At 36.6% G+C, this 72,089-nt stretch overlaps 1 protein-coding gene across 2 annotated transcripts; it reads right to left on the bottom strand.

The window, feature by feature from the left end:
- Nucleotides 1-40,287: 40,287 nt before the first annotated feature.
- On the bottom strand, nucleotides 40,288-63,841 carry BMY2 (beta-amylase 2). 2 transcript variants are annotated; one of them, XM_088216276.1, is made up of 10 exons: nucleotides 63,260-63,841; nucleotides 62,890-63,114; nucleotides 55,392-55,472; nucleotides 54,949-55,152; nucleotides 53,596-53,790; nucleotides 53,205-53,369; nucleotides 43,054-43,314; nucleotides 42,259-42,468; nucleotides 41,851-42,070; nucleotides 40,288-40,561 (listed from the first exon to the last, which is right to left on the bottom strand). In XM_088216276.1, exons 1-10 carry the CDS (start codon nucleotides 63,728-63,730, stop codon nucleotides 40,545-40,547), a joined length of 2,049 nt encoding a protein of 682 aa, XP_088072402.1. In that variant the 5' UTR covers nucleotides 63,731-63,841; the 3' UTR covers nucleotides 40,288-40,544. The 2 variants fall into 2 exon arrangements, with proteins under 2 accessions (XP_088072402.1, XP_088072401.1); XM_088216275.1 differs by lacking the exon at nucleotides 40,288-40,561 and adding an exon at nucleotides 40,584-40,849.
- Between the last annotated feature and the right edge of the window lie 8,248 nt (nucleotides 63,842-72,089).

Here is a 72,089-nt window from a genome sequence, read left to right as displayed (position 1 = left end):
TCATTATCCTCCTCATCTTGGGGGGGGGGGGTATTGAAATAGTGAGCTACATATGCTCAGTAAGGAAAATAATATTTAGATAACATCATAAGGCTTTAACAGGTGAATAATTCTAACATAAATACTTACCATTTAGTTACATCGTACACTTATCTTACTTTATGAAAATAATTTATTTATTAAAAAAAATATCATGTTATAGTCAACAATTAAAATAAAGCACACAGCATACCTGATAATAGAGAAAATCAAATAAATCATGAAATGCTTAGATTTTTGTGTCATGCTTGCGAAGTCATTACAACTTCCATCTCTGAAGGCAGATACAGATTTCTGACTACCCATGTGGAATGACCAGATCAGAAACAAATAACGATAATTTTCTCAAGCACATTTCTGACTAACCAAACCATGGTACGCTCTATAACTATGGCCGTACCAACCATAGTGGCTCTATAAGATATTCTATAATTACAACAGTACTTAGCCAAAGGTGACCTCTAATAGATATTTGCATCACCACTCTCGTCAGAGGGTAAACCGTCATCCACAGGGAGTGGTCCTCTTATGTATTTCCATATCAGATGGGGGAGAGGGAAGACAGATACCCCATATGGGGATAGAGGAATAGATACCCCTCAGAGATAAAAATCCTAACTAGACACTTGATGTGTTATGCATGTCAATACATATACATACTTCGGACCATTCATGTTTCATTCCACTTTTCTTTTTTTTTTGTTCTTTTATTTTTCAAATACTAATTTTATATTATTTTAATTACATGCAAATGATCAAATGTCTATAACTCACATAGTATGCATGAAATCAAGAACAATTCAACTTATTATGCCTACTACCATACAGCATGTAAAATAGGAAAAATAATTGAATTATTAATTTAATCTTTTTTTTATCTAAAAATACCTCTTAAGACGTTTAAAGAAATACTAAATTTCTTACCAAAATCTTAATAATTTCTTATACACCATTCTTCTTTTCCTCTCCTTCTCTGTCTAGATCACTCTTTTTCACTCTCTCTCTCTTGAAGGTTGAAGAATGGAAGTGAGGAAAAAATGAGATGAAGGGCCCCTATATATAGAAAGTGGGAGCCGTTAGATTTGTGTCAAGTGGCAAAATTTGATGAAGACAGAGAGTAAAAAGATGCTTGGCATGAAAAATAGAGAAAAAAGACCTCCTCCACAAGCGGTGGCACCTCACGCAGTGGCACGCTGCCTAAGGTGGGTGACGACACATTGCCCCAAGCGGTAGTGGCCTCACCTGCCCAGCGCACGCTGTAGGCATAGCCTGCAGGCACCGAACTAGCCTGCCGTGTGCAAGGCGTAGGCGCGCTAGGGTGCCCACGCGCGCTAGGGTGCCCACGCGCAGGCCTACTACGCGCAGGCCTGCTAAGTAGATGACATGCGTGCAGTGTACGACACCTGCCTATCTGCGCACGATGTGATGCTCGACGACAAGTCCTGCCTACACACGAAGAGACCTACACAGAGACTTGTCCTCCATGCCATGCGCTATGGAGCATGCACACTGTGTGCACGTCTTGTGCCTGTCTTGCAGGTAGCCCATTTCAGCGGGATTTTTTGCACAAGATTTCCCCCCCCCCCTATTTTCCATTTTTCTTGAAAATTGTTTATTTTAAAAAATGACGATTAAATAATTAAATCAAAATAAAATTAGATAAAATGAAATAAAATTAAAATAAAAAAATCAGCACAATTTATGAATTACAATAATAAGTTGGGGAATAAAATAAACAAGTTCAGTGTGGTCTTAAGGCTTGAATAATTAGGGTTTTTCAAATACAAATTAAGCACAGTGAGGAGTGGAGTGTTACACTCTGAGCCAGAAGGAGTCCACTTTATTGGTCCAAACTGTGGCCTCCAGTTGGAAATTAGTTGATACTATGCAATCACTCTGCCTTAACCACTATGGCAATGGTGCCTACCTCGCCCAGATCAAATTTTTGCCTAATCTTTTCATGAATATTTGGAAAGCTCAATCCATCGACCTAGAAATCACCAAAAAATTAAATAAGTTTACTTCTGATGAGTTTTCTTATTTCAGGCTCACGGATAATGGATTGTGCAGATTTCAGGATCGTATTTGGGTCCCTGTCACTGTTAGAACTGACGTTCTCAAGGCTGCTGATGCCTCCAAACTGTCCATCAACCCTAGGAGTATCAAGATGTACCAGAACCTAAAGCATCAATATTGGTGGCATGGAATGAGGACATTGTCGACTATGTCTCCCGATTCCTTACTTGCCAACGAGTTAAGATAAAGCACCAGAGACCTGGGACTTTATTGCAAGGCCTCCAAATTGCTTCTGTCGTAATGCAATATGGGTCATTGTTGACAGACTGACCAAGATCGCTCATTTCCTACCAATCAAAAGCATATATTCCACCAGTATACTAGCCCACCCGTATGTTGCAGAGATTGTTCGACTCCACAGTGTCTCCTCATCTATTATGTCATATCGAGATCGCCAGTTTACCTCCCATTTCTAGGATAGCTTTTAAGAAGCACTTGGTTCAGGATAGTACTTTAGCACTACTTATCATCCCTAAATCAATGGCTAATCTAAGCATATTATTTAGACACTAGAAGACACGTTGTGCGCTTGTGTCCTTGACTTTGGCGATAACTGGTATGAGTATCTTCCCCAGTGTAAATTTGCTTATAATAACAGTTATCATTCCAGCATCGGCATGGCTCCGCATGAAGCTCTCTATGGTTGGTCCTGATGTTCTCCCACTTATTGGAATGAAGTCCAGAACCAGCATCATTTAAGACCTGATTACGTCCAGGAGACTATCGAGAAAGTTGTTATCATTCGAAGGAACTTAGCCACTGCCTAGAGTTGCCAGAAGAGCTATGCCGACAACCATAGAAGACCCTTGGAATTTATTGTTGGTGATCAAGTCTTCCTTAAGATCTTCCCTTAAAAAGGAAAAATGTGGTTCAAAAAAAAGTGTAAGCTGAGCCCCTATTATGTGGGACTTTTTTAGATTCTGGAACATGTTGGACCTGTGGTATACTGCCTTGCTTTGTCTAAGAGTTTGCAGGTCTGCATAACATTTTCCATGTCTCCATGCTCAAAAGGTACAACCCTGACCCTTCTCACATCATTCTTCACCAAAAGATGAGGTTCAAGCTAATATGACGTATGAGGAGCTCCCCACAAAACTCCTTGATTGGACTAACAAGGTTTTGTGCAGCAAGAGGATTCCTATGGTGAAGGTCCAGTGGCAACATCACACTCTGGAAGAGGCAACGTGTGAGTTAGACAGTGAAATACAAGAGAAGTTTCCTGACCTATTCATAATAAATTTAGGGGACCAAATTTTCTAAGTTGCGGGGAATGTAACGTGCCAAAAATATTTATGCTTAATTTGTGATGTGAACCCCTATTTATTCAGGCCTTAAGGCCATTTGCACTCCTTAATATTTTGCATTTTTAATTTTTCATATGAATATCATATTTCATATTTTAATTTCATGTTTTATTTGCGTTAAATAATTCTTGAAATTAATTATTTTATTTTATCATAGAAAATTTGTATTTTTATTTCTTATTTAAAAATATTTCGGGGAAAAATAGAGAAAAATGGAAGAAAATCCCATGGGGACGAAATATTTTATGAATCATGCATGCAGATACAGATACATATTCTCATACTTAAATATCACTTCGTACTTTAATACTTCACCGTCGTACAGTGTATCATGCATCAAAATTTATCATGAATATTTAATCATTTTAATTGAACATGCAAATAATCTATTTACATACGTTCATAAAAACATGAATTAATATGTAATCGTTTTATTTAAGCATATGAGATTAAGCATGCAACCATTTAATTTAAACTTCGTTAATTTAATCTAAAAATACTCCTTAGGATGTTTAAAGTAAATACTAAATTTTTTATCGAAACCATGGTATTTTCTAAGTTTTTTCATTTTTTTTCCTCTCCTCTCTCTAGATCTGGCTCTTTCTCTCTAAAATCCTTTGGTGGATGGAAGAATGAAGTGGAAGTCATGAAAAAATAGTGAAGTGGGTGTAACACCCCGAAAAGCTTCCTGATTAATTTGCAATGTGAAACCCTATTTATTCGAGCTCTAAGGCCTTTTAACCTCTTTAATATTTCGTATTTTGAATTTCGGATGGATTTTGTATTTCATATTTTAATTTTGTATTTTATTTTATTAAATAATTATTGAAATTATTTATTTCATTTTTCTCGTAAGCAATTTATATTTTTAAAATTAAATAAAAAAAGACTTCTGGAAAAGATGGCAAAAATCCCACGAGAGAGATCTTGCTTGCGCAAGCTCCACGTGTCGCTCGTGTGTGCACACGTGCAGCCAACACAAGATGAGCACATATCCCATCCGCGCGGGGCACGAGGTGCGGTCTGCACACGCATCGTTTACGTGGTAGGCCTGTGTAGAGGAGGCTTGTGCGCAGTAGGCTTGCGCATGGTACGCATATGCAGTAGGCTTGCATGTAGTAAGCCTGCACGCGCCTTCCACTTGCAGCGTGCACCACCCCCTTGGGTGTCGCGTATCGCCCCCATGGGCGATGCACTGTCGTCGTTTGGGCAACGTTTCGCTATCATTTGGGTTGTATACCTCTAGTTTTTGTGCCACTATCACATTGCATCATTCATCCATCGATCACATTAGTCAATCGTCACATCTCATTTTCTCTCTCTTCACCAAATTTTGCCACTTGGCACAAATCTAACAATCTCTATTTTCTATAAATAGGAACACTCACTTCACTATTTACTCATCACTTCCATTTCATTCTTCCATCTACCAAAGAGTTTTTAGAGAAAGAGGGAGTGATCTGGAGAGAGAAGGAGAGGAGAAGAAGAAGAAAAAGTGAAGGAAACACCAAGGTTTCAGTAAAGAATTTATATTTACTTTTAAATATCCTGAGTATTTCTAGATTTAAAATTAACGAATTTTAAACTAAATGGTTGTATGATTTAATTATATGCTTAAATGAAATAATTTACATCGAATTCATGTTTTATAACTATATGTAAATTGATTTCTTACATGTTTAATTTAAATGATTAAATGCTTAAGTAAATATTGACATGTGATACATTATACGGTAGTAAAGTGATTAAGCATGAAATGATGTATATACATGAGAAATATGTATGGGTAGTGGCATGCATGATTCATAAAGTGTTTTGTTAAGCCTTTAATCTCTGAGGAGTCTCTGTTTTTCCCCCATCTAGTATGAAAAGATGTGAGAGGACTGCTCCTTATAGATGACGACGTACTCTCTGACGAGAGTGGTGATACGATATGATTGTAGGGGTCATTGTTAGTGAATTACGGTCGTGGCCATAGGTAACTGTAGGCCCACTGTGGTTGGCACGACTGTGATCATAGATCTTGTCATGGTTTGCCAAGCCGTAAATGTGTTGTTGGTTTGGCAAGCCGCAAATTGCTGATGTAATATGAAATGAATTAGTCATTCCACATGGTTAGTCAGGAATCTGTATTGCCCTCAGTAGATGGAAGTTGGAATGATTTCACGTGAAGAATAAAAAAAATGAAAAAGAATGCACATCATGATTTGATTAATTTTCTTTATTTTTAGCATGATATGACTTTGTCTTGATTTTTTTTTTATTAAATTAAATTATTGTCATAATTAATAAAGAACCCTGACACGACTCCTAATGGTAAGTAATGATGATACTTTCAATTATCTTTGAAATTTTATGATTTTATTTAAATACTACTTTCTTTATTGAGTATATGAAACTCATTCCTTTCCATGTCCCCCTCCAGATGAGGAAGATACTGAGGAACCGATCACTGACTTACCCCTTGAAGTCTTTGATGATCCCATGGATCCATGAACTTTTATAAGTGTATAACTGTCTTGCACTCTAATGAGTCCATCTTTTGTAGAGTCTTCTAATTTAGTTTTATTTCTGCCTTAGTGATGTATGGAACTCTATTATTATTTTGTAAGGGAATGTAATTATTTGTTCTGCTGCATATAATTATCTATTATGCACTTGTAATCTATTTCTGTATCTGTCACCCTTATGCCTTAATTAGCATTTGGAATGTCACAGTGGGGTTCCCTATTTATAGAAAACAAAGACCGTCACATTTGCACCAAAGGGCAAATCATGGTAAAGAGAGAGAAACTCAAGGTGAAATGATGAGATGTAACGACCGACGAATGTGACCGACTGATGGATGACGGATGGGCACCCAAGCGGGTGGTGTGTGCTGCCTCAAACCTACCGTGCGCAAGCCTACTGTGGTTCTGATTGGTAGAAAATGGGTAGTCTTGGTTAACCTGTCAACGATTACCCATATTACATTGCGACCAAAATAGGTTTTGGGCAAACCAATAAGAAAGTTCATGGTCACGTGCTCCCACTTCCATTCCAGAATAGGGAGGTCTTATAGCAAATGGCTGGGTCTTTATTATTTAGCTTTAACTCACTGGAAAGTAAGGCATCAAGAGACATAGTCAACGATGTCTTTCTTCATTTCAGGCCACCAATATTGACGCTTCATGTCCCAGTACATCTTGATACTTCTGGAGTGGATGGACAATTTGGAGGCATGGGAAGTCTTGAGAACATTCGTCCTGACAGCGATAAGGACCCAAATGCGATCCTAAAATCTGCATAGTCCATCATTTGTGAGCCTAAAATCAGGAAATTCGCAGAAGTAAACTTAGATTTTTGGTTATTTTTGGGTCGGTGGATTGAGTTTCCCAAATCTTCATGAAAAGATCAAGCAAAGTTTAGATCTGGATGAGGTAGGCATCATTGCCATAATGGTTAAGGCAGAGTCCTGCATAGCATCAATTAATTTCCAACTTGAGGCCATGGTTTAAGCTAACAAAGCGGACTCCTTCCGGCTCAGAGCATCAGCAACTACATTATCTCTACTATGGTGGTAGATAATCTTGCAGTTATAGTCCTTCAGGAGGTCCATCTAACATCTTTGTCTCATATTCAATTCCCTCTTCGAAAACTTTAAGCTCTTATGGTCAGTATAGATTTCAAATGTCTGACTGTAAATCTAATGGAGCTAAATCTTCAAGGCAAAGACTATTGTCGTCAACTTCAGGTCATGAGTGGGGTAGTTACGCTCATGAGACTTCAATTTTCTGGATCCATAAGCAACTACCCAACCTTGCTACATTAAGACACATCCCAAACCCACGTAAGATGCATCACAGTAAACCTGGAATCTTCCAGTATTGTTCGGTAGGATCAACACTGGAGCAGATATGAGATGATACTTCAACTCAATAAAACTTTCATCAAATTCATAGTCCCAAATAAAAAGTACACATTTCTGATGAGATAGGTCAACAGATCTGCAATCTTTGAAAACCCATCAATGAATCACTAATAATAACCTGCCAAACTAAAGAAACTATGTACCTCAGCAACATTTGTTGCCGGCTTCTAGTTTATAACTGTTTCAACCTTAGATGGATTCTTTAAACTCCTTTACCAGAAATTATGTGATGAAGGAAAGAGACTATATCCAACCAAAAAGAGCATTTGCTGAACTTAGCATATAGATAGTTCCGACAGAGGGTTTCCAATACTTGAGACAAGTGAATTGCATGTTTTTCATAGCTCTTAGAATACACTAGGATGTCATCAATGAATATGATGACATATTGATCCATTACATGCTGAAAAATATTGTTCATAAGATCCATAAAAGCAGCAGGAGCATTCGTCAGTCTAAAAGACATAACCTTGAACTCGTACTGACTGTATCAGCTTTGGAAAGCCGTCTCTAGAATATCTTTTTCTTTAACCCTCAACTGGTAGTACCCAATCTAATATCGATCTTCAAAAAAACTGTAGCATCTTGCAACTGATCGAAGAGATCATCAATACAAGGTAAAGAATACTTACTTTTCACCCATTATATGGTTAAGCTCTCTGTAGTCTATGCAAAATTAGAGCGAGTCATCCTTCTTCTTCATGAATAACACTAGGGCACCCCAAGAGGAATGACTGGGGCGGATAAATTTTTGACCAAGAAGTTTGGAGAGCTGGTTTTCCAATTTCACGAGCTTAGTATGACTCACGCAATAGGTAGGTTTTGAAATAGGTTGTGCTCTGAAAAGTAAATCGATATAAAATTCTATCTCCCATGGGGAAGGTAGACCATGTAGATCCTCCGAAAAGACATCTGAAAAGTTACAAACAGTAGGAATGGTGTATACGGAGAGATAATTATCCATATTCATGTTTATTCAGAGGTTAGAAAATAGCAAAATAGTTTCATTAAATTTTTATTTCATTTTTGGTGAACGCAAAGTTATAATCTTAGTTTCACAGTTAATGATTGCTCTATACTTCTCTAACTAATCCAAACTTAACATAACATCGAATCATGATAAATCTAAAAGTAAAAGGTCTACTAACAGTTCTACTTTTGAAGCTTTTATTTTATAATTTTTATAGACTCAATGAGCTTCTAATAAACCTATAGAGGGAGTTTCTACTACTAACACTTTATTTAAAGGTTCAATCCTGATATCTAACTTACAAGCAAAAGTACAAGAAATAAAAGAATGGGTAGCACTTGTATCAATCAGAGCTCAAGCATAAATGTCATGAATAGAAAGCATACCCTGGATAAGAGTAGGAGTGGGGAGGGCACCGGGTTCATCAAGGTGGTAAACATGACCCTGGGCTATTGGTTTGGCCGTGTCCTTCAGTTGTTAGGAATAGTCTTTCACAAAGTGTTGAGTGCTTCCACACTTATAGCTAGCGTTGTTCAAACACTAACAGGGTTGATAATCATGCAAGCGACCAAAATACTGACATGGTTGGGTAGATCGAGCAAGGTGTCCAGTAGGTGGAGGTAAAGTAGAGGGAGGGACAACTCGTGATCATTTATTAGGATGGCTACTAACTGGGTCAAACAGTCTCTTTCTTGGTTGTTGGGGTTGGTGTTGCTGTTGTTGGGTACTGACTCGGGCAATGCGTTGGTGTTGAGCCAAGATAAGATCTTTGGCCAATTGAGCATGTTCCAGCACCTCAGTCTATGAGCTGGGTCTTAGTATTATGACACGATTGTAAATATAAGCACGAAGGTCCTTCAGAAACTTCCTATCCTTATAACTCTCGGAGGTGACAATTAGTGGTGCAAACCTAGACAACTGAATAAATTGGGCTGCATACTAGGCAACCGTCAAATTTTCTTAGTGAAGGTCCTAAAATTCTTCCTCTTTCTTCTCTCAAACATAGATAGGGAAGAAGTTTTCAAAGAACAACTTCATGAAAACTCCCATCCCAAGTGGTAGGGGTAGGTAGGACTTCCTTTTTAAGAAGCCACCAATGTTCAATTTCACCAGTTAGCATAAAAGCTGCTAGGGGAATCTTTTGTTCCTCAGTTAAGTCTAAGACAGCAAAAAACTTCTTTATCTGTAGGATCCAGGCTTCGGCTACTAAGGGATTGGGGCCTCCTTCAAAGTGGGGTGGGTTAAGTTTCTTAAATTATGCTATATTATAGAGATAAACCTTTCGGCTGGACGATAGTCAGAGGCAAGGGGGTGTTGGCATTGGTTTGCGTAGTTTTGGCCTATAGCTGTAGTTAGGCCTTATATAGCTCAAAAGAGCTTGGTAAACTCGGCCTTGGTCGGATGATCCTAGGCCTCAAATCTCTCGGTATGCTCTACAAAAGGTCTTCCTCGCGTCATTCCTACAAAAGAAAAGGAAGACATGAGTTGATGGTCTTGTTTTTTGAAAGAAGACATATCCTAAGTATTCAAGAGTGATTTTCTAACTACATCTTCAGTTATAAGGGATTATTTTTTGTAACTGCTCTGATACCATTTGTAACATCCCAAAGACTAATTAAAGCATAAGGGTGCAAGACATAGAAATAGATTACAAGTGCATATAAGATAAGTATATGCAACGAAATAAATATCCCTTATAAAATAATAATAGAGTTCCATACAACACTGAGGCAAAAACAAAATTAATTACAAGCTTCTACAAAAGATGGACTCATCAGAGTGCGAGATGACTATGCACTCATAAAAGCTCATGGATCCATGAGATCCTCAAAGGCTTCAATGGGAAGGTCAACAATCGATTCCTTCTAGAAGGGCATGGAAAACGGGTGAGTTTCATATACTCAGTAAAGAAAATAATATTTAGATAACATCATAATATTTTAAAGGTAATTAAAAGAACCATCATTACTTACCATCAGGAGTCATGTCACGGTTCTTTATCATTATGAAAATAATTTATTTTATTAAAAGAAACACCAAATCTATCATGTCAAAGTCATATCATATCAATCAAATTAATCATGTTGAAAATACAAAAAAATCAAACAAATCATGACATACTTTTTATTTCATTTTATTCTTCGTGCGAAGTCATTCTGACTTCCACCTACTGAGGCCAATACAGATTCTTGAGTACCCATGTGAAACGATGAATTCAATTCATGTTATAACAGCAATTTGCGGCTTGCTAAACCAAGAGTACATTTACGGCTTACCAAACCATGACACGATCTATGACTACGGACATGCCAACCATAGTGGTCCTACATGTAAACTTTGGTCATGGTCGTACTTTATCAAAGGTGACCCCTACAATCATATTGAGTCACCGTTCTCATTAAAGAGTACGTCGTCATCCACAGGGAATGGTCCTCTCACATCTTTTTAGACTAGATGGGGGAGAAACAGAAAGCCCTTAGAGATAAAAAGCCTAACAAAATATTTTATGAATCATGCATGCTAATACAAATACATATTCTCATACTTAAATATCATTTCATGATTTATTACTTCACTGTCATACAATGTATCATGCGTCAACATTTATCATGAACATTTAATCATTTTAATTGAACATACAACCATTTAATTTAAACTTCAATAATTTAATCTAGAAATACTCCTTAGGATGTTTAAACTAAATATTAAATTCTTTACCAAAATCTTGATATTTTTTGCATTTTTTCTTCTTTTTTTCCGCTCATTCTCTCTAGATCTCTCTTTCTCTCTCTAAAACCCTTTAGTGGGTGGAAAAATGAAGTGGAAGTGATAAGGAAATGGTGAAGTGGGGGTCCCTATTTATAAAAAAAGAGGACCGTCATATTTGCGCCAAGTGAAAAAATTTGATGAAGAGAGAGAAAGTCAAAGTGAAATGATGAGATGTGACGATCAACAGATGAGACTGACTGATGGACAATGCGACGTGATGGCAGTGCAAAAACCAGAAGCACGCTACCCAAATGACAGTGGCACATCGCCCAAGTGATGGCAGCACACTATCTAAGCTGGCAGCGGCATGCCGCCCAACCGATGGCTTACGTCACCCGAAGGCGACACACAGTGCCCAAAGGGGCAGCACGCACTGCCCGAGATAGCACAAGTTGCTCCAAACTGTCGTGCGCCTTAGGTCTACCGTGCGCAGACCTCCTGTGTGCAGGCCTACTGCGTGGACGGTGTGCGCACAAGTCACATAGAGCTGGGCACAGACCGTGCCTCGCACCCCTCGCGGATAGGACGTGCGCCCATTCGTACATTCCCTGAACATTCCAGCATGATTTTTTGCTATTTTATCTTTTTAATTAAATTTAAATACAAATTACCTACAAATAAATTAAATAAAATAATTTTAATAATTATTTAACTAAATAAATACAAAATTAAAATATAAAATTCATTCAAAAATTCAAAATACGAAATCGAAGAGTTTAAAAGGCCTTAATTCCTGAATAAATAGGGGTTCACATTACAAATTAAACACGAAGGTCTTCGAGGTGTTATAGTGGGTATGTTAATATTCCTGTTTTGCTTTATATAACATAATGAAAATCAAAGTTTTCACGCGCACCGAATTGGTGATTTACTCTGCCTTTGACTCTTCAAAGGTTTTCTGTCACACAATGCAGTTACTCTTCTTTTGAATGCTTAAATGCAAGCAACATGCCGATTGCCTTATGGTGTGCACTTGGGATATTTTTTGAGTTTTTGATTTGTATCTTTTTGTTACTTTGATAGAAACACAACCACCTGATGCGGGATACAAGACGAATTAACAATCAAATGAATTTGAATGGTAATTAATTAATAAGAATGCTAAAGCAATTTAAAGTTAACAGGTTCACTAGGAGCCTAAATTCTGATACCACCTGACACGGGAGGGTATGGAAATTATGGTTTTGACTCTTGAAACCTCAACCCAACACATGCAATTTAGAAACTTAACGGCCCAATTAACCTTTCCCTCTATTTGAATCTATAACTAATTATATGGCATGCAAAAACAAGAACTAGAAAAATTAAAACGAAGAAAAAAAAGACACCACGACTTACCCGATAAGTCGATCCCTACTCTTCAGATCAACAAGATTTTAGAGAGCTCTCTAATTCCAAAGAACTTGAAGACGCTAAAATTAGCCAAAGATAATTTTGAAGAGAAGCTCAAAACTTTAATTTTATTGATAAACTGTGTTGTGTTTACAAAGCTTGAACTTAAGTTTTTATATAGGGTTTGATTTTCTATTTCTACTTGGAATAGGATTTAGAATTTCTATCAAAATTCTCCAACATAATTTAATTAGAAAACAAATACATAGATAATTAAATAAAGGAATATTATCCTAAACTTAATTTAAACACATAAAATAATTAAAATAATATTTTTTCCTTATACAAATCTTCAAGATTCTTGATCTCCCTTGGACTTTAATCTTGCGTACCAATTCTCCTCTAATTTGGCACATTAATCACATTAGATAATTATCGAAGCATGGTAATTCTTGTAGCACTTGGAAAAGTGAGAAAACAATTCCAAAAGGACTTAAGGAAAGCAAACCACATTGGTAGCTTGCTGGGCACACAAGTTGGTGTATGGATCGCGCACGTGGGTCGCGCACGCAAGGAGTGGTCAGAGTGCGCTTGGCCACTTGCGCACATGCGCTTTACTGAGCGTATGCGGGGAGCTTCCTACGTAAGCCTGCACGCTCTAGGTGCATATCTGTTTGGCCGCATGCCTCGCGTGTTGTTTCATACGGGCGATGGACCCGCATGTGTTGGTGGGGTTTCTTGCACATGTGAGGATTCGCATATGTGCCGAAGGCATGTCACATGTGCCGCATATGCCATCCACTAATCTCCTGGGCCGAACTACTTTTTTTGTGTTTTCTCTTGGGCCTTAATAGTGACCACGTTATTTACCGACTCTTGAACCAAAAGGTTGAAATTACTCTGCAGTTTCTTGGCTCGACTTCTAGTAATAAGTCTCATGGGCAATTGGATCTGATTTCCTATTGGCCCTAGCTCATCATGGACATGTGTATCCTTCCTTTTAACAGATGACTTACTCCCTGCATCTATTTGAGTATCTGATATGATACGCTCTATGAACAATTAAGTTTCTTTTATGCTAAATATATGCAAACTCAATGATGCAATGCTTTTAAATTAAAATGATAAGCAACGATTTTTGCATTAGAGGTGGTTGATCTTTCTTACTCATGCAATACCAAAAAAAAATTCATGCACACTTAGTAGGTGAGGTATTCTTCTTTTGAAAGATCAAATATTTTCGTCACACTCATAGGTGGTTAATCTTCTTTTGTTTGTAAATATAATAGAATGAACTCAGATTGCCTTATGGGGTGCAATCAATTCTCTTTAATTTTGTTTCTATTTTATTTTTTTTACTAATTTCGCAAACACACAACCACTTGACAGAACGAACTGGATAAGATCAAGTGGGATGTAAAACATAAAAAATAACGGATTAGCAACAAGGTATTTTAGTTGCTAATTATGCAAGGACACGGTGCAAAGCAAAATAACATAGTAAGCTCAATAAGGTGCCTAAACTCTTATACCAAATGATACAAGCTGGAGATGGAATGACTCCACATATCAAAAACACCTTAATCATGAACCTACTATATTCAGCAATTCAAGGACTTAATTACTTAAATTCAACCCTCCCTACTAGAATCATAGTCAACATATTAAAAGATTATCCAGGTAATTGGGAAATAAAAAAAATAAGGAAAGACATCATGGCTTACCCAATAAATTGATTCTGATTTCCTGTTTCAACAAAATGGTCTAAAACTCTCTAATTTAAAGATGCCTGAAAAACTCTCAAAGAAAATTAATAGAGCTAATTTCAAAGAAAGCAAAAGTTTTGATTTATTGATTTATGAAGTTACGATCTGTAATCTAATGGTGAGGCCTTTGTATAGGCTTTCACCTGAATACTTCTAATCAAATATAGAGACTAAAAATTAATAATATAATAACCTTATCCTAATTCCTTAATCCAAAATACTAATTAAGTATTCTTAAGGGATAAAAATTCAATAACATATTAATACTTAAAATATTAAAATAAGGTTGGATATTATCCCATGTGATTGTGGATTAAATCACATGGAGAAAATGATAAGGTAGAGTCCCTCTCGGAATCAACAACTTCACCCACACGTCGCATGCTCCCTATGCATGGAAATGCTTCTACATGTGCACACTACTGCAAGTGTGTGTGTCCAGTCTTGTACGCACGCAGCCTTGTCTGTGCGCACATTATTTCTTGTCATGTGCTAAGCGCACACGATCCTTCCATATGTGCCTGATATGGCGCCTACGAGCATAGATGTTGCATTCACACACGAATTCCTCCAATGCCGTGATCCTCCTCGTGCGTGCGCGTGTGCGTCTTACTACTTTACGCAGGTGCATTATCCAATGCGCAGGGGAAAGGTTTTCCCACATGCATCGAATGTGTTCTTTAAAGAGCCTTTGTACATTATCTACAAGATTTTCCATGCTTCTTTGACTGCATGTGTTACTATGATTTTAGAAAAAATGGATTCATGCACTAATTGTTTGATGAAAAATAATGTTTTTGATGTGATAATAACTAAGGAAAAGGCCAATAATGATCAAGAGAATTCTGTCATCAATGAAAGGAGAAAAAAAGTAAATAAAAACGAACTTCTTAGACATGTTTGCAAATGTTCCCGGACATGAAGTGCCCAAACTGGATCCACCCCGATACAAGCCCAGGACAGCAAATCTTGCTTTATTACATCTAGGCCTTAATCTTAGAAGGGATGAAATTATAAAAGATAGGAAACAAGGAAGTTATTGGGTCGTACGGCCAAAAAAAGACTCGACCCACGAATCCCAGTCCAAGAAGAAGCTCAAAATGTGATATGGACATGGATACCCTTGGCCTACATATGTGTGAGCTTTTCCATGTACGAAACATGGCCCTCGCACGTGCGGGCTCCCAGCTCGCATGGTCACGAATGTGGGATGTGCAAGCAACAACACCCACACTCCCCACAATATGTGCCCAAGCGCGTAAGGAACTACCCACACTTGCAGCTAAAAAACATGCACAAACAGGTAGTCCTGCACGCCCAGCGCATGCTAGCATACGCATAGGACATTTGTGGCATGCACACAATAATGCGCATACGCGTAGGGGGCCAATCGCATACCTAGTGCCCCGTGCGTGCATGCCCCAGCACCACACGATAGAAGCGCATGACTTGCACGCTTGCCCGTGCGACCTGACCGAGCACCCACACACCTACAAGGCATGATTTGCATGGCATCAATGCGCCACCCACGTGCGGCCAACTTTTTGCCAACTTGGCAGCCTCTTTTTTATTCCAAGACTTCATAAATTTCCCATGTGATTTAGATAACCAAATTGGAGTAACAATTCTACTCAAAATTGAAGTCCAAGGAAGTTCAAGATAAGGAGAAAATATCATTTTAATATTATCTTATGTATTTAAATTAAGATTAGGATAAGAGTTAATTATTTTATTATTTAAGTAATTATTTTCTAGTTAAATTAAATCATAGATTTTGGATTAGAATTCTAAATCCTATTCTAAGTAGATATAGAAATCAAAAACCTATATAAAGGCTTAAGTTCAAGATTTGTAATCACAACTTTGAGAATTAATAAAAGTAAAGTTTTGAGCTTTTCTTCAAATTAGCTTTGTGCTAATTTTTCTTCATCAAGTTCTTCGAAGTTAGGGAACTTTTTGAAATCTTGTTGAGTCGAAGGATTGGGATCGACTTAATGGATAAGTCTGTAGCATCATTATTTTCCTCATTTTTATTCCCTACTTTTTGTTTTTTCATGCCATATTAATGTGGGAGAGTATAGGGAGGATTGAATCAACTCTTATAACCTTCACCAATATATGTAATATAAAAACTTAACTGTCTAAATAATTCCCCCTAATTGAGAATACACCCACCTAAATAGGATCCATAAACAAAGAAAAGAGAAATAAAAATGAGGAAAAGAAAGACTCTGTGGACTTAGTCGATAAGTCCATCCCAACTCTTCAGTTCAACAAGAATTCTAAAAATCTCCTTAACTTCTGAACAACTTGAAGATGCTAAAGAAATTAGTAAAGCTAACTCTTGAAGAAAGCAAAAGCTTCAAATATTATTCTTCTCAATATTTGTTTACAACCTATAGGTAAAGGCCCTTTATATAGATTTTTCCTAGGATAGTTCTAAATAACTATAAAGATTTGATCTTAATCAAAATTCTAGTTAGATATAATCTTATCCTAATCTTACAATGAAAATATAATTTAAATAATTAATAAATAATATCTTAGCCTAATCTTAAGATTAAAATATTAAATATTAAATATTTAATCTTATGGATAAAAAATAAAATTAAAACACTATAAAATAATTATTAAAATAATTATAGAGATAGATTTTCCCTTATTCATCATGTGTTGAATTTGAAGAAAAGTTGTTGTAGAATTCCTGTAGTTCTATGTTCAAAATAATCATATGGAAAATAAGGCGAAAAAGGACTCCTTGCAAGCAAGAAAGTCTACTCGCACACATGTCACCTACACACTCTCAAAGGCCTGCATGTGCGCATGATCCTGGCACACGATGGGCCTGCACGCGGCTTGTGTTCATAATGGGCTTGGGCGCGTGACCCGCCCAGTTCAAGCATCCAGTTCAGTGGAAACCCCTCTAGGCTAACGAGCTCCTCGGTCCACTTGTTTGCTTGCCCCACATATGCAAGGCCTCATGTATGCGCACCCTGCTCGAGTCATGGGCCCTCGCGAACGTGTGCCTCATAGGTGCAATCCATGGTGTGCACACTAGGCTCCTCGCACGCACATGCACCCGTAGTGTCCGCGTGTGTGGACTACTAGCCTCGCACATGTGTGGGCTTGCTTAAGCACGTATGGCTTCCCAGCACAAGGGATTCCTTCGTTTCGCGTGCAAGATGCCTGCTTGCGTGTGGCCTTCGAGTCGAGGCCCCGAATGACCGATAAGCCAAGGGCTTGGGCCGTCTTTCTCAACTTCTTGGATGATCCCAAAGGCCCATATTTTGACCCCTTCTGTAGCTTCCTAGGTTGATTAGTTTGGAGGCCCATATGGTTGTTCCTCTTTAATAGCATCAAGGATCAATCTCACATGGTCCAAGCTCTCACAAACAAGATTTTTTGTCTAGATAGGCCGTGTTTTATCTCCTGGCTTCGGCTTTTTTTTTCTTGGTTGGGGTCTCTTCTGGATTTTGGCTTCATGTTTGCGCATACCTTGGTTGTTGTTTACTAGATAAATTACAAGCCTTTCCACAATCATGTCATCCCTCCCTTCTTTAAAAGGATTCGTCCTCGAATCCAACTCATTATTGTTCATCTAACTTAGATACAACAAAGAAGATAAAAAATAGTAAAAGAAGTTAGGTAGGTACTGTGGCCTCGTAGAACACAGCCTCAAGTGGAATTGAGCTAAGGTTTCTGTTCCATGACTCATCTTGCCTCACTAATACTCGTGTTTATCACTCAACACTCAAACTTCCTCTGCCAAGTTGAGCGTCTGAGTTGGGATCTTTGTTAATCGAATCTTGCAAGTTAGAGATAATTTGCAAAACTCCTAGCAGACTCTAGAAGCCCAAGACTTGCACACACGAGTGAATTATACAATGTAGTATGAATGATGCAAATAGAATGGAAAAAAAAAGTTGTCATTTGCATATAGTAGATGACTTACTCTTCCTCTCGATAGTTTTCTGACAATCTAATCAGGCAGTTACTCTACTTTTGTCATGCAAAAAAGCATAACAGCGTGTCAATTGCTTTATGGGGTGTAATTGAGATATTTTTTTGAATTTTAAATTATTCTTTTTACTAATGAAATAAACATGAAATTACTTGACTCAAACAAATAATATGGATTCAAGGCATATGCTGCATGAATTAACAACCAAATAAATTTGAATGTTAATTTATGAACAATAATGCTAGAATCAATAAAAATAGAAAATTATTAGGAGTCTAAACTTTGATACCAGATGACACAGGAGGATATGGGGAGGATTGAATAAACTCCTATAACATTCACCAACGCATGCAATATAAAAACTTAACTGCCTAAATAACCTCCCTAATTGATAATACACCCACCTAAATAGAATGCATAAACAAAGAAAAGAGAAATAAAAATAAGGAAAAGAAAGACACCATGGACTTATTTGATAAACTGATCCCAGCTCCTCGGCGCAATAAGACTTCTGAATAGCTCCTTAACTTCTAAAGAACTTGAAAATGTTAAGGAAATTAGCAAAGCTAATTCTTGAAGAAAGTGAAAGCTTTAAATATTATTCTTCTTAATGTGTGTTTACAACCTATGGGTAAAGGCCTTTATATAGACTTTTCCTGAGATAGTTCTAAACAAATACAAAGACTTGATCTTAATCAAAATTCTAGCTAGATATAATTTTATCATAATCTTAAGATTAAAATACAATTAAAATAATTAATAAATAATAGCTTAGTCTAATCTTAAGATTAAAATATTAAACATTTAATCCTACAGATAAAATATAAAATTAAAACACACAAAAATAATTATATAGATATATTTTTCCTTCTTCACCATATGCTGAATTTGAAGTAGAGTTGCTACAGAATTCCTATAGTTTTATCTTTAAAAAATTACATGAAAAATAAGGTGAAAAATGACTCCTTGCAAGCAACAAAGTCTTCCCGCACACATGTCACCCGCACAGGCTTCAAGGTCTGCACGCACGCGCAATCCTAGCATACAATGTGCCTGCACATGATGTGCGTACACACGACCAGTGCGCATCACAGGCCTAGGCACGCGACTCGTCTAGTTCGTGTATCCACTTGGGCAGACTCCCCTCCTATGCTAATGGGCTCCTTGGTTGGCTAGGTTGTCTGCCCCATGTACCAAGGCCTCCTGCTTGTGTACCTTCCTATGGTCATGGGCCCTCGTGGATGTGGGCCTTGTAGGTGCAGTTTGTGGTGTGCAGGATAGGCTCCTCGTACGCACGCACACACACTCGAAGTGTCCGTGTGTATGGCTTGCTGGCCTCACACATGCGTGCGCCTTGTGGGCACAGTTTGCAGCGTGCAAACTAGGCTCTTTGCATTCATACACACTTGAAGTGTCCACATGTACGGCCTGCTGGCCTCACGCATGCGCGGGCCTTGTAGGCATAATCTGCGGCGTGCAAACTGGGCTCCTCGCACACGCACACACACACACACTAGGAGTGTCTGTGTGTATGGCATGCTGACCTCGCGTATGCGTGGGCCTGCTTGTGCGTGTATGGCCTCTCAGTGCAAGGGCTTCCTTCGTTTAGTGCGTAAGACAGCCTACTTACACCTGGTCTTCAGGACGAGGCCCCAAATGGCTGACCAGCCATGGGCTTAAATCGTCTTCCTCGAAAGGCCCATGTTTTTTCTCCTTTCATGGCTTATTGGGCTGATCGGTTTGGAGGCTCATATGGTCACCCCTCCTTAATAGCGTCAAGGATCCATCTTACGTTGTCCAAGCTCTTTCAAACTGGATCTTTATGTCTATACGGGTCGTGTTTTGGAATCCTTTTTTGCACGCGTTGGGTTGAGGTTCCGAGAGTCAAAATGATCCTTCCCATACCCCCCCGTGTTAGCTTTAGTATCCTTTTTTTTTAAATTTCTTTTAATCTAGCCTCTTCACCTGGATCAGGATACTCATTCTCAACTAAGTCCCAAAATTTTGAGACTTGAATAAGGTCTTCATTTTGATGCTCCAAAATTCGTAGCATTCACCTTCAAAACTTAAAAAAAAAAATTGGGATTGATGGTTGAGTAATGTTCATTGCATCGTTGTTGGTTGCCATGAGTTGTATGCCAAATCACAAACAAACCTGCTCTGTGACATCTCAAATGCTAATTCAGGCATAAGGGTGCCAGATACATAAATAGATTATGAGTGCACGATAGATAATTGTACGCAGCGAAGCAAATTATTACAAATTCTTTATCAAAATATATGAGTTCCAATTACACATATATAACTAAGGTTAGAAGTGGCGACAAAATACAAAATATCAAAATACAAAAAAGGTCACTTCTTTCACTATGTGAATGGACTCATCAGAGTACGGGGCAAGTCATTCACTCAAGATTTGTGGATCCATAGGATCCTCATAGACTTTAAAGGAGTAGGTCAATGATTGGTTCCTCACAATCTTCCTCATCTGGAGGGCAGAGAAAACAGTGAATTTCATATACTCAATAAGAAAAATAGTATTTAAATAATATCATAAAATTTTAAAGGTGAATAATTATATCAACAATATTTACCATCAGGGGTCACATTGGAGTCCTTTTTTAATTTATGAAAATAATTTATTTATTTATAAAAGCATTATATCCATCATACCGTTGTCATAACAATCAATTCAATCAAGCTGATAACAGAGAAAATCAAATAAATCATGATATGCTTAGATTTTAGTGTCATGTTTCGCGAAGTCGTTCCAATTTCTATCTACTAAGGGTAAATACAAATTTCTGACTACCTATATGGAATGATCATATCAAATATATATAACGGTAATTTGCTAATAGCAAATTTTTGGCATGCTAAACCATGACATAATCTATGACCGTGGTCGTGCCAACCACAATGATCCTATCAGATAGTCTATAGCCACGATAGTACTTAGACAAAGGTGACCCCTAATAGATAACTTGTGTTACCACTCTCGTCAGAGGGTACCCCTCATCTACAGAGAGTAGTCCTCTCACGTCTTTTCATACCAGATGGGGGAGGAGAAAAATAGAAACCCCTCAGAGATAAAAAGTCTAACAAAATACTTAATCCATTATGCATGTTAATGCAGATACATATATTTCATACCATTTCATACTCAATCTCTTTTCAAATTTCAACAATTGATCATAAAATTATGTCATTTAAATTACATGCAAATCATCAAGTGCATCTACGATCATATAACATGTTTTATCATGTAAAATTTACTTTGTTTAGACATCTAAATATAATAATGCAAATCATAATTTCAAGCTCATAATTTTGACTCTAGAAATGCTTCTTAAAATGTTTAAAAGTAAATACTAAATTTCTTAGCGAAACCTTGAAGTTTTCTTACACCTTTCTTCTTCTTCTCCTCTCATTCTCTCTCTACATCACTCCCTCTCTCTCTAAGCTCTTAGAGGATGGAAAAATGAAATGGAAATGATGAGGAAATGAGAAGGGAGGGGTCCTTATTTATAGGAAATGGGGACCGTTAGATTTGCGCCAAGTAGCTAAATCTGGTGAGGAGAGAGAAAGTTAAACGAGAACGAAATGATGTGATACGACCGATGACTGTACAAAAACCAGAGGCACACCTCCCAACCAATGATGGCTCATCGCCCAAGACAACAACGACACACTGCCCAACCAGCAACGCACACAGCCCAACCAGCGGCGCACACCACCCAAGGTACGCACGGCACCCAAGGGGGTAGCAGCACACTGCCCCAGGAAGTAGCATGCCTCCCAAGTCGGCCGCGCGCTGCAAGTGCCCCTACTTATCCTGCCGTGTGCTAGCGCCGCCTGCCTATCTTACCGCTCTTAGGGCCTACAACGTACAAGCCTACTGCACGAACAGTGCACGCGCAGACTAGCCTTGCTCCCTGAGCGAACAGGATATGCGTACAGTGCGCACATTGCGCACATCCTATGCTGGCTGCACACACAGTCTGCAATGCCCACGCGAACGGGTCTTTTCCCGTAGGCATTTTTTTAAAGGATTCTGCCTCTTTTTTCGTCTTTTCTCCTAAAAATTTATTTTTAAAATAACAAAATATTGACAAAAATAATAAAAATATAATTTTTAAAATAAATTAAAAATACAAATTTAAATTTATGAAATGCGATATTAAAAAAAGCTATAAAATAATTTAAAGAGTTCAAGTGGCCCTATGGCCTGAACAAATAGGGGTTTCTCAATTATAATTTCAGTGTGAATATTTGTGGGGTGTTACATTCTCGCCCCCCCCCCCAAGAAAATTTTGTCCCCCAAATTTGTCATGAATAAGTCTGGAAACTTCTCTCTTATCTCACTCTCCAACTACCACATCGCCTCTTCCGAAGTGTGGTGCTACTACTGCACCTTCACCATGGGGACGCTCTTGTTGTGTAAAACCTTGTTAGTCTAACCAAAGATTTTCGCGGGAAGTTCCTCATATGTCATATCAGCTTGCACCTGCGTCTCATCATGAGGAATGATATGAGAAAAGTTAGGGTGGTACTTTTAAGCATGGAGACATAGAAAATATCATGTAGACCTGCAAACTCTCTAGATAGACCAAGGTGGTACGCCACGAGTCCAACACGCTCCACGATCTAAAAAGGTACCACATAACAGGGGTTTAACTTCTCTCTTTTCTCGAATCGCATTTTTTCCTCAAAGGAAAAAATCTTGAGGAAGACTTGATCACTAATAACAAATTCCAAAGATCTTCTACGATTATCAGTGTAACTTTTATGGCGACTCTGGGTAATGGTCAAGTTTCTACGGATGATAGTAACCTTCTCATTAGTCTCCTGGATGAAGTTAGGTCCCAAACGATGCTGGTTTCCGACTTCGCTCCAACAAGTGGGAGAACGGTAGGGCTTATTCTACAAGACTTCATACGGAGCCATGTCGATGTTGTAATGATAACTGTTATCATAAAAAAAATTACATAGGGGAAGATACTCATACCAGTTATTGCCAAAGTCGAAGATGTAAGCATGTAACTTGTCTTCTAATTTCTGAATAGTGTGTTCAAATTGAACCATCAATCTGGGGATGATAAGCAATGGTGAAGTAAAATTTAGACCCAAGTGCTTCTTGGAAGCTATCCCAAAAGTGGGAGGTGAATCAAGGATCTTGATCAGATAAAATAGATGAGGGAACACCATAGAGTCGAATAATTTCATCGACATACAAGCGGGTTAATCTGCTAGTGGAGTCAGTGGTTCTGATGAGTAAAAAGTGAGCAATCTTGATTAGTCTATCAACGATGACCCAAATAGCATTATGGCCAGAACAGTTCCTGGGTAGACCAGTGAGAAAATCTATAGTTCTATGCTCCCACTTCTATTTTGGAATCGGGAGGCCCTGTAAAAAACTGTCAGATCTCTAGTGTTTTGTCTTAACTCGTTGGCAAGTAAGGTATAAGGAGACATAGTCGATAATATCCTTATTCATTCCTAGCCACTAGTATTGACGCTTTAAGTTCCGGTACATCTTGGTACTCCCAAGGTGAATAGACAATTTGGAGGCATGGGCAGTCTTGAGAATATCTATCCTAATACTGACAAGGACCCAAATACGGTCCCAAAATATACATAACCCATCATTGGTAAACCTGAAATCAAAAAACTCGTCAAAAGTGAACTTACTCAAATTTTTGGTGATTTCTTAGTTCGTGGACTGAGCTTCCCAAATATTCATAAAAAGATCAGGTAAAGCTTGGATCTGAGCGAGATAGGCAACATTGCCATAGTGGTTGAGGCAGAGTGCCTGCATAGCGTCAACTAGTTTTCAATTAGAGGCCATGGTTTGGGCAAACACAGCAGACTCCTTTTGCCTCAGTACAGCAGCGACTACATTTTCTTTACCTAGGTGGTAGCTGATCTTGCAATTATAATCCTTCAAGAGGTCCATCCAATGTCTCTGTCTCATGTTCAACTCCCTCTGCGAGAAAATATACTTTAAACTTTTGAAATCAGTGTAAATTTCAAAGGTCTGACCAAACAAATAATGACACCATATCTTCAAGGCAAAAATTATGGACACCATAATAGCCATCAATTCCAGGTCATGAGTAGGGAAGTTACACTAATGGGGCTTCAACTATCTAAATCCATAAACGACTACTCTACAATGCTGCATCAAAACACATCCCAAACCGACGAGAGATGCATTACAGTACACTTAAAATCTTCCAGCGTTGTCGGGAAGGATCAACAACAAAATAGAGGTAAAACGATTCTTCAATTCCATAAAGCTTTCATTACGTTGATAATCCCAAACAAAAGGTACACCCTTCCTAGTTTGATGGTGTAACACCCTGCCCATTGTTGTGCTTAATTAATTTCGAAAACCCTAATTGTTTAGGACTTTGGCTGCATTAAACTCATTTAAATTATACCGCGTATTATTTATCGTAATTCATAAATCTGGATTATTTTTAATTATTTTTTCTTTTATTTAATTTTTATTTTTATTTAATTTTTTTTACATTTAACTTATTTAAATGAATTTTAGAAAATTGGAAAAAAATGGCAAAACAGGAAGAAATCTTGCTGAAAAAATCTAGCGGGGAAGCAGAGCTGCCCGCGCGGGTGATGAGCATTTTACACATGCACATGTGCACACAGCAGCCGTGGGATGTGTGCACAACGCGCACGTCCCATCCGCACGCACGTAAGCATGGGAAGTGCGCACGCACGTACACACGCACGCACGGCTCGTCCGCGTAACAAGCCTGTACGGATAGGCCTTGTGTGCTTGGGGCCTGCGTGCAGTAGGCCTATGTGTGCGCAGGCTAGCCCAGTACACGCGATAGGAGGCCTGTGCAACTGCAGGCTAGCCTGCAGCACGTCAGTTGGGGCACTACCACCTCGGGCAGTGCATCGTCATCACCTCGGGTGGCGTGTTACCGCCATCGGTGGAGACCCTCCTCCTTCATTTTTCTTACTGAGCATTTTTTTCTCTCTTTTCACCGAATTTTACCACTTGCTGCGAATCTGATGGTTCTAAAATTCTATAAATAGGCCTTCCCAACCCGTTCTTCCCCACATTTCCATTCTTTCATTTTTGTAAACTTAGAGAGAAAATGAGAGAGAAAGAGAGTAATCTAATGAGAGAAGGAGGAAAAGAAAGGAAAACAGTGAAAGAGAAAACATTAAGGTTTTAGTAAGGAATCTAGTATTTCTTTCGGCATCTTAAGGAGTATTTTTAGATAATCTAATAATATTAAATATAATGATTGTGATTTTGCCTATTTTTGTATGCCTTTGTGTCCATAGTTTAGATAAGTTGAATTGTTCTTGTTTTCAACCATGCTATATGAATTATAGACACTTGATGAATTGTATGTAATAAATACAATATGTAATCGATATTATTGCCTAGTAAAAGATAAAGAGTACAAAAAAAAGAAAAAAATAGAATGAAGCATGACTGGTCCAAAGTATATCTGTATTGACATGCATATTGCATCAAGTGTCTCGTTAGGCTTTTTATGTATGAGGGGTATCTGTTCCCCTTGTCCTTTGAGGTACTTGTTTCGCTCTCCCTTATCTGGTTTGGAAAGACGTAAAAAGACCACTCCCAGTCGATGACGGCTTACCCTCTGACGAGACTGGTAACGTGAATATCTGTAGAGGTCATCCATGACTAAGTAATGTTGCAACTATAGATATCTGTTAGGGCCACTATGGTTGGTACGGCTATGGTTGTAGATCGTATCGTGGGTTGGCCAGCCAAAAATGGGTCTGAGCAAATTATCGTATCTATATCTTATCTAGTCATTCCAATTGGGTAATTTAAAATATGTATCTGCCTTCAGAGATAGAAGTTGTAACGACTTCGCAAAGGATGACACAAAAATTTGAGCATTTCATAATTTATTTAATTTTTTCTATTATATGGCATGATGTTTGTTTCATTTATTCATATTAATGTACTATTTTTTTAATAAATAAGTTATTTTCATAATATAAGATCGGTCTACGAGGTGATAAAATGGTAAGCTTTTGAGTTAAAATAATTCACCTTTAAAACCTCACGATGTTAATTTAATACTGTTTTTTTTATTGAGCATATAAAACTCACTATTTCCACCCCCCCCCCCAAATGAGGAAGAAAATGAAGAACTGCAGGCTAACCTACCCATGGAAATCTATGAGGATCCTGTAGATCCACAAAATTTGAGTGCATGATTGTTCCTGCACTCTGATGAGTCTAATAGCATAGTAAAAAAAAGTGGCCTTCTTTTGCGTTTTATTTCTTCTACATTTTGTAGCCATGTTAGGTCTCAGTTATATGTATGTAATTGGAACTTATATATATTTGTAAGTAGTTTGTATTAATTTTTCCGCTGCATAAAATTTTATCATGCACTCGTTATTTTGAATCTATATATGACACCTATTTGCCTTAATTAGCATCTGGGATGTCATAGATGGTATCATAGCAAAATAATTGTGGATCAAATCCCTTACACTAAGGTTTTAGGTAGAAAAAGCCCTTTAGAGTACCTAGGGAAAAATAAAAAAATAAAAAAATAAGTCCTCTTTTCAAACTAGACCACGAACTCGTGTCTTCATTTCTTTTGTAGGAATGACGCAAGGAAGACCATCTATAAAGTGTATTAAGTGACCTGAATCCCCAAATCACCCAACCAGGGCTGAATTTTCAAAACTCTTCCAAGCTATCCAAGGATTAATTGCAGCCGTAGGACAAAATCAAGCCAACCATTGTCCACCTCCTACCCTCGAATTCTGAGACACCGAAAGATCCATTTCCTACGATATATGGAGTTTAGGAAACTTAACCTCTTATACTTTAAAAGTGGTCCTAATCCCTTGGTAGCTGAAGCCTAGATCCTACAAATAGAGAAGCTCTTCTCTGTCCTATACCTGACTGAGGAATAGAAAATTTTTCTTGCAGAGTTCATGCTAAACGATGAAGCAGAACACTTGTGGTGACTTAAAAAAGAAGTCCTGCCTACCCCTACCACTTGGGAGGTTTTCATGGATGCCTTCTTTGATAACTTCTTTCCTACTTATGTCCAGGAAAAGAAGGACGAGGAATTTCAAGACCTCCGCCAAGGGAGTCTGACAGTTGTCCAGTATGCAAACCGTTTTGTTCAACTGTTTAGGTTTGCCCTTCTAATGGTCACCCTCGAGAGTTGAAAAGTTAGAAAGTTTATCAAGGGCCTTTATGCCGACATCTATGACCGAGTCACGATGTTGAGACCCAGCTCATATGCGGAGGTACTAAAACATGGCCAATTAGTCGAAGATCTCATCTCGACCAAGCATCAACATATTGCCCGAGTCCGTACCCAACAACAACCTCTGCAAATTAAGAGGAGATTACCTGACCCAGTAAGTAGACATCCAGATAAACGAATAAAAGTTGTCCTTTCTCCTGCCTTGCCCCCACCTACAGCTCAACCTGCCCGATCTAGCCAACCCTATCAGTATTGTGGTCGCTCGCATGGTGACCTGCCTTGTTGGCATATCAATAACGCATGTTATTGGAGCGGAAGCACCCAGCACCTTATAAAGGACTGCCCCTAGCAACCAAAGGATGTAGCCCGGCTCGTAGCACAAGGTCACATGTACCACTTAGATGAACCCGGTGCTCTTCCTACTCTTGTTCTTATTCAGGGCATATTTTTTATTTATGATACTTCTACCAAAACTCTGATCAATATAGGTGCTACTCACTCTTTTACTTCCCATACATTTGCTTGTAATCTTGATTTTAGACTAGAACCTTTAGCAAAAACATTAACAGTAGAAACTCTCTCTAAGGGACTACTAGAGGCTCATTGTGTATATAAAGACTATAAGATAAAAGTTTCATGAATAGAGGTATTTGTAAATCTGATACTGTTAGATTTTATAATATTTTATGTGATATTAGGAATGGATTGGTTGGAAAGGTATAGAGCTATAATCGATTGTGAAAGTAAAATTCTAACTTTACAGTCTCTGAAAAAAGAATAAAATTTTTGTTATTATTTTCCTAACCAATGAATGAACAGGAATATGGATGTTGATCCTGCTATGTGTACTATACCAATTGTTTGCAACTTTTCGAATGTCTTTCCTATTAAACTTCTTGGTCTATCTCCCCCGCGAGAAGTAAAGTTCTTAATTGAATTGCTGCCCGAAACCCAGCCAATCTCAAAGCATGCCTATCGTATGAGTCGTGCTAAACTAATAGAGCTAGAACATAAGCTTTCTGACCTTATTACCCAGAAGTTTATTCACCCTAGCCATTCTCCCTGCGGTGCTCCGATATTGTTTGTGAAAAAAAAGTATGGTTCCCTCAGACTTTGCATGGACTACCGATAACTCAATTAAGTGATCGTTAAAAGCAAGTACCTCTTACCTCAGATCGAAGACCTATTTGATCAACTGCAATGAGCCACGGTATTCTCTAAGATCAATCTCAGGATGGGATACCACCAGTTGAGAGTTAAAGAAGAAGATGTTTTGAAGATCACCTTCTGGTGCAAGTACAGTTTGTACGAATTAAGGGTAATGTTGTTTGGATTAACCAATACCCTTGCAGCCTTCATAGACCTAATGAACAAATTTTTTTAGCACGCACTAGATCAATACGTCATCATTTTTATTGATGATATCCTACTATATTCCAATAGCCTTAAAGAACATGCAATGCACTTGACTAAAGTGTTGGAGACTCTTCACTGGAACCAACTGTATGCTAAACTGAGCAAATGCTCTTTCTAGTTGGATCAAGTTTCCTTTCTCGAACATGTAATTTTGAGTGAAGCAGTTTCTATAGACCCGTCTAAGCTAAAAATGGTAGGCAACTGGAATCTGCCCATCAATGTGGTCGAGGTACGTAGTTTCTTTTGCTTTGTAGGTTATTACTAACGGTTCATTGATTAATTCACTAAGATTGCCACCCTACTGACCCGATTTACCTAAAAGCGGGTGCCTTTCATCTGGAATTATGAGTGTAGTGAAAGCTTCATGGATATGAAACATCATCTCACTTCTACTCCTGTGTTGATCCTCCCGGACAATACGAAAAGATTTCAGGTCTACTGCGATGCATCTCATATTGGCTTGGGGTGTGTTTTGATGCAGCATAGTAGACTGCCTATGGGTCCCAACAATTAAAACGTCATGAGCAGAACTACCCTACCCACGACCTGGAGCTTGTAGTCATTATCTTTGACTTGAAGATGTGGCAACATTACCTGTATGGCCAGACCTTTGAGATTTATACTGACCATAAGAGTTTAAAATACATCTTTTCACAGAATGAGTTAAACATGATACAGAGATGCTGGATGGATATTCTGAAGAACTATGACTGCAAGATCATCTATCACCCCAAGAGAAAAAATGTGGTCATTGATGCACTAAACTAAAAAGAGTTTGTTATGCTGGCTCAAATCATGGCCTCCAGTTGGAAATTGATGGACACTATGCAGTCTCTCCACCTTAGCTATTATGGCAAAGGCACCTATCTTGCCCAGATCTGAGCCCTGCTGGATCTTTTTATGAAAATCTATGAAGCTCAATCCATTGACTCGGAACTCACCAAGAATCTAGGTAAGTTCACTTCTGACAAATCTCCTTATTACAGGATTTCAGATGATGGACTGTTCAGATTCCATAACCAAATTTGGGTCCCGTTGCTGTAAGGGTAGATGTTCTCAAGACTGCCCACACTTCTAAGCTATCTGTCCATCCTGGAAGTACCAAAATATACCAGGACTTAAAGCGTCGTTATTGGTGGCCAGGAATGAAGAGGGATATAGTTGACTACGTCTCTCGATGCCTTACTTGTCATTGGATTAAGGTAGAATATTAGAGACCTAGTGGTTTGTTACAAGGTCTCCCGATTCTTGAAAGGAAATAAGTGCATGTAACTATGGATTTTGTTACAGGATTACCCATAGCCTATTCTAGTCGAAACACTATATGGGTCATCGTGGACAAATTGACCAAGACTTCCCATCAAAACCACTGACCCCACCAGTAAGTTAGCCTGTTTATATGTTGATGAGATTATCCGACTGTGATCTCCAGTTTACCTCCCACTTCTGGGACAGCTTTCAGAAAGCTCTGGGGTCTGGATTGTATTTCAGTACTGCTTATCATCCTCAAACGGATGGTCAATCAAAATGTACAATCCAAACATTAGAAGATATATTGTGTTCTTAGGTCTTCGACTTCAGTGATAACTGGTATGAGTACCTTCTCCTTTGTGAATTTTCTTACAATAACAGTTATCATTCCAACATCGGCATGACCCCGTATGAAGCACTGTATGGAAGGCCTTATCGTTCTCCTATTTGTTGGAGCGAAGTCGAAAACCAGTACTATTTAGGACCATACTTCGTTTAAGAGACCATTGAGAAGGTCGCGATCATCTATAAGAACTTGGCCACTACCCAGAGCCGTCAGAAGAGTTATGCCGACAATCGTAGGTGACCCTTGAAATTTACCATGGGAGATTAGGTCTTCCTCAAGGTTTTCCCCTATAAAGCAAAGATACAATTCAGGAAGAGAGAGAAATGAGCCCTCTTTATGTGGGACCTTTTTGGATCATCGAGCGCATTAGACTCGTGGCATACCACATCGCTCTATCTCGAGAATTTATAGGTCTACATGGCGTCTTTTATATCTCAATGTCTAAAAGGTACTAACCTTGATCCTTCTCATGCTATTCCTCATGATGAGGTGCAAGTACAAACCGACATGACTTATGAGGAGGTTGTCGTAGAGATTCTGGGTGGACCGATAAGGTCTTGCATAACAAGAAGATTCCTATAGTGAAGGTGCGATGGCAGTATCATACCCCAAAAGAAACCACGTGGAAGTTGGAGAGTGAGATGAGAGAGAAGTATCCGAACCTGTTTGAGACAAATTTGGCGACCAGATTTTTTTAAGGTGGGGGGATGTAACACCTCGCCATCGTTGTACTTAATTAATTTGGAAAACCCTAATTGTTCAAGCCTTTGGCCACATTAAACTCATTTAAATTACACCGCGTATTATTTATCATAATTCATAAATCTAGTTGATTTCAAATAATTTTTTTTTATTTTTTTTTATTTTTTTTTTTTTTACATTTAACTTATTTAGATGAATTTTAAAAAATTGGGAAATTTTGGGAAAATGGCGAAACAGGAAAAAAATCCCACAGGGAAGCAGAGCTGTCCACACGAATGCCGCGCACTGTGCACGTACGCACACGGGCACAGCAACTGCAAGACTTGCACACAACGCGCACATCCCGTCCACACACACGCACACACGGGACGTGCGCACAGCGTGGGGATAGGTCCTGTGCACGTCTTGTCGTATGCTGGCGAGCCATACGCGCATCACCTTTCACGCGAACAGGCGTCTCACACTGTGCGTACGTCGTCCGTGCAGCATGCCGTCGCACGCAATGCCCAACACACCTAGGCCCTGCATACTACGATAAGAGGCTTATTCGCTTACAAGCTAGCATACTACGGTTGGGATTATTGTGTAAGGCCAGGGGGTTTTACATGATATTTTGAATCATTAACTTTCTTTCTAGATTTTGCTATTAAACTTTGTGTTTGGGCTTTTTTAAAAAGCAACCCAAAATACTCATTAGAGGAGCTCCTTTTTTTACTACTGAGATTAAATTGGGTGTTCAATCTAGTCTTTTGTAGGTTAGGTCGGTTTATATGGAATGTTAAGATTAGGGTTTGGCTGTGAGAAGGGGACTGGGGAGAGATATGTTGGTATATTCTAACTAGCCAAATGACTTGCAGGACCTGCCGCATTTAAGGCTTCATTTTGGTTGGTGAATCTGTTCACATCTATAATTAATGTAGACAAGCTTATTTCCTTGTTAGGTAGGATGTGGTGAGGCTGCTTGTTGGACAAGTATCATTTGTCAAAATCCGACAGGCTCGGAAAGAGTGAAGAAGAGCTCGTAGGTGAGTTTTTAGAGCTTATAATTTTCGGTGTATCTTTTGGTTCTGAACGTGAAAGTCACGTCCTTTTGATGCACGCATTTGCATTTTGAATCTCCAAGAGTTTGAATTCTTTGTATCACTCACTTGGATCATTAAGAATTTTACTTACACTCCTCTTCAAGCTTTGCTCCTGCTTCCTAGAGGCTTTAATGGAACTGTTTGTTGAATCTGCCTTCATCCATGGACTATAAGGCTTCAGGAAGCTCTTCTGGACATAATAATAATAGATGACACTTCATCTGGACATCCTTTTCCTTCATGGCCAGTTCTTCCACAGTAATTAAAAAATTCTATTATTTCTTCATGTTGAAATATACTTCAAGCTTCATCTTTATTTTATTTACTAAACATAATATCTGAGACTATAGGCATGGTGAAATCGGTTTCCACTTTAGCTCTAATGTAATCACTCCACCATCCTAGTTCATCGGTAAGATTGATTTCTAAAGGTTTCCCCACCTTAGTGGCCAGCAACTCTGCACTCTGCTAATTTAGCATGCCAAAGGGCAAGCCTTTCACTTGTAACAACACTGCACATATAGAGAAATGAATGATTTCAATTATAGCATCAGTCTAACATACTTACCAGGGAGGTCCTCCGATATTCAATATATCTCTTGACAGGATGTTGTCCCTGTATGCACCATGACTGAAAATAAAAAAGAAACTGTTTTGCTTGAGTGTAGTTACTTCAGATACACTTATTAGCTTCAAAATATTATCATTGCGTGACTTTTGCCAAGATTCCTTTTGTTGATAACAGCTTATTTGCTAATAATTTTGCCCATTTACCGCTTTTCATTCATCATTAATTCTAGATCCTCACATTATTTTCTGTTTGTTTCTTGCTGATCAGCTCCTCGGATTCTGAATGCTGGTCCATCTATTGACTTAAGAGAATAATGAGAAGGACGCTCTGAGTACTAAGCAAAGAACACTGCTAACTTGTACGTACTTATTATCTAAGCAACAAGGCAAAGAAGGGTTAACAGAAAAAGATGCTCGAATGACAAAGCAAAGAATGAGACTATCAAGGTTTAAAGGAGATGATGGACTAAAAACTGGTTTGTGTAAAGTTTTACAAACAAGTAAGCTCTAATAGAGAGTAGGGACTCCACTCAAGGGAAAGACAACTAAGCTCTCTAAATGCTAGTTTGGGTATTGAACTTTGACAATTAGGTCTGAGTATTGATGGGTCTAGATTGATAATAAAGAACTTCATGGATATATAAAGAAAGAATTCTTTTTAAGGACTCAAATAACTGATTAACTTATTTTCTTTATTTAAATGAATTAAGTTGAAAATAACAATCATCTAAATATTGTAATACATTTAAATAACAAAATTATATTGATAATTAGTAGAAGTATAAGATCGATCAATACCTCCCGCCATTGCTTAGTTTGAATAGTTGGCTTACTTTTTATCTCTGTGTTGGATTCTTCTAAGTACTCAACAACCTCACACGATGGAGCAATGTACTGAAGGAGATTTTCTGTGCTTAAGAAACTAGCTAAGCTATTTCTGTTTGTAGATATTTTTCCATCAAAAACATTATGTGCAATTAATGGGCAATTCAATTTTGTAATGTTTTCCTCATTAAGACCGTAATAGAAACACTTAATTTTATAACAATTTTCTCGTTAAAAAATGTAACAGAAATACTTATTCTGTAACGTTTTTTATTAAAAACATAACAAAAATACTTTATGAAGGATTTATGGATTTGAGTTATTATACGGATCATTAAAGGAAAAATAATTTACATTCTCCCACTTGGTCTGTATATCTCATAAATAATACTCAAACTTAATGAATCCTTTCTCCTAAGAAAAGAAGGAAAATATTGAATCATGGCAATAAGTTCTCTAAAAATCTAGTATTATCTTCCATGTATCACTATGCATTTTGTTTCTTTAATTTTGCCCATTATTACTTAATGAATAAACCTTATGTTTATTCTAAATCTAAACTTTAATGATATTTCTCAAAATAAACAAATAAATGTGTACATAGGAATATCAAAATAAAAAACATCACAAACAAATAGAGTTACATTAACATTCGTTCTTACAACAAAATTTACACAATAGAACCAAGTCCCATCTTGATCACTTAATCCTTCAATTTCAATGGTCGCATGCTTTTAGTCAAAGGATCAGTTATCATCAATTCAGTTCTAACGTGTTCTATGACCACTTTCTTATTTTTAACAGATTCTCTTATGGCTAAGTATTTAATATTAATGTGTTTACTTCGACTACCACTTTTGTTATTTTTAACCATGAAAACAACAACTAAATTATCACAATACATCCTTAATAGCCTAGAAATTGAATCAATGATTCTAAACCCATAAATGAAGCTCTTTAACCATATTGCGTGTGAGGTAGCCTCAAAACACGAAACGAACTCAGTCTCTGTAGTGGAAGTAACAATCAAGGTCTGTTTAGCGCTCCTTCAGGATATAGCTCCACATGTAAACATAAAAATGTATTTTAATGTTGATTTTCATGAATCAACATAGCCAGTAAAGTCTGAATCAAAATAGCCAATCATCTTCAAGTTATCCGTTCGTCTATACATAAACATGTAATCCTTTTTTCCTTGAAGATATCTCAGAACTTTCTTTGCAGCTATTAAGTGATCAATACGTGGATTACTCTGATATCTTCTTAACATTCCGATAGCAAATGTAATGTCAGGTCTTGTACAAACCTAAGCGTATATTAAACTTCCAACAACAAAAGCATATGGAATATTCTTCATTTATTCCCTCTCTAAATTGTTTTTCGAGCATTGGCTTATATTGAACTTGTCACCCTTCACAATGGGAGCTAAACTTAGTGAACAATCTTTCATCTAAAACCTCTCTAAAATTTTGTTAATGTAGGTTTCTTAAAACAAATCTAGAATACATTGATTTCTATTTCTATGAATCTTAATACCTATAACATAGGGCGCATCATCCATATCTTTCATACTAAAGTTTTTAGAGAAAGTATTTCACCTCATACAGCATTCCCTTATCATTACTTGCAAGTAAAATATCATTTACATGTTAGACAAGGAAACAAATTTTGCTCCCATTGATCTTTGAATATATACACTTATCCAAATGTTCTTGATAAAATCTAATCAAGAAACAACATCATGGAATTTCAAATACCAGTGGCGGGAGGTTTGTTTCAATTCATATATGAATTTCTTCAACTTGCACACTAAGTGTTCACCATCACTAGAGGAGAATCCTTTTGAGTGTTTCATGTAAACCTTTTTTTCTATATCACCATTGAGGAATGTTGTTTTCACATTCATTTATTGCACCTTTAGGTCAAAATGAGCTACCAATGCCAATATAATTCGTAAGGAATCTTTCTTAGATACAGGAGAAAAAGTCTTTGTATAATCAATTCATTCCTTTTGAGTGAATCTATTTACAATGAGACGTGTCTTGTATCTCTCAATTATGCGTAATGATTCTTTCTTTATTTTGAAGACCCATTTACAGCAAATGGCTTTTGCACTATCAGGTAACTCAACAAGATCTCATACTCCATTACTCTTTATGGAATCCATTTCATCTTTCATGGTATTGAACCACAATTTTGACTCTTTACAACTCATTACATGTGAAAAGGACTTAGGATAATTTTCTACCACAATATTATAGTCAAAATCTTGTAGATACATAACGTAATCACTAGAAATTACTGACTTTTTTTCTCTAGTAAATCTCCTTAACATTGCAACAATAGGTTCTTGAGAATTATGTTGTTGTTCAACTTATTGTTCAAATTTTTTTAGTAACTCTTGAACAATTTGATCTACCGAAATACTGTCAGTATCTTGTGGAACTTAAATGATTGGTTACTCAACTCATGTTTTTTCTTCAGAGGTGTTGTGTATGATAACCAATATATCTCCTGAAGTGGAAGGTTAATCTCTCACAGACATTATATTATGAAATTTATCGCTCCCACTGATTAAGTCATTCTCAAGAAATTTTGCATTTCTTGACTCCACAATCCAAGTGCTGTGAGATGGATAATAAAATCTATATCCTTTGAACCTTTTAGCATATCCAATAGAATACCCATTAATGGTCCTTGGGTCTAATTTATTTTCTTTGGGATTGTAAACTCTTACTTCAAACGGACATCCCATACGTGTATGCAGATTTTAGGATCGTATTTGGGTCCCTGCCGCTGTCAGAATGGATGTTCTCAAGGCTGCCCATGCCTCTAAATTATCCATCCACCTTAATAGTACCAAGATGTACCAGGACATGACGCGTTAATATTGGTGGTCTAGAATGAAGAAAGACATTATCGGATCAGTCTTTTGATGCCTTACTTGCCAATGAGTTAAGGCTAAATACCAAAGACCTAGCGATTTGTTGCAAGACCTCCCTATTCCAGAATGGAAGTGGGAGCATGTGACCATAGACTTTGTCATCGGTTTGCCCCGGACCTGTTCCAATCGCAATGCAATATGGGTTATCGTTGATAAGTTGACCAAAGGCACTCATTTCCTATAAATCATAACTATAGACTCCATAAGCAGATTAGTTCGCTTGTACGTTAAAGAGATTGTTCGACTCCATGGCGCTCCCTCATCCATTGTATCAGACTGAGATCTTCGGTTCACCTCCCATTTCTAGGACAACTTCCAAAAAGCACTAGGTTCAGGATTGTACTTTAAGACTGCTTATAATTCTCATACCGATGGCCAGTTTGAACGTGTTATCCAGATACTGGAAGACATATTGTGCGCTTGTGTCTTCGACTTTGGTGATAACTAATATGAGTACCTTCCCTTGTGTGAATTTACTTATAATAACAATTATCATTCCAACATCGACATGGCTTCATATAAAGCTTTATATGGTAGGTCCTATTGTTCTCCCACTTGTTGAAATAAAATCGGGAACCAGTATCGTTTAGGACCTGATTACATCCAGGAGACTATCAAGAAAGTCGCTATCATTCGAAGGAACTTATCCACCACTCAAAGTCGCTAGAAAAATTACGGCAACAACCATAGAATACCCCTAGAGTTTGTTATTGGCAATTAAGTCTTCTTTAAGATCTTCCCTTACAAGAGAAAAATGTGGTTCGGTAAAAAAGGTAAGCTAAGCCTCCGTTATGTGGGATCTTTTTAGATCATGGAACATGTTGGATCCATGGCATATCACCTCGCTCTATCCCTAGAATTTGTGGACCTGCATGATATTTTTCATGTCTCCATACTCAAAAGGTACCACCCTAACCCTTCTCACATCATTCCACACCAAAAAATACAAGTTCAAGCTGATATGACATATGAGGCGCTCCCCGCAGAAATCCTGGGTTGGATCGATAAAGGTTTGCGCAACAAGAGGATTTTAATGGTAACGGTGCAATGGCAACACCATATTCGGGAGGAGGTGACATGAGAATTAGAGAGTGAAATTCGAGAGAAGTTCTCTGACCTATTCATGATAAATTTGGGGGGATTAAATTTTCTAAAGTGGGGGGAATGTAATACCCCAAAAACTCTCGTGCTTAATTCGTAATGTCAACCCCTATTTATTCGAGTTCTATGACCGTTTAAACTCCTTACTATTTTGTATTTTGAATTGTCAGATGAATTTCGTATTTTATTTAGATAAATAATTATCGAAATTATTTATTTTATTTTTTTCGTAGGTAGTTTATATTTAAAAATTAATTAAAAAGATTTTAGGGAAAAAAAAAAGAAAAACGGCAAAAAAATCTAGTGGGAATGCCTGCAGGAAAGGATCTCGCACGCCGCGCGCATGTACGCGCACGCGGCCAACACAAGATGCACGCATTGTGCACATGTCCCATTCACACGAGTTGTGAGGCGCGCATGTCCCATCGCACATAGCTCTGTGCACACTGTGCGTGCGTCGTCCGCGTGGTACCTACACACAAGAGATTGACACATGGTAAGCTTGCACATAGTAGGCCAGCGCGAGGTGGGCCTGCGAGTAGGCCTTCACATATAGCAAGCTAGGCCTATAGTGTGCGGTAAGTTGGGGTAACGTGTGTTGCCTTGGGCAGTGCATGTCGCCCCCTTGGGCATCATGCGCCACTGGTTGGGCGGCAAGCCGCCGCCAGCTTGGGCTGTGTACCGCTTCCACTTGGGCGACATGTCGCCGTCATTTGTGTGGCATGCCTCCTGTTTTCACGTTGTCGTCATGTGGTGTCGTCCATCCGTCAGTCATCACATCTCATCATTTCACCTTGACTTTCTCTCTCTTCACCAGATTTCGTCATTTGGTGCAAATCTAACGGTCCCTATTTTTTATAAATAGGGACCCCCACTTCATCATTTCCTCATCACTTCCACTTCATTCTCCCATCCACCAAAGAGTTTAGAAAGAGAGGGAGTAATCTAGAGAGAGAGAGGGGAGAAGAATAAGAAGAAAAAGAGTAGGAAACATCAAGGTTTTGGTAAGAAATTTAGTATTTACTTTTAAACATTTTAAGTAGTATTTCTAGATTAAATTAACGATGTTTAAATTAAATGATTGAATGATTTAGTTTATGTGTTTAAATGAAATGATTTACACATTAATGCATGTTTTAAGAACATATATAAATTGATTAATTGCATGTTTAATTTAAATAATTAAATATTTGGGATAAATGTTGATATATGAAACATTAAACGATAGTAAAGTAATTAAGTATGAAGTGATGTTTAAGCATGAGAAATACGTATTAGTATCAGCATACATGATTCACAAAATATTTCATTACGCTTTTTATTTTTGAGGGGTTTGTGTTTCTCTCCCATCTGATCTGAAAAGACGTGAGAAAACCGCTTTCTGTGAATGATGGCGTACTCTCTATTGAGAGTGGTGACTCAATATGATTGCAGGAGTCACCTTTGGCGAAGTACGGTTGTGACTATATTTAATATATAGGACCACTGTGGTTAGTACAGCTGTGGTCATAGATCGTGTCATGCTTTACCAAGTCATAAATGTGTTATTAGTTTGGCAAGCTGTAAATTGCTGATATAATATAAAATGAATTGGTCATTCTACATGGGTAATTGGGAATCCATATTGCCTTCAGTAGATAGAAGTCGGAATGACTTCGCGCGAAGAATAAAATAAAAAATAATATATAGCATGATTTGTTTGATTTTTTCTATTTTCAGCATGATTGATTTGATTGACATAATATAACTTTGACTTGATGATTTTTTTTATTAAATTAAATTAATTTTATAAAGAACCCTGACATGACTCTTGATGGTAGGTAATTATGGTACTTTTATTCACCTTTGAAATCTTATAATGTTATTTAAATATTATTTTTCTTACTGAGTATATAAAATTTACTATTTTTCATGTCTCCCTCCAGATGAAGAAGATACTAAGGAACCGATCGTTGACCTACCCCTTAAAGCTTTTGAGGATCATGTGGATCCATAAACTTTAATGAGTGCATAACTGTCTCGCACTCTGATGAGTTTATCTTTTGTAGAAACTTGTAATTAATTTTATTTTTGCCTCAATATTGTATTAAACTCTACTATTATTTTGTAAGGAATTGTAATTATTTGTTCCGCTACATACAATTATATATTATGCATTCGTAATCTATTCTTGTATCTGGCACCTTTGTACTTTAATTTGCATTCGGGATGTCACAAATCAAATTTCTTAAAATATAAACTTCCACTAATTACATGATATTTAAAAAATAAACATGAACTAAATTTAATTATAAATAAAATCTTATTTGAATTTAAACTAATAAGTAAAACATAACATCTATCTTCCTTTTTCTACCTATTCACTCTTGCTTAGTATCTAATCCTTTTTTTTCAATAAAACAAGTACCGGTTCTATTTCTAGTTTAAAATTATTTCTGGAGAGCCTTATCTAATCCAATTGTAACAATCTTGATCATTTTTAGGTATTTTAAATATCCAGTTACATGAGCATTTTTAAACTCAATAGCATGTTCAAGCATTTAAATACCCGGCGACCTTTTCAACATTTTGGGTACGCAAGGTTGTTCCTGAAAATTTTGGCACATCACGAATAAAATAGTCGTTTAGAAGCATTTTGACTATTTTAAGCTATATTTGAGTATTTCAAATATTCCGAAATATATTTTAGAAGATTTAGATATCCAAAGTGTCATAGTAATACGATATTCTCATCATAATCTAAGACAACAATTTCTAAAATTATTCCTCATTTGTGATAATCCAACATTCCAACAAATGTTTAGTTACCATAAAACAACCAAAGATGAAAATACAATTTTCTCATTTCTGATTTCAGAGAAGTCATTATGAATTCCATTAACTGTTTCAGTCCATAGTTCCCTTCCGCTTTGTACTTTCCTCCTTACTAGTATCTTTCTTCTTCTATATAGAAACAAGAAAACAATGATTGAAATTATTATATATATAGGAACTGAAATTCAGTATTTTACATTTGGAACTACTTCTACAACTCCTATCTGGCCCCAAGGCAAGAGCCCTCTGCTTCAGAAGATGTATCATTTTAATATACAATACTTTAGATCTACCACATACAATAAAACCTATATCTTTCTTGTCAGTAAATTGGCTTGCAATTTAAGAGTGTGTTATACACGGGTACCCAAGTTCTCAAGGCATTCTATCACGATACCAAATCACTTACTATATCTCCTGCAAAAGAGAATTAGTTACCAACATCATCAGCAAGACCAAAATTTAATAAAACATATTCTTCAATAAATTTGACACCAGTACTTGAGATAGGTTTAAAATTATACAAAAGAAAAAGAAAGTGTTAGAAACAAATTAACAATATCTATGAAATTTATTTAAAAATTCAAACTTATTTTAATTATAAAATTGTTGACTTCCAAATAAATTCTCTTATGCTACTTTTGGTTAATTTCTCATTTAATTTCTAACTCTATTTCTTATGGTAATCTTAATATGCATAATTAAAACAGAATTTATGTTTGAGCCACTATCACTCTCACCTTGAATTCATTGACATTGGAGGTCATAGTAAGTTGAATACAATAAATTACGTTCTAAATATGCATATTAAAATCAATAAGGTAATTAGAACTAAAAGTTAACTAGTAATCAAATGAAAAATGAACAAGCATAACCTTAGAGCTCAAAATTTATTCTCATATAGTTGAAAGAAGTACAATTTATTCAATTTTTAAATAAACTAGACATAAATAATTCATTTGTTTTAAAAATAACCTGAAGGTCAGAAAAATTGAAAGTTGACATAAATAGGAAACCAGGCAAGAGTTGGTAACTCTTCGACTAACAGGATATTCATAAGCACAAAAGCTGTCCATACTTCAACATTCCAAATTTTGTGTTAAAAGAATTTTAAAGGACACTTTAAGTTGAAAGAGAGGCACATTTTTTTTTTTTTTTAATTTTAATCTAACCTAACTACTGCATATTTCAATTTAAGGAGGATAACTTCATATTTTAATTGAAACAATGCCATGGTGCTTAAGTCATTTATGAATTAAAACATCAGACTAGATGCTAAGTTCAAGAACGAATCAGTTTTTAACTAATACACAGGATCGTCAAGGTTCTCAAGAAATTGCACATTTAATTTCACCATGCAAACAATTTTTTTAAGTGAATACACCTAAGTGAATAAGATATAATTTAGAAGTTCTTACCATGCATGCATTTTGTGAAGTGATCTAGATCTGAAAAACAGATTGTCCCTTGAACCAAAGGAGTTGGCTGTTGATATGTGAAGAAGGAGAAGTGGCGTCGATCAGGATCATTTCTTGGCTTGGCCATCTCAACTATTCTCATGCACCCTTCCCTATCATAACATGAAAGTGCATTTTCCCCAGCTACGGTCAATCCACGATCCCAGGCTGAATTAAGAACCTGTAGGAGCAGATTATAACTCCTTAACCACTATATACTATGCAAATGCAACCTAATCTACCTGCAATTATACATTCTTTTAGAACTCGTTATCATCATCTAATACTTAGTAGCATGTCATGTTAGCCAAGGAAAGAACAGAACTATTTACAGCCAAAGAAGGGATAAGCATCAAAATGGGCCAACACCTGCCAACTCAAACCTTCTGGATCTGCTAATTGCTCATAATTTTCAGTACTCATCTGCAACCCAGGACACACGAACTTCATTATAACCGAGTATTTCTTCAAAACCTCAAAAACTGGAGCATATCCTTCCTGGTTGGTAGGATTATAATATCCTGCTGTGAGCTCTGCTGCATGACTTGTAGTTTTATACCACCAATAAACTGCAGGAACCTGCACATGGGCAAGGGCACCTTTTCTTTATCAAAATATGGAAACATATTTTTCTCACTTTCCTTCCTTAGTACAAGACTTTGATGCAAAGATTTTCAAGGTCAAAGAGGATTCCCATCACATCCACCAGATCCACTTCATTTCACCTTCTATGTTTCACACATTAGATCAGAACGATTTAAATTGCATAGTATGGAAATCTATATCAGATTAAATTTGCATTGTCAGATCCAATCAATATGCACCAGGAAATCCTTAAATATTTTAGTTGTTCTCATTAGTTAGAATTTGATGCATATGAGATAATTTGCAAATGGGTCAACCACTTGTTTACTTATTGGCAAAGGCGTCTAAATCATAAGCCATGCAATTTTAGAAAAGATGCAAACTGAAAATGGAGATCGTTTGGCTTCACTTATTCGATGTCTCAGTTTTTTAAGTGCCTTTCCTCATTTATGTGCATGTGCAGGAACGGTAGAGACAGATGTTAGAATTGAGTTCGCAGGAAAGAAAATAACCAGGTTGAGAAAAATTTGACGACACTTCAACTTTAACAGAATCATATAACTTTAGATAATCACTTACCTTGACAATAATCCTTGTCTCCTCAAATGCAAGACTTGCGAGTGACAAAACATTGTCAGCATGCTCTATTAGTGACTGGGAATACCAGTGGAGGAAAAAGCGGCCATAGTAACTATCATAATCACCTCTTTCACAGAAAAAACCAGTTTCATGGGGCAGTGAATTGTATTGACCAGAATTGTCAGGTCCCCTGGCCCAAAATGAGTGTCCCCGCAATTTAGCTGCTTTCTGTAGATTTTGCTGTAAATACTTATCATAACACTGCATAGATTGACCAGTATCAGCTGAAGCAAGAATTGTTAGCAAGAAAAATATTTAGAATGCAAGGATTAATTGCATTTTAGACACTAGGTTTGGAAGTAGTTTGCAATCAAACACCTGATTCGCTCCACCCGAAACGTAAAAAATTATTAGATAGTTGCACTATTGATTCTTTTGTGTATTTAATTAGATAAAGTAAACAAAACTATCACGTTTCTACCACCTGATGGCATAAGGGAAAAAAAGATGTCTAAATCAAAGAAATAAGGTAGATATTGAAACACAACAATTACCCAAACATCTGTTGAAAAGGAAAAATAAATAAATAAATAAAGTTAAGTTAGCAAAAACTTATACAAAATGAACTCGAATTAATAGAAAAATATAATCAAAACTATCATCCTTCACTGATACTTGATTGCGGACACTGGTTTTTGGAATTTTCTGGTCTCTACACTTGTAAATCCTTTCTCCAATACTTTATCAACACCCTAGCAACATTCTGATTTCTTTTGCTAATGTGTTCTGGAAAAATAAGGTTCCTTCATAACTTAAGGTATTTGTGTGGACAGCTAGAAGTTGCTCTAACAAACACGAGGACTGATCAAACATTCCCCATTAGTTACATAGCTTCTAAATCACATTCGATTTCCACTTTTAGCACCAAATCATATGCCAATTCAGAGTGTAAATAAAGCTGCTGGTACATCTAGAATAGAAAAAAACCAAAATATTCCTACCTTTTAAACCCATAGAGTCATCTATTTCTTGCAGTGCAACCTGGCAGTTTGCTATGTTTGGGATCAATTAGATCGCTTCCCATTTGGTCGAGTGTTCTATGCATTCTAATTCAAAGGTGTTGGAGAAGGAGGAGAACCCCCTTCTGCGAGGAGCTCTCTTTACAGGATTGTGGACAATCTGATTGGAAAAGAATCATAGAATTTCTTATTAGTCTTAATCTCTTCAAGATTTGTAGGATTGACTGCTATCTTTAACATCTCTGTAGGCCAAGGCATAGAGTGAATTTGCTGCTATGCTACTTTCTGATCACTTAAATTCTCTCAATTTTCTCCCTATTCTTCGGTGTTCTTCTGTGCCCTCTGTTCCTAACCTAATCTTCTTCTAATTCTGATGACTCTAAACCTTAATTTAACCTCAGATTGGAGTATATGTCCAAGGCTCGTGAAAACTTGGTACAACAACCATCTGATTCTGAAAATAATCTAGTCTCAAAAACAGTGATGGTGCATAATCAGGGGAAGGCAACAATGACAGGCCACCAGCAGCTACATCAATTAGGATACCTCCATGAGTGGCTCTGACCAGAAGCTAAAACACCTGTGATGGAAGTCTAGGGTGCTCTTCATAGCACCTCCAACGAGTTACACAAATTGCAACTCCAGAATCAAGTGCCTTTGGAATCACATTTCTAGAACTTGACCATTATGGTGAGAGAAATGATACGTCCACTGGAAATGATCACCCTGGTAACTTCCTCTCCACTTGCGAACCAACTCTAAAAGGGGCTCTAGCCTAACCTCAGAACAAAAGAAGTAGTGGGAATTAGTAATGGTCTTGGGTCCCCACAAAGCTATCTAGGTAGAGCCTTTCAAGAATTGGAGTTACCCCTGTTATTGGATGCAACCGAGAACCTGAGCTATACAAAGCCAAAAATATTTTCAGGTACACAGAACACCTGATGCAGCAAGTAGAGTTGGCCAATCTATTCCAAGCTGAAAGGGTGGATACATAACAAGAGCCTTGTTTCAAAAAGATACATCATCAAGGAGACTTTACCGGGACTAATTAGTCAAAGGCTTAGAACAGGAAGCGACTTTAGAAACCAATTGTGTTCCGAAAAAGAATCTCAATATCATATTCGTTTAGAAGAAAAACAAAAATTATGTTTTTATTATGGTCTTACAGAATGATAGTTACATAAATACGTTCATTAGAAAAGTCAAAAAAGTCAACAAGTCATGTTTTACTATAATTACTTGAAATGCATTTGGATAATACCTTTTTTCGAATGGTATGACTTTTTTAATTAAATAATGAAGAACAAAAGCGATTAAATGTAGTGGCCAGTTAACCTAGCCTAAGCAGCGCAACAAACATCTAAGTACAAGTAATGTTGGAGAAACCAGGAGCCTAGTCAAGCATAACATGTCTTTCGTGTATGTGGTGAGCTCATCGAGCAAGGAAGTCCGCATGCGTAATGGCTTCTCAATGAATGTGGGAACTGTTGACTTCCCAATTTTGAAGGAAGAGCTCTCCAATCTGATTCACAGTCTCATTGTTGTGATGACCCAAACTATCCACCAGTTGGAAAAGCAAGTCCACCTTAATGATTAGCTTCCCAATCCCTATCCCAAGCCAAATTGATGCCTTCTAGAATGTTGAGACTGTCAGCTGCATAGGACAAAAAGTGCCAATCAGGTACATGAAGCTAGTCACCCAGCTGTCTTCACTATCATGAATGAGGTCACCGGCCGTGGTATTACTAGGGTCACTAAAAGTAAAACCAGCGGTATTAAACTTGGATCAATCCTCGGGGGGAGGGGGGCTCTTCAACCCAGATTGGTCCCTCGGCTCCAGCCACTAGTAGGCTCTTGGTTGGTTCAACTGTGCACAGTGTGAAACTCCAATGCCGTGTTGATGATGACAGATCTTGATGATGCAATGAAAATATTAATTAATGGTTGTAATAATAGATATAAAAAGTCCGCCAATTAATTAACCATAGACATATAATAGTTAGTGGTCATATAATAGATATACTAAACTATTGTTGCAAAACCCAAGATACTATTACAGTGAAGGATGAATAAAAATCTAGAGTTTTGATTTATAGTTTTCTTAATTCATCTACTCATGAAGAATTGCGAAACTATTTGACTTCCCAAAGATTCCAATATGAATGATGAGTCAATCAAATAATATATAGACAATAGGTCGGTTTGAAATAAATGTATTACTTATCTTAGACTATTATTTCCATCAAATAGGAAACCGATTTAACTAAAATAAGAAAACAAGAGTTCGTACAACTTTCCCTCCCTTAGCCTAAGTTAAGGTTAAGTAAAGGGGCATAAGGTAAGGGATTTGACCCGAGGCTTTTTCTCGCCATTCGACTTTCTCCCATTCATGTAGCATAGATCAGTAAGGAGATTTACATCCCTTGTTTGCTCTTTCCAGTATTTCCATATTAAAGAAATTAGGAGTAAAGAATCTATATGAAAGAACAGTGTAACTCTTTGGTACAGATTGTTATTTAGTTTGAAACATTATAGCTAATAACGTAAAGTTGGTGAATTTGTTAGAAGTACAGAAAGAGTGAGATATGAACCATTGATAAAAAAAAAAACTAAATAGTAGTTCCAATGCTACACCTTAAACCATTCGACCATCTATCCTATATAATAATTATGATTGAGCATCAAGGTGAATAATGATCAAATGTAACAAGAGCGCAAGAAATTGAGTGTTTCTTATCATAACCTTTTTTCGTAGTAGAAGTATTTACCAGTTCTCAGACGACCTTTCATTCTTTATTTTTTTCTTTTTCATTTTTCAAGGCTCTCCCCTCCGAAATGTTATGGTGAAATGAGAATTACAAACCACACTCTCCTCACTAGTGGAAATGAATTGCAAGATTGGGATACCATGTCTAGATGATAAGTTAAACAAGCAATGGAATTGAGAAGCTAAAGATTGATCTCCCACCTAGGTATCTTCCCAAAACCTCATTATGGATTCGAGATGGTAATGGGGCAAGTTCAGAGCAGATTTTGCCACAACCGAACTCAACCTACCCTTTAGTATATATACTCGAACCCAGAGCAGGTTTAAACATTTATTTTTATTTCATACAACACACAACCGACCCAGTCATTAAGGCTTTTCTTCGAAGAATGAGGAAATGCTTTTTTTGTTTTCAAATATAAATTCTATACATATATATATAGACACACACATGAATAAAAATGCTTCTGCTAATACAAAATTAAAAATAATATATATACCTGCAGACAAAAATATATTTTTTATAAATGACATACTTTTGTGATACATATACACATATATGCAGATACTAGGCTTATATATATATATACACATAGACATATAACACAGACTTAGAGCCTTGGAGGAAGACGCTCAGACACAGGTCCAACCTGCAGCAATCACAATGCAGAGGCATGGAGCAGCAGCTGTAACCACAAATCTTTTTCTTTTTTTTTTTCTGAAATAAGCAGTTGTAACCATAAATCGAGCTCTGAAAGGAGGGAAAAGCGGCAGCAAGAGGTGTTCAGTATATTAATAAAGAAGCTTTTACTTAAATTAGTTCTTCTAATTTTCAAGTTCTTCAGGCATCTTCAAGGTAGGAGCTTCAAACTACTTCATTGAGCAGGGAATCAGGGATCGACTTATTAGGCAAGTCTGTGGCGCCTTTCTCTATGTTTTTTATTTTTTTTCAATTACTTGGATAAACTTTTGCTTAGTCGACTGTGATTCCAATAAGGAGAGTTTACCTTAGGTAATTAAGTTTTGAATTGTTAAATATAATGGGTTCGAGATCGAGATATTTTTAATCCGTGGAGTAAACACACTCCACCCTGCATCACTTGTACACAACTAGATACCATAGAAGAATATGATTAAAAGATTCTGCATCCCTTTTACATAAGTAACAACCGTTCACCATAGTAATTTCCCTTCTCATCAATTTATCAATAGTCAAGATGCATGCTTTTCCAACCTCCCACACAAAGAAGGCCACTTTGGAATAGATTTTAACCTTCCAAATTTGTCTCAGAGGAAAACTCAATCCAAAACATTCCTGCTTAGTCAAATACTAGTTGAGAGATTTGATAAAAAACACAAAGGTAGATTAATGCTACCATCCAAAGTGATGACAGACAAAGTAGATAGGAGATTCTTATACTCATTAATCCGTCAATCGTCTAGGCTTCTCAGCACATTCTAATTCAAGCTTGGTCAAATACTTGTAGAAAGATCTGACATAAGACACTCTTGTAAAAATAATGTTCTACAAAGGTTGATCAATGCTACTATCCAAAACGATGACAGACAAAGTAGATAGGTGATTCTTATACTCATTAATCTCTCAATCGTTCAAGTTTCTCAGCACATTTACCTACCACTCCATTTTCCCTCCCCTCATTTCTATAAAAGAATCACTAATCAGAATATCTTTTTGTTGTGCTATAATGAAAATGTGAGAAAATTAATTTCTAAGGATTCCGCATTCCAACCACCAGTCCTGCAAAATTGACTATGTTACGCTTGCCAATCCTCTATTTACTACATGCTTGAAATCTATCCATTCCCTTTTTTTTTTCCACAATCCTTTCCCATGCGGTTTTGACAGTGTTTTGGTGAACCAATTTTTCGCATCAATTCCAAACTTCGGTTTTATCGTCCTTCTCCATAGGATACCCTTTTCTTTCATAAATCTCCAGAGTCATCCTATAGGATCATGTTCATTTCCACTAGGAATCTCAACCCCAGTCCTCCTTGGGGACATGGCTCCTTAATCTCCTCCCAAGCTACTAGATAATATCTCCTTCTTTCCTTCAATCATCCCAAAAGAATCTATATTGGATAGCCTCCAACCTCTTTGCAACACTTGCTGGAATAGTCATAAGAGATGTATAATAAATAGGTAAAATGCCCAACGTGCTTTAGATAAGCATTAGTCTCCTTTCTTTATAAAGAAGAGCTCTCTTCCAACCAGCCAGCCTTTTCTCAAATCTAGTCACCACTGGCTCCCATGTTCTTACCTCTTTATAATTAGCCACCAACATGCCTAAACTTAATCTACCCCGACCCAAACCTGATCATTTAGTAGAAAGACCGTATTGGACCAAGTTCATGCAAAGCAGGTTAATCAGGTCCTGGCATGTGACGTCCCAACTTACCCATTGAGTAAAAAAGGAGCCGAAAACTCAATAGATTACGAGTGCAAAATAAAAATTTTTATATTGAAGCGGAATTTGGAAATCCCTCACCACCTCCTAAGTTCAGTTCCCTATAATAAGGCCATAAGATGGCAATTCAATACAAAATAGACTCCTTACAAGAAGCCTCATCAGAGTACAGAGTAATTGTTGCACTCGAATTATATTTTAGAGTATCATCAAGAGTCTGGAAATTAGTCTAACTGATCTCCAAGAGGTGATTCAGAGAGCGAATTCTTAATTTTCTCAACACCTGGAGGGAGCACGGATTAGGGGTAAGTTTTAAATAAATTTAGTAAAAGAAACAGCATTTGAAATCACACAATTAAAGTTTAAAGAGTAAGTATTTTGAATAAAACTTGTATACTGCTTATCTTAGAATTCATCACGGGATGGAGCAATTAAATCGTGTGAAAAACTATTGTCCTTATAAATACCAGATAAACAGACATTCAACATCATAAAAATATCATCTTAAGTAGACACATTTCATCAAGTATGCTCAAGCGGATATCATGTCGAGTAAACAGAGAAATTGAATAAGGTGACGACAAGAGAAACATCAGAAAATATAATCGATGCACCAAAAACAGGAATTCCATCATACGAATCAAAATGATGCTCTAAACCATGCTTAAGTTTTATTTTTCTTTTACTGACTTTCGCACGAAACCGTTGCAACTTATATCCACCGATGGCAGAAAAGATCCATGACTACCACTGTGACTCACCGACCTATTCTCGGGTCTTATCATTTCCCCCATCTAGACTTTAATCCATAGCGATCCATTCGTCATGGGGACCCTACATTCACCTAACGCAAATCCTCTCTCGTCAGAGGGAACACCGATCATCACAGGGAGTGATTTACCAACACTTATTCAAAGGAGGGAGAAACAGAAACCCCTCAAAAAAAATGGTCGAACGGATTTTTTTCCATTCTTCTTACTTGTTTATTTCATATTCACAACAATTTCATATTTTCTTCATATGCATGTTATATGTTCAATGTAATCACTTTCGAACCTAATATCACATATCCAACCCGAAAGCTCATATCCGGTCCGAAGGCTCATTTCACATATCCGGCCCGAAGGCTGATACCACTGTGACTCACCGACCTATTCTCGGGTCTTATCATTTCCCCCATCTAGACTTTAATCCATAGCGATCCATTCGTCATGGGGACCCTACACTCACCTAACGCATATTCTCTCTCGTCAGAGGGAACACCGATCATCACAGGGAGTGATTTACCAACACTTATTCAAAGGAGGGAGAAACAGAAACCCCTCAAAAAAAATGGTCGAACGGATTTTTTTCCATTCTTCTTACTTGTTTATTTCATATTCACAACAATTTCATATTTTCTTCATATGCATGTTATATGTTCAATGTAATCACTTTCGAACCTAATATCACATATCCAACCCGAAAGCTCATATCCGGTCCGAAGGCTCATTTCACATATCCGGCCCGAAGGCTGATATCACATATCCAATTCGAAGACACATATCACATATTCGGCCCAAAAGCTCATTTTACCCGAACTTAACCTTTGGGTCACCTTCTTGAACCAAGGTCTACTAGAATAACCCTCTTCACCATTACCTAAGTGAGGTGAAGGGCCAAACCTGCATGTAAACTTCTAATTTTCATGTTTTCATGCAGTATGCTCAATATTTCCATGGCAAAACGAAATCAAACATTTGCAAAGATAACCAACAAACAATTCAACTAAGAAAAACATCACTCTAGACAAGGTTTCATGCATTTTAATCATGTAACAAACTCTTATGCATCATGCCTCATGTTCAGAACCCAATGGGGGTCCAACCCATTCGGCCAAAAATCTATTACTTCTGTTCTTGGCCATCAGGATATTTTCACGCAGTCGTGACTCATCAAAATACTCCTCTTTGCTCTTACTAAGAGTAAGGTAATGGATAGGTCTCATACAAATCTCATTTAGTCAAAATGAGTATAAAGGTCTCGAAGTAGATTAACAACCAATACCAAATAAAATATGACACCAAGCAAGCATTCACAACTATCTCATGTTATCATTATCTTATTTAGTTAGAAAGAGCACTTAGAGTCATAGAAATAAATACTAAAGAATCCTTTACCTTAACCGGGTTGTCTTAACCTTTAGGTAGTAAAGGAAGAGTTTCTAAAAATCCTCTGAACGAGCTTGTGAAACTCCAAACTTTTCTTTTCTTTCTTGCTCCTTAATCTCCCTAAAGATCTTCCCTTTCTCTCTCTAAAAGTCTCTCCTCTTACTCTCCCTCTCAGATTGGAAAATGAAGAAGGAAAAATGGTGAGGAAGAAATGGAAAGGAAGAGGTTTAAATAAAAAAAGGGAAGGCCGGATTTGCGCCACTTGGCAGCAATCGGTGAAATGGAGTGAAGAGGCGGATTTGGGGCGCACCAAGTATGACCAAAAGAAGAAAAGAAAGGCCAAAGGTGGCCATTTGACTGACGGGACAAGGCTGTCCCATCAGTGACAGCACACAGCTGTGCGCGTGCGCAAGCGGCCACGCTGCGCACTGTGCACGTGTACTGCGCACACAGTCGCACGCACAAGCGTGTGCAGTGCGTGCGGGCCTGCCCACACGGGCTGTTCGCGATCGCGGGCTGCTGCTCACAGGCTGCGGCTCACAGGTCACGGGCTGCGGGCCGGGGTCGTGGTCTGATTTTTTCCCCAGCCATTTTTTTCTTTGTTTTTCTCCAGAAATTTTTGGCAAACTCAGATAACATTTTGGAAAAACTAATTAAAATAAAAGGGTTTGAAATTTTAAATGAAAATTTTTGTAAGGTAGTAGACCGGAAATATTGTAGTTTTAAATTCGTTACGTACCAAAAAGTCAGGGTGTTACATGGCAACTCTTGCCATCCCTATTATAGCTCCATCTGCTACATGCAATCTGGTTAGGGGTAAAAAAACAAAGGAGACAGACATGCGTGGATCAAGGTCAGATTACCACCAGAGAGAAAAGCCCCCTTTCCAACTTTCTAACCTCTTGGCCACTTTATTCTCTAGCCCCTCCCGAAAATGATTACTCCTCGGTTATCCCCTGAGTGGACTCCCAAATATGTCAAAAGCTAATCAATTCTAGCACACTTATTGACTCTGCTAGGCTCACTACGATCTAAGCCTCCACATTAATTCTTATGAGACTACGTTTCCCCATATTGATTCTTAGTCCTGAGATACACTCAAATTTTGAAGAAGAGTAAAACACATTTTTTATTAACCTATAATTATGTAGCAAAAATAATATTGTGTTATCAGTAAACTATAGATGTGAAACCTTTATCCTATCCTTCCCCACCACTAAACCCTTCATCGTATTTTGTTCATTTGCTCTAGATAACATGCTAGTCAACACATCCACCACAAGAGGAAAGAGAAATGGGAGTAGAGGATCTCCCTACCTCAATTTTCCCAACAACTGAGACCACTCTTGGGGTTTTCCATTAACAATTACTGTAAAAGAGACTGATGATAGACAATGTCAGATCCACCTCCTCCACCTTGGGCCAAATCTCTTGTGCTCCATCGCTCGTTCTAAAAAGTTCTTATGAACCCCATCATAGGTCTTTTCAAAATCTATTTGAGGTTATGCTTTTTCCCTTGGATCTATGAATGTGATCCATTATCTTGTTCGCGACTAAGGATGCACAAGGATTTATCTACCTCCAATGAAGGCACTCTAGTTTAGATATTGTGTCGTTCAAAACCACAGGAATTTTTAAAGACAAGATCTTGATGATGATTTTATAGAAAATTGTCAGAAAAATGATAAGAAGATATTATTCCAGAAAAGAAAAACAAAATCTCAAAGTTGTTACAAAATAGTTTGGAATAGAGAACTACCCATAAAATAAGGTTAGCTTCAATGAATACCTGAAACTCACCGATACCAGGATACCTCCAACCCATTCTTTCCGGGAAAGATGGATATTTCAGCTCTCCAGATGCTCCAAGTCCAACCTCGACAGCAGAAATCAGACCATCTGCAAACAGGTCATCAAACTCGGTCCGAAAACTTCTCATGAAATCAAAATAAACCTGCACAAAATACAAAAATGTGAATGCGCAGGAAGAGCTCGGACCATTATATATAAGACTCTACAGAATATAAAGCCTAAAAGTTCCTGTTAAGAAAAATAAGAGCCTAAAAGATCCAAGAACAAAAACTTTAAGCAATTTCTAAAAATGGGAGTAGAAAGGTAAAAAAAATTCACTTCCAAAACAATGGGAATCAAAGTAATATTTTAATGGTTTCTTTAGTTACCTCAATACCAGTTCTTCCATGTAGAACTCGTTCTTTGTCAATCCCCCAAGACAGACATTCAGTGTTCCTCCTTCCCTCACGATCCGTGAAGAATATGCCTTGGTTTTCTTTCCCAACCTCCAAAACCCACTGAGGTAAGGAAATTAATAAACCACAGGAATCATTCCCTCCAAACTCATGAAATGCCATCACAACCTTCAGAATTAAAGATAAGATGTTAAATTACACACCCTCTATGAGGATCCAGTTTTCAGTATGAAATTCAGAATGAGAGTGATGACCCAAAAAGAAACAAAGATTTCAAACAAACAGACATTTAACACCCACACGGACGGCTTTGACTACATGACACATAAAAATATATGGTAATGCATTTTGAACGCTTCTATCGCTAAATGTTCCAGAAGAACATCAATTCTTGTAACCATCAAATAGAAAATGCATTACAAAGTGTTCCAAAGATACCAGATTATGCTACAATGTAAAAATTGCAAAAGATCAAAAGACATGTTCGACGATCCAAACTTTGAAACCCAACAAAGTTCAAAACAATAAACTGATATTACTTGTGAAGGAATGACAAATTTTTTCTCTCTTAGACAAGCTTAACGAACTGAGTGATTGAGATCCTATATTCTGTCGCACTTAAAACTTTTTTTTTTCAGATAAAAAGAATGTGTTACTGTCGCAGTTAAACTTGCTTATCCAAACAATTTTTTTTTTTTGAAAAATAAAAGAATTGTATTAATATAGGAACCAAGGGTAAGTCCTTTTAGATTCAAGATATGACCAAGATTTGTCTAATTAATATAGGACAAATAGAATTGAGTTGTCTAATTAAGTATTTGGAGAAAAAAAAATCTATACATCACATTTAGAATTTCTTAAACATCAAATCTAAGAAGTTTTAAGCACCACAAGTAAGGTTTGATTGCAAGACAAAACCAAAAAATAAAAAAAAAAAAACTGAAAAATTTTCAAAATATTATTTAATAACTTAATCTACAATAAGTGAAATTACAAATCTATTTATAGGACTTCATAAATGAGTTACACAAAGAAAAAGTAAACTAAGAGAATTTAAAAATATTAATCCTAATATAGATAGAAAATATAATAATGAGAATAAAATCCTAAATTACAAAAATTTTAATAATACTCCTAAATAATATAATAATAAACTTCTAAATAGTATTGTTATTTCACATTTAATATAATTATTATTTCTAATTTATTTAGAAAATCTAATGCTAGCCCATTCTGCATCATATTTGAAGTTAATAATTCACAAATTTTTACAATCTTGAAAGAGGTGCCCTTCTGTATAACATGTCTACTAGAAACGAAAGTTACTTGTAACTTGAGCTTGAACTCTTGGATGATGTTGAACAGCTCCCTATAGCCATACCAAACAAACTTCTGAGGGTTCCAGCGTTCAACAATTCCCCACCAACAAGCTACACTGACTCCATCTACATTCAAAGACTTCAAGTAACTTAGCTCCTGTCTAACACCTTCAGGATCCACCAACTGGCAGAAATTGTTGATGACGCCAGCCTGCAACAGAAATTTAAAAAAAAAAAAAAAAAGTTTTAATTATCAGAAAATCAATTAGAAATTTGGTAGAAATTTGGTCTTCAGATTGTCATGAACATATTAGTATACGAATGGTTAAAAAGGATCGCACAGAAAAGTTACAAGTAAATAAAACGAAGTAAAATTAATAGAGATATAAACAACCTGATGGTGATGCTCAAATGAAATAAATAAACCTCCGCACAACATCAAACACTCACCGGAAGCATTACATAAACAGGGACGTATGGAGTTCCAGTAAAATTAGTCCCATGCTCCCCAGAACGAACATCAGTTATAAGCTGCAGCAATAAATAAGAACTCAGAAATGCTTAGTCTACCAAACAGTAGTCAACAATACCTTAGATATTATTACACTATCTGAAGGGATTGTAAGTAGCACAAGACCATTAATGAAATCCCCTTTATATATCATTTCATGAAAATACTTTAACTCCAAAAAACGAGTTCCAGGGCGCAAGATTCAAGTAACATATGGCCAGGATAGAAAATACTCATCCATTGTACACCCAAAGACAAAGACATGAAACATAGGTACACCAAGAGCCTTTATGCTAATATTTCACTATCGTTAATGGAAAGCGATTATACCGAGATGCTGGAGTTTTTATAGGTAGGGAAAACTTAAATTTTCATTAATTTCATTGAATTCACTATCTCCAAAAATTAACAACTTAAAATGTTTTTAAATAAAATTACATTTAAATCAAATGTTTAAAATTAATTTACCACAATATAAAAAATAAACATAAATCAAATCTTTTAAAAAATAAATTTACAGTAATTACATGATTTTTAAAAATTAAAAATGGATTAAATCTAATTAAAGATAAAAATTTATTTGAATTCAAACTAATAAATAAAAAAAATTATAATTTTTACCTTAATTTTCAACGCTCTCTCTTAATATAAGAATTATAATCAATAATTTTTTCTTATTAGAGCACATATCTTCAATATGTCTTATTTAATCTTCATATTTTAAAACACTTCTCTTCAATTGTTAATACACTTCTCATCAACCTCCAATTATTGATACATTTCTTATCAAAATCTGCAATTAATTATCTCGGAGCACTTCTCTCCAATTTTCAAAGAAGATATTCTTCTTCTTCAGCAACATTTGTTTGCTCATTCTTTAATCTGTAATTTTTTTGTATATACCTAAATCTTTTATAATAAAAATATTGTAATTTACCTTTATGTCAACAATCTTTTTCATCATGATTGGTTTTCTTACATACTTCGCATGATGGAAATTTTTCCTTTTTGATGTTGATGAAGACTTGTTTGACATTTTGGCCATGAAGACTCCCTCAATTGTTTTTTTATCTCTCATTACTCTTCTCTGCTCCACTGCTTGCAAAGCATTAATTAATTCTAGAATTGTAATTCTTGATAAATCCTTAGAATCTTCAAGTGATGAAATCTTTAACTCCAACGTTTCCGGCAAGCTCACAAGAATTTTTTAACAATTCTATTGTCAGAAAACTCTTCACCAGATAATTTAATTTTGTAAACAATTGTTAGGAGCTTGTTAAAATACTCTTTGATTCCTTCTAATTCTTTCATCATTTGAATCTCAAATTCTCTCTTAAAATTCAAAACTTGCATCAACCTAATTTGGTCAATGCCTAAATACTCAGTTTTAAACAAATCTCATATCTCTTTTGGAGTTTCATAAGTTATGATATTAATTGAAATCACTTCAGAAATTAAAGAGTACGAACAAGTTTTTGCTTTGTACTTCTTAGATTTTTCTTCATTATAACTCTTTAGCTGAGTTGCAATTGGATAAGATGGCAATGGTGGAAGTTAACCATTATTTTCAATCACATCTCACAAATAAAAAATTTGTAAATATGTTTGCATTTTTACAATCCATAATTGATAATTTTTCTCTGTGAAAATAGGAGGTGAAATCAATGGAAAAATGTTTGAGCCAATATTTAGTGTAGGGAACTCACTTATTTTCTCTCTATATTTTTTTTCTCACAGACCTATAATCAGAAAAAATTCTGATACCACTTATTGGAATTTTTCTAGATAAAAAAAATTAAACTTTTCATTAACTTCACTAACTTAAAAAATTAAAAACTTAAAGTCTTTTGCTTAAGATATTTTTGTATCAACCCTCTTCTCTCATCTCTCTATCCCTAAGTCACGTGTGAGCTCGTGACCCCTCCTTTTCAGCCACTGGCCAGCCGTAGTGGCCGACCATACCGGATGGCATAAATTCTGCAAAGTGATTGAAGGTTTGTGGCGATCGAAAATAAATTGTTTGATCTTGTCTGCAATGGTTGGCAACTGGAGTGACTGAGAATCTCCAAAAATGGTAGAGGCTTTCAGAAATCCATTTATCTCAACAAAGCCGAGTTCAGCTGGTTCCTGGACGCTTTGATGATTTCTGGTGGAGGAGAAAGAGTGGGGAACGAGCAAAACATTTCTTGGGACGGAACTATGATCTATGGTTCTCGTTTAGAAGCAACAAGAGGGGATTGTATCTTATGCTGTCAGTGGCTTAGGGAAAAAAGGCAAAAAGAAACTTGGGAACCAACGAAAGGGGTGCTGGAAGTTCATGAACGCGGCCTTCAAACTAGTGAACTGGCCATTAAAGAAACCTCTGGCGAAATCTAAAGATGGCAAGAGCAATGAAACTCTGAAGAATAACCACGATAAACCCTAGAAAGCCTCATTCAAATGCCCTCACTACCATATACTAATCCACTTTGCCATGGAGGTCGGGAATAAACAATCCTATGCGACGGCGCTACAGAATAGAGAGGATGTGAAGAGGAATTAGGTAGGGCAGAAGCCCCCTGAGAAGAAAACGGGTTAGATCGAATCCAATACATTTAGGCCCAGTAACAGACCCTATCATCACTCAGGCTCAAGTGAGCTGGAAACAAGGAGAAGGGGGTCTGAATATCGAGTAAGACAAGCCCAAAAAGTTCTAATTGGACCAAGTGGGCAGAAAAGATATTCAAAAGAAGAAAAAAGAAAGTGGATAATGGGACTGTCGAATGGAGAGCCAAACCCAAAAACCGCAAGGCCTAAATATGAAAGGGAGTGAATTCCTCTCAATAGCTTCTATTCCAGAGGGGAACATTCAGGGTCAAACAATTCCCCGAACCCTAATGTGGGCAGCACAGAAGATGTGGAGAGAAAGGAGAAAGAAGATATGGATAATTATCCGACAAGCGTAGATGAGGCAGAGTGTGTTCTAGAAGGAAAGAGCGAGGGAAACTGCAAGCAAAACCATATGGGTCAATTCATGGAGATTCCCAAACCTGATTCTCCCTTGAGCGAGCTCGACATTGAAGGAACCTCACTGAATAATGATCATCTTTATATGGTTCTGGCAGATGTCAGCTCTGGTGATTGACTCGAATATTGAAGAAATCCTATCCCTAAGTCTTGATGGTGTTGAGGTAGTTGATCACGTTGCGGACGCATGTTCATCATGGTTCCTCCAACACATTCAGAAGTTCCGACGCATGATAGGAATCACCATTGAGGGCATGGACAACTAGGTATTCTCTCTCTTTTCTGAAATAAATAGAATAAGAGTGGCAAGATAGAAAATGGATCTGGTATCACCTAAAGAGAGGAAAAACCAAAGAGGGGGGATCCCCAGAGAACTGAAGAGACTCATATCAACTGTAAATTATGAGAAAAAAAAAGGAATGGATCAAGGAATACAAGGGGTGAGGATTCTCTCCATTAATGTTTCACAAAATAATATCCTGAAATGTTAAAGGTCTAAATGACAGAGGTAAAAGGCTAATTATGAAGGGTTGTCCAAGAAAATGAAACCTGAATGTTGTATGTCTTCAAGAAACTAAACTTGAGATATATCAGAACGATGTAGTTAAGCGTTTATGGCGTGAAAAAGAGTTAAACTGGCATTATCCCTGCCTGCGGCACAGCGGGAAGGATTATTATATTATGGAATGATGAATGAATGAAATGTATAGAGGTAACCAAGGGCAATGTCACTCTCTCTTGCCTGTTTAAAAACTGCCAGGATGGGGAAGAATGGTTCTTCACCAGCGTTTACTACCGCGGTACCAAGGAGGAGAAGGAGTTGTTTTGGAGAGAACTAGGAGATATTAGGAGGAAAGGGGGGCAAAACGGGATTGCTGGTGGGGACTTCAACATGGTTATCTATAGGGAGGAAAGAAACGGGGGTAATTTCTGTAATGTGGAGGTTGATGAATCCAAAGATGGTATTGATTGCCTCGGCCTCATGGACTTACCACTCTTTAGAGGTCAATGGACATGATCCAACATGAGAACTAACCCTTCATGCTCCCAAACTGACCGCTTCCTTGTATCGTCTTGTCTCCTTCCTAAGCTCTCCAGAGTTATCCAAAAAACTCTCCAGAGACCAACCTCGAACCACTATCCTATCTACTTTTCAGCTGATCGAATTCAATGGGGCCTTGCCCTTTTCCGGTTTGACAATAAATGGTTGAAAAATGACAAGTTTCGTATTATGGTGGAAGATAAATGGAAAGGCACTGTTGTCATGGGTAAGGCCAGTTTCAAAGTTGTCTGGAAATTGATGGTACTAAAAAATGAGATCAAGACACGGACTAAACTGGTAGGAGAACGGGAAGGGAAAGAATTCCAATCCACAATAAATGAAATTAGAGACCTTGATGATAAAGAGGGCTCTATGGGAATCACTGAGGCCGAGAGAGGCCGAAGACAAGAACTGAAGAAGACCTTAGCTAAAATTATTTCGGTGGATGAGGCTGCATGGCAGCAGAAGTCCAGAGAAAAATGGCTGAAGAATGGAGACCGAAATTCCAAGTACTTCCATGCTTTTGCATCCTATAGAAGGAGTTGCAACTATATACCAGAATTGTGGTTTGGTGACAGCAGGGTGAGAGGAAATAGTGATATGAGGGAAGCTGTTAGGCTTTACTTTTCCTAATTATACTCGGAAGTTTGTACCAGCAGACCCAGACTTGATAAGATGCAGTTCTCATGTCTTTCCAGTGAGAGCAGGATGAATCTGGAAGAGGAATTCTCTGAGGAGGAGGTTCATTTGTGTCTAAAGTTGTGCAATGGTAATAAAGCCCTGGGCGCGGATGGTTTCAACATGAAGTTTCTCCAAGAGTTTTGATACATCATCAAGGATGATGTGATGGAGCTTTTTAATGAATCCATGAATTTGGGAAATTTGTGAAAGCAATTAAAACCACATCAATTAAAACCACCTGCCTTGTTCTCATTGCCAAAAAACAGGGAGCCAAGGACATTAAAGAATTTATGCCTATAAATTTGGTGGGGTGCATTTACAAACTTATTGCCAAAGTTTTTGCAAGGCAACTTTCACGGGTTCTTGGTGAGGTTATTAGGGAGTGCCAACATGCTTTCATTGAAGGGAGAATGATCCTTGATGCAATTATGTTGGCTAACAAAATTGTGGATGACTTGGTGTCTAGTAAGAAGGAGGGTTTAATATGATAACTTGATATGGAGAAGGCCTACGATCATATTAGTTGGAATTTCATTGATTATATGTTGGATATAATGGGTTTCAACGGAGATGTTGGATGAAAACGTGTATCTCTTCTACATCCTTTGCTGTTATTTTAAATGGTGGTCCATCCTCTTTCTTTAATGCATCAAGGGGCCTTCAGCAAAGGGATCCTCTCTCTCTCTCCCCTACTGTTTATTATTGCTATGGAGGCACTCAATGGTCTTATGGCAGGAGCTAAAGAACTACAGCTTTTTGAGGGGGTTGAAATCAGAAAAGGAACCTGCTCTATAGAAGTGTCTCACCTATTCTTCGCGGATGATGTGCTTATATTCTACCCTCCGAAGGTAGAAACCCTACTATACTTAAGATGCCTTTTGTTTTGCTTTCAAGCCATCCCGGGCCTCAACATCAATATGAACAAATCAGAAGTGGTGAAGGTTGGTGGTGATGGTAATGGTTCCAGGTTGGCTAGAGTCCTGGGCTGCAAGGCCAGTCAACTCCCTATTAAATACCTGGGGGTCTCCTTGGAAGCCAAATTCAAGGATGTGGGATCTTGAGAACCGGTAATCAATTTATTTGAGAAGAGGCTGGCCAGATGGAAGAAAAACTTTTTGTCTAAGGGAAGCAAGCTCACCTTAATAAAGAGCACGTTCTCTAACCTGCCAGTTTACTTCCTATCTACCCCGACGAAACTGGCTAGCATCGTTAAGAAGCTGGAAACTAGTCAAAGCCGCTTTCTTTGAGGAGATGATGCTTGAAACAGGAAGTACCACTTGGTTAAATAGGGAGGATGTCAAAAAACCATTCAAGCAGGGGTGACTGGCATTAGATCCTTGGTAGACTTGCAGGCAAAATGGTTGTGGAAATTCCCAAAAGATGAGAACAGTATTTGGAGAAGAATTGTTCAGGTGAGGTGGGGCGCCTTGCAGGTTGACTGTGCTGCAAAAATGAAGCCACGGCTTGGGACTATGGAAGAGCGTTTTACTCCAGTGACTGCAGTTCAGGGATTGCATCCGCCGGGATCTCCGCAGTGGTGACAGGATAAAGTTCTGCTTGGATGAATGGATTGATGGAGGAAGCCTCAAAAGTCATTTCCCTAGTATTTTTGCGATTGCTCAAGATAGAAATATGATGATTGGTGAGGCATACAAAATTGTAAATGACAATATCAAGTGGTCAATCAATGTAAACGGAAATTTGAACGATTGGGAATGTGGGGAATATTTAGAATTGCTACAAATCCTGACTGGCCAACAGATTAGCCCTGGGAGGGATCAAGTGAGTTAGAAGTTGGAAAACAATGGTGCCTTTTCTGTAAGACCATTTTACAATCATATTTCTGAAAAGGACAGAAGAGGAATGAGATAATTGCATTCTTTGGCTAGGAAGCTTGTAGGGAATGCATACTCATAATTGATAAATTAAAAATTAGAGGATGGGTGATGGCCAACAGATGTTTTTTATGCAAGAGAGCTGAGGAAACATGCAATCATCTGCTGTTATGGTGGCCGGGGGATTCTGAAATCTCATCCATGGGCCATGGGTTTGGTGGGGGTAAGCTGGGCAGTTGCTGGTTCTGTTCTGGATGAGATTTAGGCCTGGAAAGGACTAGGCTGAAAAAACAATCTTGTGAAGATTGTCCCATTAACTGTATTTTGGATACTTTGAAATGAAAGAAATTCTAAAGCATTTGAGAGTATAGAAATTGGCTTGTATAGATTATAGGAAAAATGGCTCCATTATTTTGGTTTTATTTTGTTTGGTCATGGCATGGCTATATAAATTTTGCGAATGTCATTGACATGCTAACACTTTTGTAAATTTTTTCTACACAGTGGTATCCCTTTTGTTGATACCCGTTAATATAATTTTCACACTGTTACTTTAAAAAAAGAAAAAAAAAATTAAAATGTATTTAAATAGATTTATATTTAAATTAAATTTCGTAAAATAATCTACCACAATTTAAAAAATAAACATAAATTAAATTTTTTTAAAAATAAACTTTCACTGATTATATAATTTTTAAAAATTAAACATAAAATAAATCTAATTAAAAATAAAAATTTATTTGAATTCAAATTAATAACTAAAATAAATTATAATTTTCACATTAATTTTCAACACAAAAGACTTAATTTTCTCACAGAATCATATCTGAAAACTCTACTGTTAAACCACATTGTATTTGTGAAAATAATCACCTGGTCAGCCTGCAAGCATTCAACAGAATTGATAGGACTGGCACTTGTATATCTCTCACTCCTTGTATCTCTCTCAGTGATGACAACAGAATCAAGTGATGCCGGTGAGAGGCTCTCGTTGATTCTAAGAATTGACTGCTGACCGTCTAATGCTGGTTTCACAGATGAGTTCTTGAAAGACGCAGAAGGAAGTGGGCTCTCAACTGACCTCACAGGAAATGAAGCCTGCCAATTAATGGTAATGAACCCAAAAAGTGAATGTTATAAGCAGTCGTCAATTTCAATATCCACCATTGCAAAAAGCAATCAGCGAAATCATAACATTTCGCAGGAACAAAAAGAAAAAAAAAAAGGATAAAATGAGACAAACCATTTGATGAGGAGGAGGTGACTGTCTGTAGGTAGTGCCATCAGGCTCAACAGTCCAGCCAGCCTCACGAGCCAAGGCAGCAAGCACATCATTCATGTCAGCACGAGCCGGGAGTGGAAAATTTCCATACTGCCTTAATCCAGCAAGCATCCTACTGGTGATTGCACGCCGGTGTCGCTCTCTGAGCTTAGTCCTCTCCTTCTCTTTTTCCCTCTCTCTCTTACCCTTGCTGCTGGTGCTGCTATTGCCACTACTATTGTTGTTGCTAGTGGTGGTGATGGTGGGAGTGGTGCTGGTGGTCGGCGCCATGGAGGCCGCAGCAGCCGCCGTGGCTGCGAACCCACGTGGTCGCCGGGTCTGGGGTTGAGGCTGGACAGGGTGAGCTTGAGGAAAATTATCAATGGAGTTCGGCCGAGGTTCAATTGGATCTGCGTTACTGGTCGGCGTGCTGTGAGGATTGAGTTGATTCATTTTAGCGTTACCATTCACTTCGTTCCTGCAACTTTGATATCACCAATACTTGTGATCTTCCCTTGTCTCTGCAACCAAATTTGATTTCCCCTTCTCCGGTTCTGATATGTTCTGTGTTTTCTTCAAGAGCCAGACCGTTAAGAACCGGAATGATTGGTCTCAGTCTAATTCTAGTCCGGTTCAAACCAGTTTCAGCCCGTTTGAATTTATTTATCTTTTGTTAGTTTTTTTTTTTTTTTTTATATACTACCGTCTAATATAAATGTCGGAGTAAGGCTAAATTAAATTTAGTGAAAAAAATAATTCATACTTAAAAATTATTATAATAATATTCTATAAAACTTGGTGTATCCGCTTCAAATATATTATTACTTTATAATTTATTTATATAATATTTTTAATATAGATATATGCATATAAATATAAATACTTAATTCACTTATTTACTATTTTTTTTTATTTAAATAACATATTATCATTTTTTAAATGAAACTTGAACTTTTAATTTCATTCAAATCGGTCCCTTTTGTATTAGTGTTGAATGCTATTTATTTTTAAGATACATAGTCTATTCAAATTTTATTCACAAAATATTTATATGTGTGTTATATAAGCATCACGTAAAATATAATATATAAAATATATTTTTTATTTTTTATAAATTAATATTTAAATTTTTTTATTTTTATATTTTATTTATCTTCTTATATAAATACATTACATTCGTATTTTTAAAAAAAAAATTAAAATATTATAAAAATATTCAGATTCTCATGTATTCATTATTTTATAATGTATGAAGGAATATAATAATATTTTTACAGATATCTAAATGTTAATAAAATTATATAAATATTATTCTATATTTTTAAAATTAATTTGAACTTGATTTGGTTGTAAAATATATATATTTAAAATTTTAATTAAATTATAAATACTTAAAAAAATAAAATCCTAACCTAATTTACCTGCATCCTCTAGCTGATGTTCTTATTTACTCCATTGTGTGAGTCGAGTCTTCTACTACTCAGTAGCAGGCAAGCTCCTCCCCTTTTGGCTCACATTAATGGTTCTTCTTCACTACTCAGTCTTTGGTCTTCCTCCCAAATGAGGGAGTTGATATGATATGTTATACCAAATCAAGGTACACTTATAATATATATGTGTCATTGATTTGGGTCCTGTACGAATATATATATATATATATATATATGTTAATATATGTTTATGTATGTATACACATATCATTACTAATATATGTTTGTTAAATACTCAATTACATAAATATATCAATATACATAGTGGAAATTTCACAAGGTGATAAATAATTTAATTAAAAACACAAAATTTCATGTCAAATCACAAAATTAAAATAAAAAATTGAAACGTATTTGAATCTAATAAAATGTGGAATATTAAGTTTAACCTTAATTTTTGTTATTTTTGACATTAAAGCTATCCTTTTAACAATGTAGAAATTATTTAGAAATACGACTTTAATTTAAACTTTAGAAGATTCCTTATAGAACAATAAAAAATACCTAAATCTGCTAATTAACTTGATAAAATTTATTTCACAAAAAGTCGTCGAGAAAATTTTAGTCATTTAATTACAAAAAAAAAATTGTACATTATCATATATACCACATATAGTTAAATTAAATATGTGTAAATGAATTAATTAAGTTGAATATTTACTGAATATATCATAAATGTATGTATTAATATTGAACGTACATTGTTATTGTTATTATAATTAATCAATTTCAGTTTCAAAAATCCATTAATGAATTGCATATATATAAATAGTCGGTTCGGTTCTATCGTGATTATCATCGAATATATTAATTATCCAAGTGATCGATAAAGAAGTAATAAAAAGAATGTCAGAATCAGGAAATTACAAGTTGATACAGACAATGTTTATGGTGATTTTAGTGTGTGGTTTAATAGTACCAAAAGCAGAGGGTAAATTTTGGAAGTGGGTAAATGAGAAGATCGACGAGGCAGTTAAGCTTTGGGATGACTTTAAAGTTGCAACCTTTAAGAAGTCTGAGAAAAGGGTATGTATAAATACACTTTGGGGTGAGCCGGTTGCCAATTGTGATTGGGCTTATGATGTTTAATTTAACTTTAAATTTTTAATTTTAAAGCTTTAATGCTTAAATGTAATATGATCACCTAATGTCCTTCGAGTAATGGAGATACATCCATTGATACGAATTGTTTACAACAATTTATATAGTTTTAACCAATAACATTTGTCATTACTTTTATTAATCAATAAAAATTTTTCTTTTTTAATGAAGTTATTAGTATTGAATTAATTCAACATATTCTCTAAATTACTAGTAATTAATTTAACTATGTATGTTTATGGGAGGGAATATCTATTTTTTTTTATACATTTCTTTCTATAATTTATCATCTTCTCGTGATCACCCTATACTCAAACATAGTTAATAATTGCATTTCCACCCCTACTCTATAAATGGATTTTTGTAGCAACCTAAGCTCTAGTGACGAGGCATAGATATACTCACACCATTTTCAACTACTGCAACCAATAAACTAGATAATACAATTTATTATATCCTAGAAGATAACTATGAGATCCTACCCCTATTAATGTGGGTGAGACGTTTGCATTTTATTTTTAACTAGTTGAACCAACAAACGCGATAATATGTGTAGTTCTGATTTAGAAATTAATTATCTATCTTTTATAATATATTGTAATAACATATACAATAATATGAGATTTAAAATATATAATTTAACAAAATAGAACAATACTTTTAGTATAGAGTATCTAGTTTGACTCGGATCTTTACTTGTTCTTCACTAATATGGAGTTTACTCTAGATTTTCGTGATGTATAAAATACCATAATAAATTCATTATGAGTTTCACTTGCTCAGTATATAACATAACATGTTATTATCCACATAACTAAACAATCCAATTTATAGAAAACAAAAACAAAAATGTGCGGACATTTTAAGAAAATAATTTAATTATAAATACAATTGTAAAATTCTTATTAAAATTCTAATATGACAAATTCCTACCATTTTATTTCCACTTAATGCTGCATCATTTGGCTAACTAAATTTTTAATTCTAATTTGACTTTTTGCTAGCAATCTTATCTTCAAATTCTTTCATATCTGGAACAAATAGTTTTTGTTTTATTCATATGTTTAATTCTTACTTCTTTTTCCTTTTCAAATTTTATATTTTGCATCGCACGTCTCTTATCGGATACACATACACAGAACTTATCGGATTCACATACTCTTTGCACATACCTTATCAGATTCACATACCAAGATATGAACAATTTTGCTTTTATTTGTTATAGATATTATTATTTATTACAACTGGTTTATTTATCTTATTTTTTGTAAATGATTTTGCTTACTTGTATACCTTTACGTTTATAGTTCAGATAAGTCGAATTGTTCTTGTTTTCAAGCATGCTATGTGAATTATAGATACTTAATGTTTTGCATGTAATAAAATATAATATGAAGTTGGTATTATTGCCTGGTAAAAATAAAGAATAAAAAGAAAAAAAAAAAGAGAAAAATGGAATGAAGCATGAATGGTCTGAAATATATATATCTGTATTGACATGGATATTGCATCAAATGTCTCGTTTGGCTTTTTATCTCTGAGGAGTATCTCTTCCTCTAACCTTTCGGGGTATCTGTTTCCTCCTACCCCATCTAGTCTGAAAAGATGTAAGAGAACCGCTCTTAGTGGATGATGGCATACCCTCCGATGGGAGTGATAACATGAATATCTGTTAGGGGTCACCTTTGACTAAGTACTATCGCGACTGTAGATATCTAATAAGGCCACTATGGTTGGTACAGCCATGGTCATTGATCGTACCATAGCTTGGCCAACCGAAAATGGGTCTGAGCAAATTGTCATATCTGTATCTAATCTGATCATTCCACTTGGGTAGTTGGAAATCTATATCTGCCTTCAAAGATAGAAGTTGTAACGATTTCATGAAGTATAACACGAAAATATGAGCTTTTCATGACTTATTTGATTTTCTTTATTATCTGGCATGATGTATGTTTGATTTGTTTATATTAATGTACTATTTTCTTAATAAATAAATTATTTTCATAATGTAAGATCAGTTTACAAGGTGGCGAAATGGTAAGCTTTTAAGTTAAAATAATTCACCTTTAAAACCTTACGATGTTAATTTAATACTATTTTTCTTACTAAACATATGGAACTTACTTTTTCCATGCCCCCTCCTAGATGAGGGAAAAAATGAGGAACCGTAAGCTAACCTACCATTGTAAGTCTATGAAGATCCTGTGGATCCACAAAATTTGAGTGCATGATTTTTTTCGCACTTTGATGAGTCCAGTAGCATAATAAAAGAAGTGGCATTCTTTTGTGTTTTATTTTTTTATATTTTATAGTCATTTCTGGCCTCAGTTATATGTATACAATTGGAACTCATATATATTTGTAAGGGATTTGTATTAATTATTCTACTGCATAAAATTTTATCATGCACTCGTTATTCTAAATCTGTATCTGACACCCATTTGCTTTAATAGCATCTGCGATGTCACAAGTTCCCTTCTGACGAGTTTTTTGATCTCAGACTCTCAAACGATGGGATGTTTAGATTTCAGGACCGAATTCAGGTCCCTATCACTATTAGGATAGATGTTCTCAAGGTTGTCCATGCCTCCAAACTATCCATCTATCTTGGGAGTACAAAGATGTACCAGGACTTAAAACGTCAATACTGATAGCCAGGAATGAAGAAGGACATTGTCGACTACATCTCTCGATACCTTACTTGTTAGAGGATTAAGGAAGAATACCAGAGACCTAGTGGTTTGTTACAAGGCCTCTCAATTTCAGAATGGAAGTGGGAGCATGTAACCATGAATTTTGTCATTGGACTACCCAAGATTTGTTCTTCTTATAATGTTATTTAGGTTATCATTGATAGACTAACCAAGACCGCTCATTTTTTGCCCATCAGGACCACTAACTTCACCAGTAAATTAGCCCAGCTTTATGTCGATAAAATTGTTCAACTCCATAGTGTTCCCTCATCCATTATATCCAATCCAGATCCTCGATTCACCTTCAACTTTTGGGACAGCTTTCAAGGAGCTCTTGGGTCTGGATTGTACTTCAGCACTGTTTATCATCCCAAAACTGATGGTCAGTCAGAATGTACTATCCAGACACTGGAAATCATGTTGCGTGCTTGCGTCCTTGAGTTTGGCGATAACTAGTATAGGTATCTTTCCTTGTGTGAATTTGCTTATAATAACAGTTATCATTTCAGCATTGGCATGGTTCCGTATGAAGTCCTATACGGTAGGCCCTGTCGTTCTCCTACTTGTTGTAGCAAAATTAAAAACTAGAGTCATTTGGGATAAGACTTCATCCAAGAGACTATTGAGAAGGTCGCGATCATCTGTAGAAACTTGGCTACCGCCCAAAGCTGCTAGAAGAGTTACGTTGATAATCGTAGGAGACCCTTGGAATTCTCCATTGGAGACCAAGTCTTCCTTAAGATTTTTCCCTACAAGGGAAAAATACAGTTGGGAAAAGAGGGAAGTTAAGCCCTCGTTATGTGGGATTTTTTCAGATCGTGGAGTGCATTGAACCTGTAGCGTATTGCCTTACTCTGCCTCAAGAGTTTGTAGTTCTACATGATGTTTTTTACGTCTCTATACTCAAAAGGTACCACCATAATCTTTCTCATATCATTCCTCACGATGAGATGCAGGTACAAACCGATATGACCTACGAGGAACTCCCTATGAAAATTCTTGATTAGACCGACAAAGTTTTACGCAACAAGACGATCCCCATGGTGAATATGCAATGGCAGCACCACACCCTAGAATATGCGACGTGGGAGTTGGAAAGCGAGATGAGGAAAAAGTTCTCGAACCTATTCGAGACAAATTTGGAGAACTAAATTTTTTAAGGTGGAGAGATGTAACACGCCGCTCACCACTGCATTAAATTTTATTTGAAAAACTCATATTTATTCAGATCTCAAGGCCATTTGAACTCATTTAAATTTATTTCGTAGCCTTATATAATAATTCATAATTTCAATTTTATGCTGATTTTGTTATTTTATTATGATTTTATTTAATTTTAATCTTTATCTATTATTATTTTATTTGATTTATTATTATTTTTATTTTACTTTATTTATTATTATTTTTATTTTATTTTATTTATTGTTATTATTATTATTACTTTTAAAAATAATTAATTTTTTAGGAGAAAACGGAAAAGGGGGAAACACATGCGGGAGAGGGTTGCATGCGCGGGCACCGCGCGACATGTGCAAGACACGCGCACGTCCCATCTGTGCGAGGCACGGGGCTAGACCTATGTGCATGTCTTGTCACGTGCAGGCAGGCCCATTTGCGTATTACATCGCGTGCAGACAGGGACCCGGCACCGCACACTGTACGAACAGATTCCGCGTAGAAGCTTGCGCGGATAAGCCTGCGTGCATGGGGCCTGCACGGATAGGCTTGCGTGCCTCGGGCCTGTGCACAATAGATCTACGCGCAGTACCCCAGCGCATCATATGCCCTATGTGTGCGTAAGCTAACTCTTGCGCGTGGCAAGATAGCTCAGTGCCTGCAGGCTAGGCCTACAGTACGCGACAAGGTAGCACAGCGCCTGCAGGTTAGGCCTGCAGTGCGCACCGGCCGGGTGAGGCACATTGCTACCTCGCAGCTGTACACCGCCGCCCTTTATGGGCGGCATGCTACCACTTGGGGTGTGCTGCCGTTGATGGAGGAAATTTCTCCTCCATTTTTTGTGTTGCATCAAATCGAGCACTTTCCATTTCAACACTCTTTTTTTTACCAGATTTTTCCAATTGGCGCAAATCCAATAGCCCCCATTTTTTTATAAATAGGGGCTCTTCCTCCCATTTTCTCATCACTTCCATTCTTCCACCTTCCAAGAGTTTAGAGAGAGAGAGAGAGTGATCTAAAGAGAGAATGAGAGGAGGAAAAGTAGAACAGTGTACAAAAAACTTTAAGAATTCGGTGAAGAATTTAGTATTTCTTTAAACATCTTAAAAAGTATTTCTAGAAAAATCAAAATAATGAATTTGTGATTTTGTGTGCTTTATATGTTTTATGTTTATTTGTTCTAATAAAGTGAATTGTTCTTGATTTCAAGCATGCTATGTTATTTATAGGCACTTGATGATTTGCATGTAAATAAATAAATATGAAACCGGTAAGGTTATCTAGAAAATAAAAAAAATAAGTGGAATGAAGCCTGAATGGTCTGAAATATGTGTGTATCTGTATTGACATGCATATTATATCAAGTGTCTCGTTAGACTTTTTATCTATGAGAGATATTTGTTTCTCCCTCTCCCATCTAGTCTGAAAAGACGTGAAAGGACTGCTCCCTGGGAATGACGGCGTACCGTCTCAGTGATGCGAATATCTATTCGGAGTCACCTTTAGCTAAGTACTGTCGTGGCTATAGAAGATATGATAGGACCAGTATGGTTGGTAAGACCATGGTCATAATCGTATGATAGTTTGGCCAGCCAGGAATATGCCTGAACAAATTGTCGTTATCTATATGTAATATGGTCATTTCACATGAGTAGTCAGAAATTCATATATGCACTTGGAGATGAAAGTCGAAACGACTTCGTGAAGTATGACACAAAAATATGAGCATTTTATTATTTATTTGTTTTTTTTATTATCAAGTATGATGTTTGATTTTGATTGTAGTGACTATGACATGATGTTTTCTTAATAAATAAATTGTCTTCATAAGGTAGGATAGGACTCTGACATGACTTAGTGGTAGGTATTTATGATATAATTATTCACTTTTTAAATCTTACGATATTATTTAAATATTCTCTCTCCCAAATGAGGAAGATAGTGAGGAACCGTCTGCTGACCTACCCCTTGAAATCTATGAAGATCCTGTGGATCGCAAATCTTGAGTGCATGATTGTTCCCGTAATTTGATGAGTCCAATAACATAATGATTGAAGTGACCTTTTTTTGTATTTTGATACCATTTCTGGTCTCAATTATATGTATATTTGGAACTCATATGTTTTGTAAGGGATTTGTATTAATTTACTCCGCTGCATATAATTTTTATCATGTACTCATAATCTGTTTCTTTATCTGATACCTTCATGCTTTAATTAGCATTTGGGATGTCACATGCAATACAAATATATTAATTTTTCGGACCATTTCAGATTCATTCCCTTTATATATATATATATATTAGAAAAATTATCACTAAATTTATGTTATTTAATTTACATGCAAATC

The sequence above is a fragment of the Carica papaya genome, chromosome 3, assembly GCF_054855325.1.
Source record: "Carica papaya isolate Zhongbai chromosome 3, ASM5485532v1, whole genome shotgun sequence".
NCBI classification, from domain to species: Eukaryota; Viridiplantae; Streptophyta; class Magnoliopsida; order Brassicales; family Caricaceae; genus Carica; species Carica papaya.
The sequence above is the reverse complement of the archived record's forward strand: the minus strand, read 5'-3'. Positions and strand labels throughout refer to the sequence as shown.

What these genes read in the sequence shown, in the direction of transcription:
- BMY2 (XM_088216275.1), bottom strand. Translation starts at nt 63,730, where the DNA reads ATGAATCAACTCAATCCTCACAGCACGCCGACCAGTAACGCAGATCCA. An exon ending in ATGGAAGAACTGGTATTGAG is followed by an intron (nt 53,370 to 53,595) that starts GTAACTAAAGAA and finishes TATTTTGTGCAG; the next exon opens with GTTTATTTTGATTTCATGAG. An exon ending in CTGGTATCGGTGAGTTTCAG is followed by an intron (nt 43,315 to 53,204) that starts GTATTCATTGAA and finishes CAATCTATGCAG; the next exon opens with TGTTATGATAAGTATTTACA.